Source organism: Hemitrygon akajei, chromosome 6 (genome assembly GCF_048418815.1).
Source record: "Hemitrygon akajei chromosome 6, sHemAka1.3, whole genome shotgun sequence".
In the NCBI taxonomy this organism is placed as follows: domain Eukaryota; kingdom Metazoa; phylum Chordata; class Chondrichthyes; order Myliobatiformes; family Dasyatidae; genus Hemitrygon; species Hemitrygon akajei.
This window is the reverse complement of record NC_133129.1, coordinates 173,466,391-173,538,479: the sequence shown is the minus strand read 5'-3', so window position 1 is coordinate 173,538,479 and position 72,089 is coordinate 173,466,391. Positions and strand designations below refer to the sequence as shown.

Sequence of the window (72,089 nt, the reverse complement as noted above, 5' to 3'; positions counted from 1 at the left end):
TAGGTTATTCCAGGCATCTTGGAGAACTTGTCACTGTTCTTCTGCAGACTTTGGCTGTCTCGCTTGCTTCTGTCTCTGCAAGTAATCCCAGGCAACCTCGATGATGTTGACATCCGGGCTCTGTGCAGGCCAAACCATCTGTTGCTGAACTCCTTGTTCTTCTTTTCACTCAAGATAGTTCTTTATGACCTTGGCCATGTGTGGGGTCATTGACCTGCTGCAGGATGAAGCTGGTGGAAGAGAATCAGCTTGTACTTCTCAGCATCGAAGATTCCATTAATTCTGATCAAATCACCAACTCCATTTGCAGAAGTGCAGCCCCAACCTTGCAGGGAACTTCCGCTGTGCTTCACTGTTGGCTGCAGACACTCATCCATGTTGTGCTTTCCAGCTCTTCTACAGGCAAACTGCCTCCTGTTTGAGCCAAAAAGTTCAAATTTTGACTCATCAGTCCAGAGCACCTGCTGCCATTGTTCATTAACCCAGTCCTTGTGTTTTTGTGCATAGGTGATTTCCTAGGCTTTGTTTCCAGTTCAGAGGAACTGTTTTTCTATGAAGACCACTTCTGACAAAACTTCTCTGAACCACTGAGGGGTGTACTTTGGTTTCAATGATTTCTGTGAGTTCAGAGCTGATAAACAGTGCTGGACTTCTGATTTAGAAGGGACATCAATTTTATGCATAGTATATCTTACCTGTAGCACTCTGTTTCCATAGCCAACCACAGTGATTCTTATCCCCAATCTTACCCATTGCTTTGTGTTTCTTCAGAAGAGCTTTGACAGTGCATCTCAAAACTCCTGTCTGCCATGAAATTTCTGCTTGGGAGAGACCTTGCTGATGCAGGATGACCGCTTTGTGCCTTATTGATATGCTCACTTTTTGCCATGGTGTAAGAATGATGATCTGAAGTTTAAGCTGTAACATCTGCCATAACCTGGCCTGTTCGTTATCTTTCTTTAATCATGCACTGGGTTACACACCTACAAAGTAATCAAGTTTGTATTTGAAAAGTAGTCTATCGCCTCCTCCCTCACTACCATTCAGAGTCATAAACAGTCCTTCCAGGTGAGGTGACACTTCACCTATGAGTCTGTTGGGGTATATAGTGTGTTCAGTGCTCCCGGTGTGGCCTCCTGTATGTCAGTGAGATCCAACACAGGTTGGGAGACCGCTTCACCGAACACCTACACTCCGTCCGCCAGAAAAAGTGAGATCTCCCAGCAGCCACCTATTTTAATTCTACTTTCCATTCTGATTCCAATATGTCCACCCACGGCCTCCTCCACCATCGTGACAAGGCCACACTTAGGTTGGAGGAACAACACCTTATATTCCATTTGGGTAACCTCCAACCTGATGGCATAAACATCGATTTCTCAAACTTCTGGAAAGATCCCCGCCATTCACCATTTCCCATCCCCTTTTCCCTCTCTCTCCTTATCTCCTTGCCTGCCCATCACCTCCCCTTGGTGCTCCTCCCCCTTTTCTTCCTTCCATGGCCTTCTGTCTCTTTCACCAAACAATTCCCAGCTCTTTACTTCATCCCTCCCCCTCCAGGCTTCACCTATTACCTGGTGGTTTTCCCTCCCCTTCCCCCACCTTTTAAATCTACTCCCTGGCTTTTTTCTCCAGTCCTACCGAAGGGTCGACTGTTTACTCTTTCCCATAGATACTGCCTGCCCTGCTGAGTTTCTCCAGCGTTTTGTGTGTGTTGCTCAGATTTCTAGCATCTACAGATTTTCTCTTGTTTGTGTTTGCGTTATTTAATGTGTTACTTTCTTCAACAAAATACAAAAAAATTCTGTTATCACATGTAATTTATTGGAAAACGAGAGTATTGAAATCCAAAATTTGCTCTTTTCTTCTGAAACACTAATGCAGAAGACAAAAATTAAACATCTAAAACAAAATTTATATTAGAAAATCAAGGGTGCCTAAGACTTTTGCACAGTACTCATAGGGGTTAGGGATGAAAGGTGAAATATTTGAGGGGAATCTGAGGGGGGAGTTTCTTCACTCAGGGGGTGGAACAAGCTGTCAATGGAAGTGTTTGAGGTGGGTTTGATTGCAACATTGAAGAGAATTTTGGACAGGAATTGTTTTCTATGGGTTTGATTGCAATATTTAGGAGAAGTTTGGATAGATACATGGATAAGCGGGTTTTGAGAGCTATGTCCAGCTGTGGATTAACACAACTAGGCAGGCTAACAGTTCAGTTGGTCTAGAAGGGCCAGAGAGCCTGTTTCTGTGCTATAGAGCTCCATGATCTATGCCCATGTGATTTTATAGGTCACCTCTTTGTCTCCTACATTCCAGTGAATAAAGACCTAGCCTGCCCAACTTCTTCCTACAACTCAGATCCTTCAGCCCTGGCAACATTCTCATAACTCTTCTTTGCACTCTTTCCAGCTTAATGATTTCTTTCCAGTAGCAAGATAACTTGTAGTTCTTTGAGAAAATGTATTTTATACAAATACCGATTGACAGACAACGCAATAGCCACTGCTCTACGTACTGTCTTAACACATCTGGAGACGAAGGATGCTTACGTGAGAATTCAGCATTCAACACTATAATTCCATCCAGGCTTGACAGGAAGCTCAGAGACCTCGGCCGTGTTCCTGCCTTGTGCAGCTGGATCCTGGACTTCCTGTCAGATAGCCCGCAGATTGTAACAGTGGGCTCCCTCACCTCCACCCCTCTAACTCTCAACACAGGAGCCCGTTACGGCTGTGTACTAGGCCCCTCCTATACTCTCTTTTTACCTGTGTGTCACCACCCACAGCTCTAATCTGCTAATTAAATTTGCCAACAACACTACATTAATTGGCCTAATCTCAAACAATAACGAGGCAGCCTACAGGGAAGAAGTCATCTCTCTGACACAGTGGTGTGAATAAAACAGCCTCTCCCTCAATGTTGCAAAAACAAAGGAGCTGGTTGTGGACTACAGGAGGAATGGAGACAGGCTAACCCCTATTGACATCAATGCATCTGGGGTTGAGAGGGCGAATGGCTACAAATTCCTTGGCATCCACATCACCGAGGACCTCATGTGGTCTGTACACACCAGCTGTGTGGTGAAAAAGGCACAACAGCACTTCTTTCACCTCGGACGGTTGAGGAAGTTTGGTATGGGCCCCCAAGTCCTAAGAACTTTCTATAGGAGCACAATTGAGAGCATCCTGACTGGCTACATCACTGCCTGGTATTAGAACTGTGCCTCACAGGATTCTTCAGAGAGAGGTGCGGACAGTCCAGCGCATCTGTAGTTGTGAGCTTCCTGTGATTCAGGACATTTACAATGACAGTGTGAAAAAGGGCCTGAAGGATCACTGGGGACCCGAGTTACCCGGACCCCAATCTAATCCAGCTGCTACCATCCGGGAAATGGTACCACAGCATAAAAGCCAGGACCAAGTCTCTGGGACAGCTTCTGCCACCAGACCAGCAGACTGATTAACTCACACTGATTTTAGTGTATTTCTATGTTACATCGACTGTTCTATTTATTATAAATTACTATGATTGCACATGGTACATGTAGACAGAGACATTACGTAAAGATTTTTACTCCTCATATGTGTGAAGGATGTAAGAAATAAAGTCAATTGAATACAATACACAAAGGGAGCCATCTGGATGAATTGCAGGCATTAATTCTCCTTGGGTGGTTTGTTACAGTTAGTGACAAATGCCTGTAATGTAGCAAGATCAGGAACAATATACCTAGTTATGACGTTTATAGGAAAAATAGGGGAAGATGCAGCTGGGAAAATTAGTTTTGGTGAATAATGGTGAAGTCATATGAATAGTGGGAAAGGATACAACAAGAAGCAAGGAGGCAGTGAAAACTTTATGGAAGAATTGAAAAGCATTTAAGACTCCTATGGGAATTGTTCACAGGTCCCCTGCTAACAGTTGTGAAGAGGAAGACTGGTAAAAATATATATAGAAATTAAACTTGTACTAGATAATAATTTTTAATGATAGGTTTAATTTTCATATGGGTTGGGATAAGCTGATAAACTCACATGAGTTGTCATAAATTTTTCTTCAGGAAGGTTTTCTCCAAGAGTAAGCTCCAGAACCAACAAGAGAACGGCCAAAGAATATACTAACAGAGTGACTGGGTGAAATGGTGAAACAAATTCCATTGTTGATAAATTGGACGAGAAAAAGGGTAGAATATATGATTTGTTTTAACTGGGAAAAGCTATATGCTCAGCGGGTCTAAGAAAAAGTGCCATCGCATAAAGGTCAAAGAAATGTAATAGCTATGTGCAAAAAGTAATCGGAAAGCCATGTTTATCTAGAGATCTGGAATACAAGAGCATGATTATACAACAGCTATATAAGGTCCTGGTTAGACTACTCAGAAAGTACAGTGAGCAGTTCTGGGCACCACACTTCAGGAAGAACAAAATGGTCTTGGAGTGGGTGTGAGTTGGGTTAACCTAATATCCAAGGAAAAAATTGTGAGGATTACAGAATCTAGGACATATTCCATGCAACTTTAAAAGTTACTGGAAGATTTGATTGGCATTTTTAAGATCTTTAGAACCATTAGAGTAATTGGAAAGAAACTATGTTCACATGGATGCCAATCCCATTTATAAGCCAAACCTGGCAAGATTCCTGACCTCAGTGCAGTAAGTTTGCCACGTAGCCAATCAGCAACGAGATTTACTCCCCACATCACAATTCAGTTTCCGAAATGACGACCAATCAGCTGATTGAGAAGTATATAAAAGCGAAGCATTCGGAGCATGCACCACAATTAACAGCTCACTAACGATGTCTCCTCGCAAGGTGATGAAACGTTTGCAAGTAAATTGCCAAGATCAGAGAACAACTCAACCCAACTATGTTCATTCATTGTTTAAGAAGTTTAGGACAAGAAGGTACAGCCTAAAAGACAGAACAGGATCTTTTAGGAATGGAGTTCAGAGACAATATTCACACAAAGTAATTTTGTGTGACAGAGGAAACATATAACACGAACCAGTGGGCAACTTATTTTCAGTCTGAGGGTGGTTCATATATGGAATGAACTGCTAGTGGAAGTTTTTGAGGCAGGTAGACTAACAACATTTAAAAGGCACTCTGATAGGCAGATGGATAGGAAAGATTTTGTAGATCAAGTGCAGTAAATAGGACTAGATTAGCTGGGAAACTTAGTCTACATGGACCAGTTGGGTGAAGAGCTTGCTTCCATATTGTACGGCTCCAACTGCAGACAGGTCAATTGTTAACTTTTAAAACTGAAATTGATGGACTTTTGATCAAAGAATTTAAAAGATATGGAGCAAATGATTACAGATCTGCCACAATTTCATTAATTATTAGAACAGGGTTAAAGTTTATTAAGCAGCCCATTCTTCTTCCTGTGATTCTGATAATGACCTGTTTCTGTGCTGTGGACTTCGTGAAACATAATTCTAATCCTGGTGACTAGTTAAGAGTCAGAGATTAACAGAAAACAAAATATTATTGCTTTTATTCATCAATACTTAGTAGAAAATAATTTCTTCTAAATAAATGCTGCCTCTAAAAATCAGAAGGATTTTTACATCACATCCACAGTGATGAAATGCTTTGAGAGGTTGGTTATGACTAGACTGAACTCCTGCCTCAGCAAGGACCTGGACCCACTGCAATTTGCCTATCACCGCCATAGGTCAATGGCAGATGCAATCTCAGTGGCTCTCCACGTGGCTTTAGACCACCTAGACAGCACAAATACCTACGTTGGGATGCTGTTCATCGACTATAGCTCAGCATTTAATACGATAATTCCCACAATCCTGATTGAGAAGCTGCAGAACCTGGGCCTCTGTACCTCCCCCTACAATTGGATCCTCGACTTCCTAACCAGAAGACCACAGTTTGTGCGGATTGATGATAACATATCCTCCTCGCTGACGATCAACACTGGCACACCTCAGGGGTGTGTGCTTAGCTCTACTCTCTATATACACATGACTGTGTGGTTAGGTATAGCTCAAATACCATCTACAAATTTGCTGACAATATAACCATTGTTGGTAGAATCTCAGGTGGTGTCGAGAGGGTGTACAGGAGTGAGATATGCCAACTAGTGGAATGGTATTGCAGCAACAACCTGGCAATCAATGTCAGTAAGACGAAAGAGTTGATTGTGGACTTCAGGAAGAGTATGACAAAGGAACACATACCAATCCTCATAGAACATGGGTGTCAAACTCATTTTAGGTCACGGGCCGGATTGAGCAAAATGCAGCTTCATGCGGGCCGGATCAGTCGGACGCGTGCGAACGCAGCTTTCGTTGCCTCCGTTTTTTCAGCCTGCTCTCATGTGTCTCAGTCTGTGCTATAACTACAAAGTGTTTCACTTTACAAATTCCGTTTCTTATGAAGAAGACTGCCGAATAAACACTAAAAACCCTGAAAACCTGGTACCTGAATAAACTCAGCATTAGCCATATCATACGCCATAGGCGCTTCGATTACTGGGGCCAGCTTTAATAGTAATTAGATATTATCTCGCGGGCCAAAGATAATTCCACCGCGGGCCTTGAGTTTGACATATATGTCATAGAAGGATCAGAAGTGGAGAGAGTGAACAGCTTTAAGTTCCTGGGCATCTAGATCTCTGAGGATCTAATCTGGTCCCAACATATCAATGTAGTCATAAAGAAGGCAAGACAGCGACTATACTTTATTAGAAGTTTGAGGAGATTTGTCATGTCAACAAATACACTCAAAAACTTCTATAGTTGTACCGTGGAGAGCATTCTGACAGGCTGCATCACTGTCTGGTATGGAGGGGCTACTACACAGGACCGAAAGAAGCTGCAGAAGGTTGTAAATCTAGTCAGCTCCATCTTGGGCACTAGCCTACAAAGTACCCAGGACATCTTTAGGGAGTGATGTCTCAGAAAGGCAGCATCCGTTATTAAGGACCTCCAACATCCAGGGCATGCCCTGTTCTCACTGTTACCATCAGGTAGGAGGTACAGAAGCTTGAAGGCACACACTCAGCGATTCAGGAACAGCTTCTTCCCCTCTGCCATTCAATTCCTAAATGGACGTTGAAGCTTTGGACACCAACTCACTTTTTTAATATACGCCTATTTCTGTTTTTGTACATTTTTTAAAAATCTATTTCATATTTGTAATTGATTACTTGTTTATCTATTATGTTTTATTTTACTTATTATTTTCTCTCTCTCGCTCTCTGCTAGATTATGTATTGCATTGAACTGCTGCTGCTAAGTTAACAAATTTCACGTCACACGCCGGTGATAATAAACCTGATTCTGATTCTGAAATATACTGTAAGCTATGACTCTAAACACCAACAGCAATAGAAATTGAGAACTCTCTTCCTCAACTGATAAAGGTCAATTATTAAATTTTCAGACTGATAGATTATTAATCAATAAGTATTGATGGATGTGGAAAAGAAATCACGGTTCAGCTGTAGCCTTACCGGGGAGAAGACTGCTGAATGGGGTTGAGAGGGATAATAAACCAGCCAATATGGAGGGGTAGAGCACACTTCATCGGCTGAATGGCCTAATTCTGTTCCTGTGACTTATGTTTTATGGTTTACTGAATGTCCGAGTAGATTTGAAGTGCTAAATGATGTTTTTCAATGTTTTCTTGGTAAGTGCGGATTTAATTGCAATACAAACCATTCAGGAAAAGGAAATATGGTCTACATTCTACTCTTATATTCCTTAAACCAAGTCTCGTCACACTTCAGTGATGTCAGAGTGAAAGTGGAAGGCACACATACATCACAGAAGATGGGACACTTCAATACCATTTGATGCCGCTTCCACTTGCTCATTGTTGGAAAGATGCACTGTATTTGGAGATCTGCCTTCATTCACTACTGCGACAACTGTTTTCTTGAACCAGGGCCAAATCATAAATGCCTTTAACCGATATAGAAAGAATGAAGAAGTTGAGGACACATATCCAAAGTATTAACATGCTGAATCAACTTGAATGACAGCCGCCAGCCGACAGCCGCCTGGCTCTAGTATAAGTCGGCCAATTTGTAACCCATGCAATGTGACTGAGAGCTAATTCAACAAACCTCAGAGTGAAAGGTCCATTGAAAGTGTGACCTATTGACCTTTAGGCAAAAGCTAATGTCAGTAAATCATGAAGACTCTTAATGACTTCGAAGAACTTCTCAGTTGTGCATTGAAGATGATCCTGAAAAATAAATACAAAAAAATAATTTTCTCTCTTCCTGTATTTAGGGTTATTAATAACCACTCGGATCAAACAGAGGGAATTTCAGGGCAGCTTTTAAAAACATGCACTCAGTTCTCTTTTAGTATTTCCTAAATGACTTCATTCCCATTCTCAACCACCCCTACCCGCTTCCCCCCTCATAAAAAGTTGACAAAACTGAAAATAAAATCAAACCTTCCAGTACACTTTCTGTTTTGAAAAGAGAGTAACAAGAGAAAGCAATAGGAAAAATCTATAAATCTCAAATAAATTGCCGCAGATTTCCTGCAAGTAGTGTTCCTTCATCAGCACTGAATGTGTGGGTTCCTTGTTTACATGCATATGACCATAAAACCATAAGACTTAGGAGCAAAATTAGGTTATTCAGCCAACAGGTCTGCTCCACCATTTAATCATGTTGATTTTTTTATACTCTTAATCCCTTTCTCCTGCCTCCTCCCCAGCCTTTGACATCCTTTCTGATCAAGAATCTATCAACCTCCACTTTAAATATACTCAATAGCTTGGCCTCCACAGCCGCCTATGGCAATGAATTCCACAGATTCACCACTCTCTGGCTAAAGAAATTCCTTCTCATCTCTGTTCTAAATGGACATCCTTGTACCCTGAGGTTGTGCCCATTGGTCCAAGATTCCCCGACTATTAGAAACATCCTCCCAATGTCCACTTTATGTAGGCCTTCAAAAATTTGAAATTTTCCCTCATAAAATATGTTTATGCGTGCTTACGTAGTTTGTGTTGACTTTTGTAGGAAGACTTTTTGTAACCACTTGCATCAAAGTGTAAGACTGACACATCACTCTTGTTGCCCAATCCATCAGAAATCACCACCTCTTCACAGACTATTTGTTACTCACCTATTTTTGTTTAAGCCAGCATCTGTGAAAGATTATGGCTGCTTTACTTACTTGCTGCCTGGTATGCCACCAGTGCAAAGGCCAGCAATGAAGGTCCTCCATCTATGTCTGTGCTTGGCCATCTTCTCTATTGTGCTCCAGGTATGGTAGAGGGTCATCATCTCTACTTCTATGATACGCACCTGGTTGACTTTGGTCTCCTGTGATCCTTCTGCTCTTCAAGAGTCCAATGAAATACTGATTGGTGATGGAGTTTGCCTCTCTTCTCATCATGTCCATTTCCGATGCTTTTAATCTTCTGAAAAAGCTTTGATTTTCATAGTTGTATTTATTGTGATATATCCGTTCTTCATGCTTGCTCTGCTTTTTCTCTGATGCACTGGATCCAGAGTTACAATCACTTTATTCTTCATTGCACTTGTGTGCTGTAGTATGTCAATAAACAATCTTGAATCTTGATTACACTGTTAGCAAAATAGCACAAAATCAGAAAAAAATGTTTAGTGCCATGAAATAAAAAGCTACAGTACTGTGCAAAAGTCTTAGGCTGGTCCATATAGCTAGGGTGCCTAAGAATTCTGCAGAGTACTGTCATAATTGTATGTATTGCTCTGTACTGCTGCCATAAAGAAAACAATTTTATGACTTATGTGAGTGATGATAAACCTGATTCTGATATGGATCTCTATTGTGGACTGAGGGAGGGAAAGGGACAGGGAGAGGGGAATCATGGTTGGGTAAAGGGGAAGAGGGAGTGGAAAGCACAAGTGACGTTCTGCAGTGATCAATAAATCAACTGTTCGGAATCAAATGAACTTTCCTGCTGTTGCAGGGATGGGTTTGCCTGCACCCGTGCCACCCCCCACCCACCCCACCCCTGACACTCCTTCTCTACCACCTGTCCCACACACCTCCCATGGCGATCCACCCTCGCCATTGCCAAAATCCTTTGCTCCCGCCAGATTTACAAACTCACTCTCTGCTCCACGTTGACAAATACAGGACTGCGCAAAAGTCTTAGGCACCCTAGCTATATATATTGTGGCGCTCCAGTGGGGGGTGTGGTCGACATATTGCCCCAGCATTTCTAATGATGAGAACTATTTATTGTTCTTGTGTTAAAATGCTTTTGTGGGGTTACGGTGGGTTGATCCAGTTCATTTATTGTTTCATTTTAGCTTGGGTTGTATAGTTATTTACTTGTGTGTTTGTGAGTCACTCTGACTGTAACCAGGGTTTGTGATAATCACCTCTGCCATCAGTATGTGACTGAGTGGGTTCTCTCCCTGGTTCATAGCACTCAATCTGTTTTAGTCCTCGTCACAATAAACACGGTTGAGTTAAACGAGCTTTCTCATCTGTTATCATGGACCAAATGCAAGCTACATTGGTGTCAGGAGTGGGCTGAGAAATTGACAGCGAGATTACAGAGCTACAGCGTTGGACAGAGTATCTTCAGACCCTGGGAATAAGTCAAGGGGTCGAGCAGTAGGCCTCCCCCACACCCTGGGCTGGGCTCCTGAAGATGGGACCCGGAGGGAGGACCTGGGAACCAAGCATCGTGCCTTCCTAGGGAACCCCGATGGGGCGAGCAAACACGGGGGACATGGCGGATCACATCACCTGCCTCCCTCATGGCCCACATCGGGGAACACAAGATGGCGCATTCATGGGAGGACGGGCAACATGGCAGGCACCACCAGTGCTGCTGGAGCAAAAGGAAGATCTACAGGCCTCTGCAATTAACACTATAAAGTCCACTTCGAAGCTCCCCATATACAACGGTACCAGCCACTTGGAGCCTTACCTGGCACAAGTCAAACTTGCCACATGGTACAACGGGCGGAGCCCCACCAAGACAGCGGTGCACCTTGCCCTGGCGCTGCAGGGGATGCCCTGCAGGCCCTCCTTGACCTTACGCTGACAGAGTAGCATGGCTACAGGGCCTTCATAACAGTGCTGGAGTGGCATTCGAGCAGAGGCCATTGGAGGAAGCAATGAAGATAGAACCGGGCAGCAGACAGCACCATATACTTTGCAGCAGATCGCCACCACTTCGTTTGACATGTCTACCCCCCCCCCCCCCACCCCCAGTTCCCTCCCACAGCCCAGGAAGATCTTACCCTCCACATCGTTGTAAAGGTGTTCATGCCTGTATGCCTTTGGCAGCATGTTTACCTGACACACCGTCATCGCTGGACGAAGCACTGGCAGAGGCAAAGAGGCAGAAACAGTTTTAGCCTCCCTAGGCATTCCAGTGTCACCCGCACGCCATGAGCCTTGGCTTGTGTGAACGAGGCAGAAGAAGAAGCTGACAAGGAGGAGCCTGTGAGACAGTTCCGACCAGTGCTGTGCTAGCCGCACCGTGCGCCACGGAGCAATCTCTGCCACCAGTGTGGTGAGGTAGGCCATGTGGGTTGGGACTGCTCCGCACCTGCACCCCGCCACGGTACAGTGCAGCCACTGGGAAACGCCAAGTGGGCAGCGCCACCTGAGACCTCCCCTCCTCTGTCACCTCTCTGGGGGGCCGTTTGGACAAAGGACAAGGCTTATATATGGTCTGCATGGTGGAGGGCATTGGTGGATGCAGAGTCAACCATCACTATCATGCGTCCCGGAGTCCTCCCAACACAGACCAGCCATACCCACCTGGGTGGACAATGGCAGAGGTCCAGCTGGCAACAGTCACCAGTGACTGTGAAGCGATGAGCGGGAAGAGCTGACTGCACATCACAGTGGGGAAAAGCAGCTGGTGCTTAGGGCAGCAATGAAGGTCCTAAATCTCTGCATGTCAAAGCCAATTTTGGTCTTGGTCTTGGTCTTGGTGGGGTTCAGGGCTTCCTTCACTGTGCCAGTAGTTTCCTCTCGGTTTTCACAACCGTGAGTCATGCAAATCCCGGGTGGAGACCCAGGAATATCGTCACACACAGATATAAAAGGAATCTTCATTTCCATAACAATTTTATTTTATTAGTCAGGGTTGTCCTGTCCTTGGATGGCCCTAAAATTTCTATAGAGTGCTTGTGATGTGACCCACACTCAACATTTTATACACAGCTTCTTCCTCTTTGCCATCAGCTTTTGAACAGTTTATAAAACCAAGAACATGACCTTACTTTTCCAGTTCATGCTATTTATTAATTTTACCTCTCATTGTAACTTACTGTAATTTGTTCTTGTCATGTGTAAGACAAGTTGGGTTGTTGGGACTGTTTTCCATCCTGTGTTGCTCTATATTGGGTGGTGGGGTGGAGATATATCTCTACCAAAGGAAGTGTAAGGCCTTCCTTCCCTCTGCTAGCCTGCAGGTTAGGGCACGGTGTAGCACCTGCTAAACCCCCCTGATAGGGTGTCACATGAAGCGGCGGGAGCAGGTGGTAGATGGTCATATGAGCAGCTGGTACAGATCACAAATCCTGGTTATGTGATCACTGACATTAGGCAGACAATCTCTGAAAAGCAGTGATAATGGCTGGGGTCACTCGCCTGCCTTTATTTATTTATTTATTGATTGATTGAGATACAGCACGGAATAGGCCCTTCTGCCCCTTCGAAACCTGCCACCCACAATCCCCCAATTTAATCTTAGACTAAACATGGGACAATATACAATGATAAATTAGCCTACCAACCGGTACATCTTTGAACTGTTGGAGGAAAGCAGAACATCCAGAGGAAACCCACGTGGTCACGGGGAGAACATACAAACTCCTTACAGGCAGCAGTGGGATTGAACCCTGGTCTCCTGTGCTGTAAAACGTTGTGCTATCCACTACGCTACTGTGCCAACACTACCCAGAAGAAGGCAATGGCAAACAACTTCTGGAGAAAAATTTGCCAAGAACAATCATGGTCATGGATAGACCATGACCACCCACGCCACACAGCATGGCACATCATGATGGTGATGATTGCTCTCTGATAACGCGGGTGAAATGGTTTCCTCTTGTGCGAGAATGTGGAGCTGGGCTTTGCTGCTTTATAATTAGGCATTGTCCAATTAACGCGGGGAGGTGTCACATTATTTTCTCTCATAGGACTGTGAGTGTTTGGAATTCTTTTCCTTAAAGGGCAATGGAAGAAGGGTATTTGAATATTTTTATGGCAGATGTAGATACTTGAAATGTTCTGGGTGTAGGAGGGAATGAAAAGTGGAGACCAGCTGTGATCTTATTAAATAGTAGAGCAGGCTTGAGAGACTGAGTGGCCTATTCATGCTCCATATTTGTATGTGTATAAGTTCGGCCATTTCGACTATGTCTATAAATGGAATGAGGACTGGACAGAAAACACTGTCCAAAATAAGGAACCCACTCAGGACCTGGTGGAAAGTCTCCCTGGATCTAACCAGCTTTGAATGACATGGGCAATCCTAAAGCATAGCTGAACAAGACATGGGCAACATGACACTTGATATCGATGCAGTGAATTAATGCTTCCTCTGCCTATTCGTGCTGTAAATGTATCAGTTTGTATCGGTCCATCACCTCCTGCATTGATACAAATCCGATAGAGATGCTTTTAAGATAAACTCACTTCCTCCAATTGAATTTATAAAGTTACACCCTTCCCATGAGCACATGGGTTTCATCCGTATGCTCGTTTCCTTCCGCAGTCCAAAGAAAGACTGGTTAATAGGTTCATAAACAGAAGAAAGTCTGTAGATGTTGGAGACCCAAAGCAACACACACAAAATACTGGAGGAACTCATCAAGTCAGGCAGCATCTATGAAAATAAGTAGATAGTTGACATTTCTGGCCAAGGTGCTTCTTCAGGTCTGAGAATGAAGGGGAAATATGTCAGAATAAAAATGTGGGGAGAAGGGAAAGAGGCTAGCTGGAAGGTGATAGGTGAAGCCAAGTGGGTGGGAAATGTCAAGGGCTGGAGAAGAAGGAATCTGATAAGGAGAGTTGAATGGACCAAGGAAGAAAGGGAAGGAGGAGGGGACCCAGTGGGAAGTAATAAGCAGATGAGAAGAAATAATACATTAAAGTGGGGAATAAAAGTTAGTTGGTTAATTGGACATTGTATTTAAGTTTGCTGATGATACCACTGTTGTAGTCCGAATCAAGGGTGGTGACAAATAGGCATACAGGAGGGAGATTGAAAATCTGGATGAATGGTGCCACAAAAACAATATGTCACTCAGTCAGCAAGGCTAAGGAGCTGGTTATTAGCTTCAGGAGAAGGAAACCAGAGGTCAATGGCCCAGTACTCATCAGGGGATCAGAGCTGGAGACAGCCAACAAATTTAATGTCCTTAGGATTATCACTTCAGAGGACCTGTCCTGGGCCCAGCATGTAAGGAAACACGGCAGTGCCTCTACTTCCTTAGAATTTTGCAAAGTTTCAGCATGACATCTAAAATTTGACAAACTTCTATAGATGTGTGGTGAAGAGTATATTGACTGCTGGTATCACAGCCTGGTATGGAAATACCAATGCCCTTAAACAGAAAATCCTACAAAAAGTAGTGGATGTGGGCCAGTCTATCAAGGGTAAAGCCTTCCCACGATTGAGCACAGAGAATTGTTGTTGCAGCAAAGCAGCATCCATCATCAGGGATCCACACCACCCAGGTCATGCTCTCCTCTCCCTGATGCCATTAGGAAGAACGTACAGGAGCCCCAGAACTCATACTACCACATCCATGACCAGCTATTACCCCTCAATCAACACACACAAAATGCTGGAGGAACTCAGCAGGCCAGACAGCTTCTGTGGAAAAGAGTAAACAGTTGATATTTCAGGCCAAGACCCTTCATCAGGACTTGAGAATAAAAGATGAGAAGGTAGAATTAGAAGATGGGGGGTGGGGGGAGAAATGCAAGGCGATAGGTGAAACAGGGAGGGGGAGGGGGGAGGTAGAGAGCTGGGAAGTTGATTGGTGAAAGAGATACAGGGCTGGAGAAAGGGGAATCAGATAGGAGAGGACAGAAGGAAGTAAGAAAAGTGGGAGGAGCACCAGAGGGAGGTGATGGGCAGGTAAGGAGATAAGGTGAGACAGGGAAAGGGGAATGGGGAATGATGGAGGGGTGGGGTGGCATTGCCAGAAGTTTGAGAAATCAATACTCATGCATCAGGTTGGAGGCTACCCAGATGCAATACTGTATAAGGTGTTGTTCCTCCAGTCTGAGTGTGGCCTCATCGCAACAGTAGAGCAGACCTTGGACTGACATGTTGGAGTGGGAATGGGAAGTGGAATTAAAATGGGTGGCCATTGGGAGATTCCATTTTCTCTGGTGGATGGAGCGTAGGAGTTCAGCGAAGTGGTCTCCCAATCTCTGTCAGGTCTCACTGATAGACAGGAAGCCACACTGGGAGCACCGGATACAGTATTTGACCCCAACAGACTCACAGATGAAGTGTTGCCTCAGCTGGACGGACTGTTTGAGACCCTGAATGGTAGTGAGGGAGGAGGTGTAGGGACAGGTGGAGCACTTGTTCCGCTTGCAAGGTTAAGTGTCAGAAGGGAGATCAGTGGGGAGGGACAAATGGACAAGGGAGTCATGTATAGAACGATCCTTGCAGAAAGCTGAAAGTGGGCAGGTGGGGAGGGAAAGATGTGCTTGGTGCTGGGTGGGGTGGTGGGAGGATGGGTGAGGACAGAGGAGAGTGAAATGGAAGAGATGTGGTTGGTGGAGGAAGGGAAAACCCTTTCTTTGAAGAAAGCGGACACCTTCTTCATTCTTGAATGAATAGCCTCATCCTGAGAGCAGATGCGGTGGAGACAGAGGAAATGAGAGAAGGGGGGTGGCATTTTTACAAGTAACAGGGTGGGAAGATGTATAGCCTAGGTAGCTGTGAGAGTTAGTGGGTTTATAATAGATAAACTGTAGATAAACAGTCGATAAGCTGGCTCCAGAGATAGAGACAGAGAGATCAAGAAAGGGGAGGGAGGTGTTGGAAATGGACCAGGTAAATCTGAGGGCAGGGTGGAAGTTAAAGGCAAAGTTGATGAAGTCAATGAGCTCTGCGTGGTTGCAAGAAGCAGCACCAATGCAGTCGTTGATGTAGCATAGGAGAAGTTGGGGACTGACACCACTGTAGGCTTGGAACTGATATCAGTAAATAGGCTGTCTCCAGACACATCAGTATATAAGCTGTCGCCACCCTTGCAGAAATGCCCCCCCCCCCACCATTCCCCATTCTCTTTTCCCTCTCTCGCCTTATCTTCTTACCTACCCATCATCTCCCTCTGGTGCTCCTGACCCTTTCTTTCTTTCATGGCCTTCTGTCCTCTCCTATCAAATTCCCCCTTCTCCAGCCCTGTACCTCCTTCATCAATCAAATTCCCAGCTTCTCCCTTTCCAGTTTCACCTATCACCTTGTGTTTCTTCCTCCCCTCTCTCCACCTTCTAATGATATGGTGGGGATATCCAGAACTAGAGGGCACAGCCTCAAAATTGAGGGGTGACCTTTTAGAATACAGTTAAGGAGGAATTTTATTAGCCAGAGAGTAATGAATCTGTGGAATGCTCTGCCACAGACCACGGTGGAGGCCAAATCCGTGGGCATATTTAAGGCGGAAGCTGATAGTTTCCTGATTGGTTAGGGCATCAAAGGATATGGCAAGAAGGCAGGTGTATGAGGCTGAGTAGGATCCGGGATCAGCCATAATGTAATGGCGGAGCAGACTCTATGGGCTGAATGGCCTAATTCTGCTCCTATGTTTATGGTCTAACTCTGACTCCTCACCTTTTGTCCTTCAGTCCTGATGAAGGGTCTCAACCTGAACCACTGACTGTACTCTTTTCTATAGATGCTGCCTGGCCTGCTGAGTTCCTCCAGCATTTTGGTTGTGTTGCTCAGATTTCCAGTGTCTGCAGAATTTTTCTTGTTTGTGATTACCTCTCAACCATCAGGCTCTTGAGTCAGAGGAAAATATTTCACTTATCTTCACTTGCCCCATTCACTGAACTGTTTCCACAACCTACAGACTCACATTCAAGGGCTCTTCATCCGATGCTCCTTATTTATTTATTTATTTATCTATCTGTCTATTTATTTATTTATTTATTTATTTATTTTTACTTTTTTTCTCAGTTCGAACTGGTAAAACCCGAGATACAGGCAGAGCCAAGCACACTCATTTGTCAATTGCTAGGAACTTTCAGATTATTCTAGTGATGTTCAGTATTGTGGCTTTCTGAATATTTACATAAATATTGCTGTGTCAGTCTAATTGTTTAAAACTATTGTATAGTGACGTCGGGATGATATCAATTGTGGATATTACTACTTGGACAATGTATTTCCTGTTCATATTCCATAGTCTTTCAGTTTCCTCTTTTAATTCTGCATAATTATGGTGCTTTTCACTCATTGATTTTCATGTTATGCATGCTTGAAATGGTTATATCTGTTAAGTAAGTTGTTCCTGCTTGTTTATCCATATTAATATATCCAGATGATTATTATGGATTGTCCTATCTGAAATAACGGATTTGTCATAATATAATTTGTTGGACTCTGACTCTAAAACTGGATCAGGCTTGTATTTATAGTAACGTAAGTTTTCTTTTATGAGCTTGTATTTTAAAGCAAGCTTTTGACGAATGATGTTTGCTACTTGATTGTGCCAGTGTAAGTAATCAGATTGAGTTAAACTGCTACAGGATCGTGTAATGTGATCGACTGTTGCTGGTTTCTCTTGGCATTTTCTGCACTTATCGTCTTGAATTTGTTGGTCTCTTATTATGTAATTCAATAATAATAATAATTGTTAATATTATTATTACTTTTCTTCTTTCTTTTTGTATTTGCACAGTTTGTTGCCTTTGCACATTGGTTCTCCACCCCGTTGGTGGTGTCTTTCATTGATTCCATTATCGTTATTGCCTTTATTGAGATTGCCCATAAGAAACTGAATCTCAGGGTTGTATATGGTGACATATATAGTCTGTACTTTGATAATATATTTACTTTGAACTTTGTAAATTGTCCTGTGATTAGGCTAGGGTTAAATAGGTTGGATTTCTGGGGGATGCAGCTCATTAGGATGGAGGGGCCTGTTCTGCACTGTATTGCTAAATAAATAAATAGAATCACATTGTAACAAAACATATTGATGATGGTAAAGCAGTAGATGTAGTGTATATGAATTTCAGTAAGGCATTTGATAAGGTTCCCCATGCAAGGCTCATTCAGAAAGTAAGGAGACATGGAATCCAAGGCGTCTTTGCTTTGTGGATCCAAAATTGGCTTGCCCACAGAAGGCAAAGTGTGGTTGTAGCTGATTCGTCTTCTACATGGAGGTTGGTGATCAGTGGCATTCTGGGACCCCTCCTCTTTGTGATTTTTATAAATGTCCTGAATGAAGAAGTAGAAAGGTGGGTTAGTAAATTTGCTGCTGACATAACGATTGGGGGTGTTTTGGATAGTCTGGAGGTTTGAAAAAGGCTACAGCGGGACATCGATAGGATCCAGAACTGGGCTGAGAAGTGGCAGATGGAGTTCAACCCAGTGGTTCATTTTGGTAGGTCAAATTTGAAGACAGAATATAATATTAATGATAAGATCCTAGTTTTTTTTTCTAACATTTTTGGTATTACCTGTGGGGAAGGGACATATAAGCTATCACTATATGCTGATGATTTGTTACTATGTATCTCTGATCCAGAAAGATCCATTCCTGTTATTTTATCTTTGCTTGCTCAGTTTAGCAGTTTTTCTGGCTATAAACTGAATTTCAATAAGAGTGAATTATTCCCATTAAATACGAAGTTCCAATCTATAAACATCTACCATTTAAAGTAGTTACAGATAACTTCACTTATTTGGGTATTAAAATTACCAAGAAACATAAGGATTTATTTAAAGTTAACTTTTTACCTTTAATTGACCAAATTAAGCAACTTGTTACTAGATGGTCCCCTTTGTCTTTGTCATTGGTTGGTCGAATCAATGCTATTAAGATGATAGTTTTACCTAAATTTTTATATTTATTTCAAGCACTACCAATTTTTATTCCTAAATCTTTTTTTTGATATTATTGATTCCAAAATATCCTCATATGTATGGCTGAATAAAACTCCTAGATTAAGTAAAAAATACTTACAGAAGCCTAAGAAGGAAGGAGGGTTGGCTTTACCGAACCTAAAATTTTACTACTGGGCTGTTAACATCTGATATTTAATATTTTGGACACAGGAATTGGTGGCATTACAAAGCCCACAATGGGTAAATTTGGAGTGCAAATCTGTACATGGCTTTTCATTGTTCTCTATCTTATGATCTTCGTTTCCCTTTGTCCTATCTAAACTGAATAAACAAATAACTAACCCTATAGTTAAATATACGTTACGAATATGTTTCAATTTCGTAAATTTTTTGGTTTGAATAAGTTCATCTTATCAAGCCCTATTATATCTAACTTTCTTTTTCAGCCCTCTCTTATGGACCAAGCCTTTGTGCTATGGAAAACGAGAGGTATAACATGTTTTCGTGATTTATTTTCAGATAATTGTTTTATGTCCTTTGAACAGCTGTCCAATAAATATAATTTGTCTGGAGCCCATTTTTTTTAGATATTTACAAATTAGAAATTTTTTGAATAATAGGCTACAGTCCTTTCCGAATTCATGCCCAATTGATATTACGGAAAAAATTCTAGGTTTAAATCCCTATCAGAAGGGTTTAGTAGCCATCATTTATAATATGATCATGAAAATACAACCAGGGATGACAGATAAAATTACGAATGAATGGGAAAAAGAACTTTAATTTCCTTTACCTACAGAGCAATGGGAGAAAATCTTACAGTTAGTTAACTCCTCTTCTATTTGTGCCAAACATGCCTTAATACAATTCAAGGTGGTACATAGGGCTCATATGTCCAAGGACAAACTTGCTCGATTTTATTCTCATGTTAATCCAATCTGTGACAGATGTCACTCTGAAGTAGCTCATTGACTCACATGTTTTGGTCTTGCCCTTGCTTGCAAAAATACCGGAAAGATATTTTTGGTATTATTTCAACGGTTTTGAATATTAACTTGCAACTTCATCCTATTACTGCAATTTTTGGCTTACCAATGGGGGATAACAGTTGTTTATCCCCTTCAGCCTGGCGGATGATTGCATTTGCCACACCAATGGCTAGAAGATCTATTCTACTGAACTGGAAAGAAATTAATCCTCCAACTACATTTCAATGGTTTTCCCAAACTATTTCTTGTTTGAGTTTAGAAAAAATTAGAAGTGTCATTTTTGACCCTTCGGTCAAATTTGAAGAAACCTGGAGACCTTTTATTCAACATTTTCATATGAGTTAAACTGACTTTTCCCAAACCTTTTTCTTATCATCTTAATTATTTGGATAGTGGTGCGGAGTTATTGACACTACTGTGTATATTTTATATGATACAATAGCCCATGTTGGTTAGGTTAGTTTTTTGGGGTTTTTTTTTCAATTTTTCCATTTTTTTAACACGCTGTGAGTTTGGGAGGTTATTATATTTGGGTTATTAACTGTTTATATTTGTATTTAGCCTTATTAATTAGGTACTCTCAAGCTCTCTGTATGTGATGTTTCTCTTCTTATGTTTGTTTGAAAACTAATAAAAAGATTTTAAAAAGAAAAAAAAAGATTCTCATTTTTCACACAGATTGTGGTGGGTGTGTGGAATGTACTGCCAGTAGCGGTGGTAGAAGTGGATACAATAAGGTCTTTTAAGAGCCCCTTAGATAGGTACATGGAGCTTAGAAAAATAGAGGGCTATGTGCTAGGAAAATTCTACAGTTTCTAGAACAGTTTACATGGTCGGCACAACATTGTGGGCCGAACGGCCTGTAATGTGCTGTAGATTTCTATGCTCTAAAATAAAATTTGCACAGTCTTATGCAAGAGGGATGAAGATAGAAATCCATTCAATATTCAAAGAAAAATACAGCTCTTTATTTTAACATGCATTCTAACCAACGACAATCAAGGGAAAGATGTTTCAAAAGGATTCCTTGCTGTTCTACGCAGCCTTGTGATTGATAATAAACTTCTCGTGCATACATTGCCTTAGGTGCAGGAACTTGAGGATCTGTCCTAATCTCTCTCTTTTCTTTCTGAACGGTTAACAAAAGGCCCATAGTATTTGTATACATGTGCTGCCTTTCATGGACAGCTCATGACAGAAAGGCACATAATACATTATTGCTTGCCTGAAGTAATGGCTTTCAAAATTCACTTTCCTGTTTCTTTCAAGGTCTTTTGATGAATATGAAAGCAAAGAGAGGTTGTCAGACTCCACACATATGTTCTTTGACTGTGGTTAGAATGCAGTTTGGGGAATTCAACAACCCACATGCTCTCAGACTGCTTGATTACATATGAAAACAAGTTGTACAAGAAAAAAAGCATGTGTTTAATGTTTCAGCTTCTGGACTGAGCCTTCGAAGAATCATCTTTAGTGGAAGTGTTAACTGACAAATCAGGGGAACAACTTTACAATGTATTTTGTGGAACCCATTCGTTTTACTGATTACATACAGCACTGTGACCTCCACCTTCTTAACCCACAACGATGAGATGGCTCACAGAGAGGAGGTGGAAGTGCTTGAGGCCTGGTGCCAGTCAAATAACCTCTTTCTCAATGTCATCAAGTCAAAGGAGATGGTTATCAGCTTCATTCTCTATTACACTTGTGTACTGGAAATTACATTAAATAATCTTGAATCCTTGAATCCTCTTCCCTTCGACCTTCCTTTAGCAGCTGCAACTTCATTACCCTAAACTCCTTGATCTATAATCTCCTCACTAAATCCCTCTGCCACTCACCAAGCTTCATGCCTTCCCTCCTATATATGGTCTGATTTGGTTGGTTATATTTTTCTGTTTGATGTTGGAATATTGTTGCTATGAGTACTGATACAATCAAAGGCTTTTGCTTGTGGGCCATCCAGACATATATAAGTGCAATTCAAGTCCAAATTTAATTGTCCTTCAACCATACACATTTATACAGCTAAATGAAACATTATTCCTCCAAGGCTAAGGTGCAAACACAGTACATACAGTCACACAGAGCTTGTATAGCTCAATAGCACAAGGAGTCACAAGGGACATGTCCTTGATTGGCATGGCCAGAAGATTGATGACGCGTGGATGTTGACCTGGAGCCATGTTTCTGCAGAAACAAGCATGCAGCAAGGTACTTAAAAGAAATCTTCTTCACTCAGGGAGTGGTGAGAGTGTGGAATGAGCTGTCAGTGCAAGTTATGCACACGAGCTTGATTTCAACTTTTAAGAGAAGTTGGGATAGGTACGTGGATGGGAGGGGAATGGAGGGCTATGGTTCGAATTTAGGTCAATGGGACCAGGTAGTTTAAATGGTTTGCCATGGACTAGATAGGCTGAAGGGTTCATTTCTGAGCTGTACTTTTTAATGACGCTATGGTTCTAAGGCATAATATATAATATAGTGTTGCAGTTGTAGAGAAAGTGTTGCCAGTAGGCTGTTCCACGTGTTTTGTTCTTGATGACACATTATGAAAGAAAATTAAAACTATGAATACTGGGGATTTTCATACAATTCTGAAAAAAAAAACAATTTTTGCTGTAGCTCAACACAGCAAAAAACATCCCAACCAAAGTAAAGCACACACAGTGCTGACGGAACCCGACAGGTCAGGCAGCATCTGTGGAAAAGAATAAACAGAAGACACTCTGGGCTTCATTCCCCTTCCTTTCCAGTCCTGATGAAGGCCCGAAATCTCATGCTGCTCAAGATTTCCAGCAGAATCTCTTGCGCTTATAAAGAAAAATCCCAAAGCCACGAGCAGCACGTGTTCCCAGGCATTAAAAAAAATGCTGAGCTCTACAGAGGGTAAGTGCCCACTTTTCCGTCAAATATGCTGGTATTGAGAAAGGAGGAAAGGGAGATAGTGACGCATAGATATCTGGGGAAGGTATTCCAGAGCTGTGGGCCTTGGCAGCTGACATTGGAAGTGTGGTTGAATCAGACCCATGCAAAAGGCTAGAATTGGAAAAATGCAGATACCTCAATGGGATGCAGAGGAAATGTTGACAACCTTCGGGCAGGACCAAGAATAAGTAAGTTTTAAGAGGCTGGGGTTGGAGAGAGCAGAGGAGGGAAAAAAGGGAGGTGCTACGACATGTGGAGGGAAGGAAGGATGCAATAAATAACATGGTTGTACAAGGTGAGGAAGGTAGAAATAGGCAACTTGAGGGCAGCCTGCAGGAAATGCATATGCAAAATAATTCTCCAAATTTCCAGAGGGATGTCAAGTGAATACTAGGAAATCCTGATTATTTCTTGTTGTTGACTTGCTATCATCAAGGAAGAAGTGCAGGAACCTCAAGACACACACTCAATGTTTTAGGATCAGCTTCTTTCCCTCTTCCATCATGCTATTTACTCTTTCTTGCTATTCCTCCTTTGTGCTATTTATTTTCTCTGCTACTTCAAAACAACAAAGACTGCTCTACTCTCTCTACACCCATGACTGTGTGGCTGGGCACAGCTCAAGCAGCATCTATAAATTTGCTGATGATACAACCATTGTTAACAGGATCTCAGATGGTGTCAAGAGAGACATACCAGTTAGTTGAGTGGTGTCGCAACAACAACCTTACATTAGCAAGACCAAAGAGCTGATTGTGTACTTCATGAAGGGTAAGAAGAGGGAACACAAACCACTCCTCATAGAGGGGTCAGAGGTAGAGAGAGTGAGCAATTTCAAGTTCCTGGGTGGGTGTCAATATCTCAATTTCTCTAACCTGGACACAACATATTGATGCATTTATAGAGAAGGCAAGACTGCGGCTATATTTCATCCAAAGTTTGAGGAGATTTGGTTTGTCAACTAAGACACTCGAAAACTTCTACAAATGTGCTATAGAGAGCATTCTGACTGGCTGCATCACCGTCTGGTATGGGGGGCAGGGGAGAAGGGCTACTGCACAAGATCAAAATACGTTGCAGAAATTTGTAAAATTAGCCAGCTCTATCATGGGTACCAGCCTTCGCAGTATCCAAGACATCTCCAAGGAGCGGTGCCTTAAGAAAGCAGCATCCATCATTAAGGATCCCCACCACCCAGACACGAGCTCTTCATTCTGTTGCCATCAGAAAGGAGATACAGAAGCCTGAAGGCAAACACTGAGCGATTCAGGAACGGTTTCTTCCCCTCTGCCATCCAGTTCCTAAATGGATATTGAACCCATAAACACTGCCTCACTACTTTTTTATTTCTGTAATGTTAACGTAACTACTTACTAGATAATATATATACTTAATGTTACTCAGTTTTTTACTCTATATTATTTATCATGTATTTCATTGTACTGCTGCCATAAAGCTAACAAATTTCACGACATATGACAGTGATAATAAACCTGATGCTGATTATTATAATTTGTAGTATTTTCCATGTATTGCACTGTACTGCTGCCACAGAACAGCAAATTTCATGGCATATGTCAGTGATACTGATTCTGAAGGGGCTGCATTTAATCTGGTTGGAAGATGAGGTGCTGTTCCTAGGGTTCAAACAATATGGGAGACCAAGGCGAGGAAGATTAGAATGGGAGTGGGACAGGGAATTAAAGCGACAGACAACTAGAAGCTGAGGTGACCCTTGTGGAGTGAACAATGGTGCTCTACAAGTTGTCAGCCAACTTCCATTTGGTTCCCAATGTAGATTAAATATCATGAGCTAAATTTAAAGAAGTGAAATAGTGCTTCACCTGACGTGGTAGCGTATTGATTTGCACAACACTTAACAGTACAGGTGACCTGGGTTCAATTCCCACCGCTGCCTGTAAGGACATTATCCTTGGTTTCCTCCCATAATCCTAAAAATGTACTGGCTGGTAGGCTAATTGGTCTTTGTAAATTGTCCCATGATTAGGTTAGGAGTAAATTGGAGATGGCTGGGTGGTGTGACTTGAAGGGTCTATTTCATGATGTAGCTCAATAACAAAAAAAGTCAATAACAAAAACTTATCAATAACCAAAAAAAAAGTCTTGTCCTCTATATAGTAGGAAGAATGAAGCTAAAAGGGCAGATAGTTAATCTCAGAGCACCTGCAAGGAAAGTTTTCATGAGAAAGGAAATGGGTACTGGTGGATATGGATGAGGAAAGAAGAGATCCTTTTCAGATGGGTGAGGGTAAGAGGCATTGGTGGTATTGGCAACATGAATGTGGGTAGGATGTCAAAGGACACAAATAACCTTATCCTGTTCATAAAACATTCTGCAGATGCTGGAAATCCAGAAAAACACATGCACGCTGTTGTGCAGAGGGACTTGGGAGTGCTTGTTCAGGAATCGCAAAAGTTTGGCTTGAAGGTACAACAAGTTATTAAGAAGGCAAACAGAATGTTGGCCTTCATTGCTAGAGGGATTGAATTCAAGAGCAGGGAGGTCATGCTGCAACTATACAAGGTACTGGTAAGGCCGCACCTGGAGTACTGTGTGCAGTTCTGGTCTCCATACTTGAGGAAGGATATACTGGCTTTGGAGGCAGTGCAGAGGAGGTTCACCAGGTTGATTCCAGGGATAAAGGGGTTAACCTATGAGGAGAGATTGAGTCGCTTAGGACTGTACTCTCTAGAGTTCAGAAGAATGAAAGGGGATCTTACAGAAACATACAAAATTTTAAAAGGGATAGATAAGATAGAAATAGGAAAGTTGTTTCCATTGGTAGGTGGGACTAGAACTAGGGGACATTGCCTCAAGATTCAGGGAAGAAGATTAAGGATGGAGATGAGGAGAAACTGTTTATCCCAGAGAGTGGTGAATATGTGGAATTCTCTGCCCAGGGAAGCAGTTGAGGCTTCCTCACTAAATATATTTAAGAAACAGTTAGATAGATTTTTACACAGTAGGGGAATTAAGGGTTATGGGGAAAAGGCAGGTAGGTGGAGCTGAGTTTATGGATAGATCAGCCATGATCTTATTGAATGGCGGGGCAGGCCTGATGGGCCGGATGGCCTACTCCTGCTCCTATTTCTTATGTTCTTATGTAAAATGTGGGAGGAACTTGGCAGATCAGGCAGCATCAATGGAAAGGAATTAACAGTCACCATTTTGGGCCGAGACTTGTCAATTGTTTATTCATTTCCATAGATGCTGCCCAACCTGCTGAGTTCCACCAGCAGCTTGCATCTGTAATCCTATCCTTATGCTGAGAATGGGCATCTAGTTGAGAGTGAAAAATGGGAGAAATAGACTGGACATAATTAAGGGCTCTAAAAACAATTCTGGCTATGAAAGAACTTGCAGGACTGCAGGGAAGTAGAACAAGTCTGGGTGGATCTGGCATAGTTTTCTACAGCCTCAGTGGGTTAAATAGCCACCACCTCTGCAATAAGTGTTCTGTGAACACTCAAGAATCTTCAGTTAATAAAGAACAATGTAACCCACGTCACTGGATTCACCAGTGCACCATCAACAACAGAAACAATCTGCAGTATTTCATTGAGGCTTTGAAAGCAACTTCCCAACAAACCCTCCTGGAGGCAGAGGGAAAGCTCTCCATAGCACAGCCATTCATGGAAAAACATTATTCCTAATTTATCATTTGGTTTGAAACCCTGACATACCCAATTTAAAGAGGACTGTAAATACCTTCAGCACCCAGATTACAGTTGATTAAACAGGTAGCTGATCACCTAAATGTACACATATACTCATGGATACTTTATTATGTACACCTGCTTGTTTATGCAAATATCTAATCAGCAAATGATGTGCCAGCAACTCAGTACATAAAAGCATGCAGACATGGTCAAGAGGTTCGATTGTTATTCAGACCAACTGAAAGGGAAGAAATGTGATCTAAGTGACTTTGACCGTGGAATGATCGTTGGTGCCAGATGGAATGGTTTGAGTATGTCAGAAACTGCTGATCTCCTGGAATTTTCACACACAATAGTATCTAGAGTTGGCAGCGAATGGTGCAAAAGACAAAACGAAAAGAAAACATGCGGTTAGCAAAAACAGCTTGATAATGGGAAAGGTCAGAAGAGAATGGCCAGAGAATGGCAAGTTGACAGGCAGGCAACAATAACTCAAATAAACATGCGTTACAACAGTGGAGTGCAGAGAAGTATCCTTGAATGCACAAAATGTCAAAGTTCGAAGTGGATGGACTACAGCAGCTGAAAACCATGACCACACACTCAGTGGCCACTTCACTTGGTGCAGGAGATATGGAATAAAGGGATCACTGAGTGTAACTTTGCCATTAACACCTACAAACCCCATTTCCAGAAAAGCTGGGATATTTTCCAAATTGCAATAAAAACAAAAATCTGTGATATGTTAATTCACGTGAACCTTTATTTAACTGACAAAAGCACAAAGAAAAGATTTTCAATAGTTTTACTGACCAACTTAATTGTATTTTGTAAATATACACAAATTTAGAATTTGATGGCTGCAACACACTCAACAAAAGTTGGGACAGAGGCATGTTTACCATTGTGTTACATCACCTTTCCTTTTAATAACACTTTTTAATCATTTTGGAACTGAGGATACGAATTGTAGTAGATTTGCAATTGGAAATTTTGTCCATTCTTGCTTGATATAAGACTTCAGCTGCTCAACAGTCCGTGGTCTCCGTTGTCTGATTCTCCTCTTCATGATGCGCCATACATTTTCAATAGGAGATAGATCTGGACTGGCAGCAGGCCAGTCAAGCACACACACTCTGTGTCTACAAAGCCACACTGTTGTAGCCCGTGCAGAATGTGGTCTGGCATTGTCCTGCTGAAATAAGCATGGACATCCCGGGAAGAGACGTCGCCTTGATGGCAACATATGTCTCTCTAAAATCTTAATATACACCTCAGAGTCAATGGTACCTTCACATACATGCAACTCACCCATGCTGTGGGCACTGATGCACCCCCATACCATCACAGATGCTGGCTTTTGCACCTTTTGCTGATAACAATCAGGATTGTCGTTTTCATCTTTGGCATGGAGAACTCGACGCCCGTTTTTTCCAAAAACTAGCTGAAATGTGGACTCATCTGACCACAGCACATGGTTCCAGTCTTTCGGTCCATCTGAGATAAGCTTGGGCCTAGAGAACTTGCCAGCGTTTCTGCATAGAGCTGATGTATGGCTTCCTCCTTGTGTAATAGTTTCAAGTTGCATTTCTGGATGCAGCGACGGATTGTGTTAAGTGACAATGGTTTTCTGAAGTACTCCCGAGCCCAGGTGGCTATAATTGTCACAGTAGCATGACGGTTTCTTAGGCAGTGCAGCCTGAGGGCTCGAAGATCACATTCATTCAACAGTGGTTTCCAACCTTGCCCTTTACGCACTGAGATGTCTCTGAATTCTCTGAATTTTTTCACAATATTATGTACTGTAGATGTTGAAAGACCTAAATTCTCTGCAATCTTGTGTTGGGAAATGTTCCTTTTGAACTGATTAACAATTCTCTCATGAATTTTAGCACAAAAGGGTGAGCCACGACCCATCCTTGCTTCCAGAGACTGAGCCTTTGATGGACGCTACTTTTATACCCAGTCATGATACCTCATCTGCTACCAATTAGCCTGCTTAATGTGGAGTCTTCCAAACCGGTGTTACTTGAATATTCTGTGCACTTTTCAATCTTGTTTTAACTCTGTCCCAACTTTTGTTGAGTGTGTTGCAGCCATCAAATTCTAAATTTGTGTATATTTACAAAATACAATTAAGTTGGTCTGTAAAACTATTGAAAATCTTTTCTTTGTACTTTTGTCAGTTAAATAAAGGTTCACGTAAATTAACATATCACAGATTTTTGTTTTTATTGCATTTTGGAAAATATCCCAACTTTTCTGGAAATGGGGTTTGTACATCCTGAATTATGAATGAAGAGATTCTTTACAGCTGGTGATAAAGACTTAATTGCAAACTTTGTGAATCTGAATTTCTGGCCGACAAAAGGTGGGTGACGTCTTGGAACTGATTTATTAGAGTGTATTCTGGAGTTACAAAGTATAGCAAAATATTAACTTCAACAAACAATCTTCAGACCTGAATATGGATTGTAGATTAAATTTAAAATGCAGCCCTGGACAAAAGATTCCTCAAACTGTGGATGCCAATTAATTGAAAATCAGGCAACATTCATTTTGGGTGTCTGGAAGTGTGGGTGCGAAGGTGTGACAATCACATGTAATTCAATGGAAACATTGTAGATATGTTGTAAATATAGACTTTCCCTTTCAGCTTTAGCATATAAAATGTCATATAATATTGGGTTGAACAGGCCTCTTCCTCCAGAGAGTGTCTCATTTGTTCAATAAAATACTACTCTATATCTACCAGCTGTGTCTGTCCTATGAGTTAGTTCACATTACAACATTGATGTGGTCGTCCAGAACCAGACTCAGGAATAATTACAGACTATATCTACTATACATACAATATTTGCATTCTATATACCATGCCACTCTGGTTCTTGCATGCCACACTCCAACCAACCAAAATAAAAATGAAAAACAAAAGCACAAAGAATTTTTCAAAACATTTTTTTTATTTCTATTCTGTTGGAAACTTGTCTAGTACAGGTCTGTTTGTGAAAATGTGCATTTCAGACCATGAACAGTGACATTTTGTAAAATATAAAAGTACAAATTTGTAATTGAATGCTTTATATAGATTGTGACCATCTGAAAATATGTGAAACATTGTTTTTTAAAAACAGACATAATTGTCGGTACGTGAAACCCCTATTCAGCCTTTGGCCTTTCAGTACAGATTATCTTCTTTAATATAAAAATACAGTACACTGCCTTTTCGGTACACAACCTTGTAGAACCAACATCCGTTGTCTGTGCAGCATTATGGTTATAAACTGGAAGGTTCAGAACAGAGATGCCAAATACAGAAATGATTTGAGGTAAGCAAATGTTCCTGATATTCAGACATCATACATCAGAACTATCTTGGATCCCGAATGCATTTTTTTTTCAGTCAGAACCCTTTCAGATAAATGTACAACGTATTTCAGTTTTCAGTAAAACAGGACTATGAGGCAAAATGTGAAACAAAAACCCCGGTGTATAAAGGTCTGGTTAACTGTAGTTTGAGGTAATGTGAACAGGAACCTTTCTTTTTGGAATAGAGCAGTAATCACATTAAGTAGAACTGATCACATTAACAAAAAAAATCTACAAAAACTGATGTTAATAACATAATTTTCTATGTGAAAATTAAAACCTATAACATGGCAGTATATGGCATTAATAAAAACTGATCCAAAAATAGCAGCAAAACACAATGACAAAAAGGATTTTTTAATTTTTTAAAAGAGGAAAAAGCAAAAAAAAATGTTAATTTCAAACCAAGCTGGGAACTTTTCTGTAGCAGCTCAAAAGGAGTGTCCACTCCATTGCTTACAATCAACACCATAAATGGCAGTATCACACAAACATATCTCCATCACATACTCCTCACACCGCATCATCAAACTGAGTTTAGTTTCTCCTCCTCCCCTCTACTACTTTCTAGCATCAGTACATACCAAGATGTGCAAATTTTCTATCAATATCTAGAAGCTGGGGTGCAAGACACTGGAACAACAATATTTCTTTCTTCTGCAAGACCGATTCTACAAAAAACAAAAACTACGGTGTTTCTCGTTTGCGGTCGCAACGGGAAAAGTTCAATGCTTAAATGGGGCCTGAAGATTTAAACAAAAAGAACATATGACAATGAATCCAATCCACCAGCACTCTTAACATGGGGCTTATAATAGCAGCAGCTTTATCCAGGTTTCCTGCCTCTTCACACTTGTCTGGGCCCTAGCCCTCTAGAAGCACCAATATTGCCTCATGCATCCATCAGGACACTGAACTGAACAAGAGAGAATAGAGAACCTGGCCTTGAGAGACTGTGGCTTGCATCTCCAGAAAGGGCAGCTCAAAGTTTCCTTCCCAGCCGGTTTCAAATTGAGGAACTATCAAGAGCATCGGGTGCAGCACAGAAGAATAAGCCAAAACTTGCTTTGGAAAATTAGTCCCGTTAAGTGAAAATGCCAATGATCTGGCCAAGCTGTAGCTTCTGAACAACTGACAATTTCACTTTGGCTGAAAAAAAAACACCACCAAGCTATTGTCAACGGTGGTGGAGAGGGTGATGGGGTCAGAGCAGTCATCACTACCTACATAATCTTCAAATCTCAAAAAACACTTGCAATGCCATTTAAAATAAAAACAGGTTAAATTTTCCCCCAACTTGCCGGTTAACCATTGCTCATTTTGCGAGTTCACGCTCAAGTCTGCCCCCTCACCCTCCTTTTGCGAGGTTGTGTATCTGGCGAGGAACAGAGTTTTCCATTGCATACAGGTGCAGAAACCTCAATCTGCATGGGGGGGTGGGGGTCAGTCACAATGATAAATGCTCCTCAACCACTTAGAAATCCCTGTTCTGAGAATCTTCGTTTTTTTTTAAAAAGAAAAGCAGAATGCCTTGTGGCACTTGAATTTCTTTGTTGAAAACTTAATTCATTGTGTGGATGAAGTCACTTTTGCTTAAGGACTAAGATCCTACAACTGCGCCACAAGCCTTAAACTTTGATGTCTCTCCACTGGAAGCTTCCTCTACTTCAGTCTTACAATAAATAGATCTATGTTACCTTATAAATAAATTACATGAAGTTCCTTTCATTGTGGATAATTAAGTAAAATAGCTTCCAGAACAATTATGGTTACATTCTATGCGTGCTGATAAACCCTGAAGTACTCATCTACACAGCCCCCATTTCTAAATTAGTTGGCACATGAAAGATTTCTAAACACTGTTCTTTCTATTATTTTTAACATTAAAGGTCAGCGATGCCAGCAGTTTTTGGAATGTAATCATCGTTCATTGGAATGTCACAATCCAAGTTTAATTTCCCTCTCAAACACCATAGTCAACTTAACTTGCTTTGCAAAAACACAAGCATTTAATATTTCTAAACCATTCCATTTTTTTTATTTTTAAATTTCCACACAAAAAAAGGACTTTAAAAAAAAAATCTACCGACTGAAAGTGCTTTGAAATGGAATGGTTTGAGAAAGAAAGACCATGGATTAAACCTGTCGTTAGTTGGCCAGAAAGGGCCGACTCCAGCTAGCACTCTATTTACATACGTTTCTTCTGTCAAAAAAAAATAAAATTAAAAGACAAAGACTTTTAAAAGGTATTATAGCATTAGTAAGTGTGTGTATAATTAGGTACTTAGCCACGGGTAGTAAAATGGACCTGTATGAATAATAATAATAAGCTGGTCTCCTGCAAGCCACGTGTACAGGCAATCCACAGACTCCAATTACATATAATAATGCTGATAACTAAAATACACTAATGGATTACATCAACCATTTATAAGGTGAAGAGGATAAGCACAAAGAAATCAAATTAACATTGGGACAAACTGATTATAAAGTGACTAGACACATATGCAAGCAGGTATAGAAAAGCCTAGACTGCTGTAAAAGCTATACATCGTTTCCTGACACTTTATTTTTCTTTTTTAAAAAAAGAAAAAGAATGATTAAATTGTTACTACCTAAAACCCTCTTCTACATTAAAAATGGTTCATTCACACTCAAAAAAAATCAATTCTAATAGCTCCCCTAATGACATTTCCTATTACCTATTATTATAAAATGCAAAAGCATAAACACTTGATTTTATTTTTTTTTGTATATAAAAAACACTATTTCATTAATGTCTTATATAATCTGCATGTGTTTTGTGGCATATCACGTGTTCAGCATCGCAAATGCCTTCTTTGCCTTTTATCAGTTTCAGACTATGTCATACATAAATGCATGGTGAAGGGACATGAGCACTGAAAGCAAAAAAAGGAAGCAGTTCCCTTCTTTTTACAATGTGCTGGAGGTTTTGGAGGGGAGGTCATGATGTTTTTTTATATAATATATATAGCGAGCATTTCCTTGCAAGTTGCATGTGATCCGGTGTCAATCATCATAGGTTCACATCCCGCACATCGGTCGGTGTGCAGGAGAGGTCCAGTTCATCCTCAAGAGTTTTTGTTTCCGGGGATATGCTGGTGTTCTGTACCTGGCGCAGGCTCGACTCCAGAAGAGACTCTATCTGTTCCTGACAGGCCCGTAAACAATCCTGTGTAAAGGCAACCAAAAGGGAAAGAAAGGCAACTGTTAAAATTCAAAATAGTGGCCCAAGGGTCAGAAAATGCAGCTTGTGATTTTTCTTTTCTCATGTTAACTTCAAGGACGTGGATATCACTGGCTGTAAGACCATAAGATATAGAAATAGAATTAAGCCATTTGACCCATCGAGTCTGCTCCACCATTTCATCATGGCTGACCCATTTACTCTCTCAGCCCCAACCTCTCCTACCTTCTTCCCTTCATGTCTTGCCCAATCAAGAATCTATCAACCTCTGCCTTCAATATACCCAATGACTTGGCCTGCACAGCCAGCTGTGGCAATGAATTTCACTGATTCACCACTCTCTGGCTAAAGAAATTCCTCCTCATCTCTTCTAAAAGGACACCGCTCTATCCTGAGGCTGTGTCCTCTGGTCTTAGACTCGCCCCGCAGAGGAAACATCCTCTCCATATCCACTCTATTGACGCCTTTCAAAAGTTGATAGGTTTCAATGAGGACACTCCCTTGTTCATCTGAATCCCAATGAATACGGCCCAATGTCAGCACATCCTGTGACAGCAGTTAGGACAATCATTACTAAGTCCTCCCCAAGATGAGATAGTTGAGAGACAATCACATTGAAGGCTTGGCTGAGGAGTTCACACACACACAGGTCAAGCCAGACAAAAGGCAGTCACTTTTATTCCCTGAAGGATATCAGTTAACACACAAAAATTACTGAAGAAACTCAACAGGTCAGGCAGCATCTATGGAGCGGAATGAATAGCTATCATCTCAGACCACGACCCTTATTTGGGATTGTCCATTTCTTTCCACGGATGCTGCCTGACCTGCTGAGTTCCCCCAGCGTTTTGTGTGTGTTACTCTGGATTTCCAGCATCTGCAGAACCTCTTGTGTTTAGGATTTCAGTTAACTGGGAGATTTTTGTAAAAAAATTAAAGATGAAAGATCAGCTTTATCACATGTATATCAAAAGATAGTGAAATGCGCCATTTGCGTCAACGACAAACACAATCCGAGGATAAGCTGGGGGCAGCCAGCAGGTGTTGCCTTTCTTCGGGCACCAACACAGCATGTCGATGGCTTACTAACCCTCATCCATGCTTCTTTGAAATGTGGGAAGAAAGCGGAGCCCCCAGAGGAAACTCACATGATCACAGGAGAACACACAAACTCCTTACAGACAGTGATGGTATGGAACCCGGGTAACCTGCGCTGTAATACTGTTACACTAACCCCGATGCTACCATGCCATTCACATTTAAAATTTTATTTCACTGTGCTACAATTTAAAAAATTCAATCCAAGATTTTAGTTCCTCAGATTTAAATTCCCTAGTTCCCATGGCAAAAATCAAACTCCGTACATCTTAATCCAGGTCTCTGGCTGATAGTCAAGAAACTACTATTGTTGTCATAGCCATAGTGGGTGTGGTTTAGGGAAAATGAGCTTTAGTGTGTTGTCACCACAATGATGGAAGTGCAAGGAGGCAGGATAGGAGAAAGCCAGGAGATCTCAGTTGTAGGTCTGGAGTCAAGATTACAAATACTGATTTCAATTATCATCTGTGGTTCTGGTATATTGAACACCAGAGAGGTTTGCGATAAAGAGCTCAAGTAATTTTCCTCTAGTTGTCAGTGCTAAGTAAACCTGTGCAAGTTATAACAGCCGAGAACATGCAGAGGCAAGTACAATAAGGGCTAGTGGGGAGCAGGATATTCACAACGTGAGACCCAGCATAGCCAAGATTAATCCCATTCGAAACAACTGTTCACTTCAACAAATTACTCGCCAACAATCAGGAGTCACACTGAAAGCCTACTTGAGCTCTCTACAGATCACATTGGTCAACCGCCTAGCAGTTAAAAAGCGGCCACACTTATAAAAGACAAAGAAGTCTGGTTACGTGTGCAAAGTTTCAGAAGCAATTATCACTGAGGAGCTCAATTCTAAGTTTCTATTGACCAGGAAAACCAATTTTCTAACTGAGGGGTCCAGGCCCGAAACGTCGACTGTTTATTCCTCTCAATAGTTGCTGAATTCTTCCATCATTACGACTGTGTTAAACTATTTTCCACCTGCTACATGGTGGAATTTGACAAAATCCTTTCAGCCCTCCAAATGCTGGAGGCACTGTCACGTCCTTAAAGTCAAATGAAGCATTAACAGGAATTGGTAACCCTCCAGCAGTGAAACAAACAGGATAGGTCCAACATCCACGACAGGAAGCCTCCAGATACTCCCCTCCCACCCACTCTACTGGAAGCTGAATAATCATTATATTGTCCTGTGGTATGCAACATTCCAGGACTGTGCCTGGTATGCAGCTGGTGCCAACAAACATCACTTTGAGAAGTGACGACTAGATTCAACAAAAAAATTCTGCAACTGGAGGCATGGAGCACAACAGCAGAGAAACAGGATCTTTAGCCAAATAATTATGCGGCCTACCCCCACTGACCTGCACCTAGACCATAGACCTCCTTACCCCTCCCATCCCTGCACCTATCCAAATTTCTCTGAAATGTTCAAATGGAACCTGCATCCATCACTTCTGCTGGAAGCTTTTGCCACTCTTACTGTGGCTGACTGAAGAAGTTTCTTCTCATGTTCCTGCTGTGTATTTCAGTAATCTTGTGACTATATTGTTTAATTAAGCATTTTTGTTGTTTATATAGCTCATTATGATTATAAAAATATGTGAATTGCACACATCATGATATGTCCACGCCTCACTTAAATTAAAACACAAAGTTACTCACATTTCAGACTCCCATGTCTCCCTTTGAATTAGCTTAATGTTTTGAAATTATAAAACATAACTGTTTACCTTAAACATTTCATCTTTCACCCTTAACCTATGACCTCTAGTTCTAATCTCACCCAACCTCAGTGGAAAAAGCCTGCTTGTGTTTACCCTATCTATACCCTGCATAATTTTGTACACCTCTATCAAATTTTTCATCATTCTCCTACACTCCAGGAAATAAAGCTTTCGGAACTCTAATTTTAGGAACTCAGATCAATCTATTTTATGTTTATTTTTTTTTATTTTAAAAGGCACATGTGGCCTTTCCCTCTGCTCCCCCCGGCCCAGGGAACATCAATCCTTGCAGTTAGGATCAAATACTGAATTTGCCCCTTCTGTTATCATCTAAGTGACTGGGAACAAATGATACCTTTTAGGAAGAAAGTATTATTCTGCCCCCTCAGTATCGTTCTCAGTTTACTCTACAACTAGTCACAACAATTGTCTCCTTATTTTATGCAGTGCTGCGGTTAATTCTGGGAACAGGAAATGGCCAACTTTGGAACTGTGACATCAAATGCCAACTCAGGTACACAGTAAACAAAGTCAATGACTTATCCTAACACATTTACTAATAATTCAGTGGAGAACGTTGGAACTTGCTGAATCAAGTCTGGTATGAGGGAGGATGGCACGGCACAGGATTGGAAAAAGCTGCAGACAGTTGCAAACTCAAGCCAGTTCCATCATGGGCACTAGCTTCCCCAAGCATGGGGAGCATCTTCAAAAGGCAATATCCATCACTGAGGATCCCCATTACCCTGGACATGCCCTCTTCATACTGCTACGATCAGAGAGGAGGAACACGAGCCTGAAGACACACACTCAACATTTTAGCACCAGCTTCTTCCCTTGCACTATTGGATTTCTGAATGGGCAACAAACCAACTCATGAACAATACCTCACAGTTTTAGGCTTGCGTTTTGCATGACTTATTTAAATATATTTGTATTTTTTATTGTAATTTAGGTTTTTTTGTGTGTGTTACACTGTACTGCTGCTGCAAAACAACAAATTTCACGACATATGTCAGTGAAATTAAACCTGATTCAGATTCCAGGCCTAAAGCTTCCTTTAGATAAAGACACTCCCTAACAACTTTGGGCTATGCAGCAATATTAATCTGATCCATTTTCAGTGAAGTTCTGACTTTGGAGAGTCAGTGTAGAACCAGAATCACGGCCATCAATCACAATTTGTCAAGGTCTACAGGACTGCAAAAGGACAGAGGTCACCTCACAGTTATTCCTCTAAACCTTTCCCAGGGCTTAGTTAGTCAGAGTGACAAAAGAATGCCTGTCAATTACCTTCCTCACCATTTCCCCAAACATCATTGATGATATCACTTAACGATTTACACACAAAGTGACCTTGTGTCCTACACCAAACAGCAGCAAAGCAGAAGGTAATCCACCTAGTATCTATGAGATTTGCAACAAATTCACTCTAAGCAACTTCCAATTCTATTTAAACAATAATGCATGATTGGGAAAGAATAATGGCAATTAAAAACAACAGCTACTTACAGAAAAATAGTATTTACTGCAAAGGACAAGCAAAAGCCAGAAAAAGGAAAATGTTAACCTTGGCCATTTAATTGTTTTTCCATTCACATTTCTCAGTGAACTGCTTCTGAAACATTTGGAACTACAACAGCCAGCCTAATCCTACAAAATGGAGAGGTTGCAAAGTATTTCTCCTAACACTGGTTAAGGGTAGAACATTGTCATCTTAAAACTGACCCAAAAGGAGAGCTAATCTGCCCCCAAAGCTGCTGGCCAACCTTTATCGATGTGTGACAGAGAGCATATTGACATACAGAATGACAGTGTGGTACTCTAGCTCAACAAGACAGATCTCATAGCACTCCAGTGGATGGCTAGATGGCTCAGCACATCAACTACTAGACCTGGAGACGATCTACAACTCTACAACGTGCTCGTGACATCATTAGAGACCCATCCCATCCCGGACACCGTTCAATCTCCTGCTATCTGGTAGCAGATACAGAAATATCTTAGCCAAGATAGTAAGACTGAAAACCAGCTTCTTCCCAAGGGCTGTTTTGCAGCTACACCAGGCTCGCCAATGGCCTTTGAATGTCACAGACCAGCAAAGTTACTTTTTGCATACAAATATGGGAATTTAAAAAAAATTAAGCCATACGGCATGTATTGTAAATATGTTTTGCACAGACTGGGGTAGCACCACAATCTTGTTGTCTTAAGCAATGACAATAAAGATCTATTCTATTCTAATATCAATTGGAATTGAAAGATTGGACCTAGATTTCATGGAAAGAAATTTTGCAAATATCAGTACGTGGTCAAATCACATCAGATTGTCAGGCCACTGGATCCCTCTCCAAAAACAAATATGCATCATTAAACAAGGAATCTTTGGCATTTTTTCTATTTATTCTTGATCCTTCCTCAATGGTCAAATTAATTTAATTAGGTCTCAGCCTGAAGACGCAGCTCTTTACTTTTCTCTTTAGATGCTGCCTGACTTGCTGAGTTCCTCCAGCACTTTCTGTATGTTACAACAAATTAAACTTGTTTTCTTGCATGGGGAGTGTTGGGTGTGTGGGGTGCACTGCCAGGGATGGGACTCTTAGATAGAAGTATAGATGAAAGAATAATGGATTATGTGGGAAGGAAAGGTTAAACTGATCTTGGAATAGGTTAAAAGTTTCACACATGTTGGGCCGAAGGACCCGTACTGTGCTATACAGTTCTATCACACCACAGAATAACTCAAAGTGTGTGGGGGGGGGGGGCACAAGAACAGGGCCTGGTGAAAGAGGAATGCCTGGTCTCAAGCTTCACTGTCATTGCAGAGTCCTGGTCTGGCCTGCAACACTAGAGGATCGCCAGAGAACCAGAACTTGCTGCCATTCCTGGATCTCGGACTTCTAGCTCCTTCTTGGGATATTTTATTTTATTTGTAGGCCCCCTTAAAACTTAACTTTCTCCCCAAATCCAACAGGCAGCATGGACTAGATAGGCCAAAGGGCCTGTTACTGTGCTGGAGTGCTCCATGTCTCCATTCAAGGGTTCCCAACCTTTTTTACATTATGGATCAATACCATTAAGCAAGGGGTCTGTGGATCCCGGGTTGGGAACCCCCTGGTCTATATGAATTGAGGAGCATCTCCAATGACAGGAAGGTTCGGTGTTCATAGAGATTAATCTCAAGTAATCTTAACTTAAAATTTTGCCTGGAAGATTTTCAAATAATCTTTCAAGTTTCTCAAGAAGCTTTTAAGTAATCTTTTACTTAAAAGCCATTAAAAGACTTAGCAGGCCACAGGCAGAATCTCCAATGCTGTAACACTGCACTGTTCGAGGATGTACTTTGTCCAGATGAGATTTTAAACTGGAGCCCACAGCCCTCTCTCACTTCATGAAGAGCAGGGGTGTTGTCACCAGTATCCTAGGGAAGATTTCTCTCCTATCTCAATATTCCAACATTAGTTATCTCATCATTAAAGACCCTCACCACCCAGGACAAGTTCTCTTCTCTTCACAATACTACCATCAGGAAGGAGGTACAGGAGCCTGAAGACCCACACTCAATGTCTTAAGAACAGCCTTTTCCCCTTGCCAATAGATTTCTAAACAGTTCATGAACACAACCTTATTATTTGGCTTTTGCACTATTTAATTTTGTAGGTTATAGTAATTTCTGTAGCTTTATCTCTTACACTGTACTGCTGCTGGAAAACCGCAGATCTCATGGCATACATCAGGTAATAAATCCGATTCTGATTTGAGAGGGTTTGCTGCCATAATTCCTACAGATGGCCAAGCTCCAGAAGAACCTCAGCCAGCTCCATCACGGGCACTAGCCTCCCCAGCATCAAGGACACCTTCAAAAAGCAATGGCTCAAAATGGCAGCATCTGTCATTAAGGACCCTCACCAGCCAGGACATGTCCTCTACTCATTGCTACTATCAACTGAATGGACAATGAATTCATGAACACTACCTCACTATTTCAGTTCTCTTTATGTATTTATAATTAAATATAGCTATATATAGTTATTATTATTTTAACATATATAATTATTATTTTAACTTATAGGATTCTTTGCTTTTATTATGTATTGCAATTTACTGCTGCTACAAAATAAATGTCACGACGTATACCACTGATGATAAACCCGATTCTGATACCTCTGTGGTTGCAAATTTATTTATGGGGAAAAAAAGATGTAAAAGGGCCTATAAAAGTACCAATCTTTCTAATCAATCCAACTCTCTTCCCCTCAACTCTCTTCACACAACAGCACAAGAGTTTTGCGGTGTGGTGTGAGGCGGTCATCATCAGAAGGGTCACGTTTGCTCTTCAGTGTGCTCACATCTGCAGTCCCCCTGAGAGAAACTGACACCCAACGTAAGGTGTGTGGGCAGGCAAAAGATTAAGCTAAAGACAATTAGAAACATGATCACACCTAACAAATTCACACAATGAGAGGGGAGCTTTTGAAAAGCAGGAGGCTTCCCAAGGGTCTCAATTATGCTTAATTTGAGTTCTAATTACCAGTGATCAAAGTGAAAACAGGAAGTTAAACTCAATGCCAGAACTGACTGATCTGGAACTAAAGGTTCCATACACACTCGAGACTTAAAAATTTCAATGAAAGTGGGCAAACAAAAATCTTTGTATAATCAGGAGGTTTATTTCACCTTTGTTAAGTTGCCTGAATTCAATCTGTAGTTCAGGATTTTGAGAACAGAGTATTAATGTGGAGACCAAATTGTTTCTTCTCACTCCCCCCCCCCCCCCCACCCCACCGCCTTGAAGTATCAATTTCCTTTAAATCTTTTACTAGTCGCAATTTAAGATCTTTTGCATCTTTATTCCCCGCCTCCGGCTCTTCTCACACACCCCCACAAAGTGCAGAGGAGGGCAAGGGCGGAGGCAAATTTCAGCTTTACCACTTTGGTAAGGAAATGAGATTGGCCCATAGGTACCTGGCATCCATTAACACAAGAACAGTTACTTTCCCCCATGTAGTAAGGCTGGTCAAGACCCACTAATCCACCCCACCGCCACTATTTTATCATTTCCTGGCAGTCACACCTGTGCTCAGTGCCACTTTATGGACTTAAAATCAATGCATATGAGCTATTTTATGTACTTATATTTTTTTTATTATTGGGTTCTTTATCTTATGTGTATTTATTTTGAGCTGCATCGGACCTGAGGTAAAAACTGTTGTCTCCTTTACACTTGCGTACTGGAAATGACATTAAATAATCTTGAATCTCGTGTTAACTTCCAGCCATTATAACAGCAAATCGGATGCACCCAAGACTCACACCACCAGGTTCAGGAACAACCATCAGGGTCCCATCTTCATTTCACTTGCCCTGTCACTGAGATGTTCCCACAACCTACGGACTCACTTTCAGCGATTGTTCATCTCATGCTCTCGATATTTATTGCTTATCCGTTTACTTTTATAATTTCCTTCTTTTTATACTTGCACAGTTTGTGGTGTACTGCACACCGGCTGAGCCCCCGAGTTGGTGCAGTCTTTCAGAGATTCCATTGTGGTTGTTTACTGTTATGGATTTATTAAATAAGCCCACGAGAAAACAAATCTACACGGTTTTTTTTTACGTTCTTTGGTAACAAATTTAACTTGTGCTTTGGATGACTGGAAGGGCAAACAAAGGTTTGTGAATCTGCTGCTCCAGCACGTGAACACATCCACGAGAGGGGAAACAAAAATTCAACGTCTCTCTGGACTACTGTCACTCTTCCAATCCCACATTCTACAAGAACCAGGACTGACGAAAGTGGTACTCTTAACTCACGAAAAATGAATGACAGCGACCAAGCTATCTCATCTACCAAGCGCCAAGTGGCATTGCATCTCCAGCTAATGCCATCAGAAAACAAACACAAGAATCAATAGTTATAAATATCATTCTTTGCTGCTTTGGATCAAGTAGGGCTAAATCACAGAAAGGGAAGCAGGAAAATTCAGCTCTGAGTAAATCTTAAAATCAGTCTTAATTATCACCTCATCTGTAAACTTGAAACAATGACATCTTTGTTTACAGTTCTCCATTTACACTAGAAAGGCAATCTTTGCTCTTCCTTCTGTACTGGTGGTCTTTCAAGTGGTGCTGAAGTTAATTTGGGCGTAGAACTCTTGACCTAACACAATGTTTGTCCCACCATTGTGGCAGAAACAAAAGCCCATCTCTGCATCAGAGATCATGTATAGCTTTGCTGCGCATTTACATTTAGCTTCCACTTGTTAAAGGAAGCCTCCTCCCCCTCTTTCATCCTCCAATTGATCCCTGACTACTTTATTGCTCCGTTCCTACTGAGGCACATCTTCTGCCATCCAGCGAGGCTGAAGAACGAAGTGGCGTAATTCAGGCAAAACCTCTGCTTTAACAATGAGATAATGCTGCTCAGCCAACGACATTCACAGCACAGTTGCAAGGTGCAATAAAAATTGGGCTGAGATCATTGGGAGGCCTTGAATAAAAGACAGTGGCACCACTTGACATTAAGAGGCCTTGGGTTACAGGCCGAATATAAAGGTCACAGACACCATGAGGTCCATTTATCACATTTCTTATGAGCTATTTCCTCCTCTCCTTTTAAGCTAAACCCTCTGCTCGTCTCTACTGATACACTATTAATTGCTGGACAGCCAGCCACTAAAGGATCAGACATCTATTGTTCCATTGAATGTTGAAGTACATAACATGGCTCTTATTACTGAATTACTGAAATCCCTTTCATTTTGGGCCTCTCCACCACAGCATTTCATAACGAATCCTAATTTTTGATGCAAGTCTTGAAGCAGTGACACTGCCACTGCAGTATATATAAAAGTAGTTTATTATTTTGTAGTATTTAACTGGAGCTGTGACCAAACACAATTTGTACATCAAACCTGTTGTTTTATCAGACCCATGTCCTTCGTGCTAGGAAGAGACTGATGGATAAGAGGGTGAGCCCTCCCAAGCAGGTCACAAAAGAAAAAGATTAGCTTTACTGGTCCATAAGACCATATGACATAGGAGCGGAATCAGGCCATTGGGCCCATTGAGTTTGCTCTGCCATTTTCTTCATGGCTGATTCATTTTCCCTCTCAGCCCCAATCTCCTGTCTTCTCGTATCCCTTCATGCCCTGACTAATCAAGAGTCTACCAACCTCTGCCTTAAATATACCCGATGACTTGGCCTCCACAGCCACCCGTGGCAACGAATTCCACAGATTCACCACTCTCTTGCTAAAGAAATTCCTCCTCATCTCCATTCTAAAAAGACACAACCCTCTATTCTGAGTCTGTGTCCTCTGTTCTTAGACTTTCGCACCTTTATAAACATGGACGTAATTTGTCACAGGTACATCCAAGCACGCAGTGAAATGTTCTGGCTGTGTCAACGACCAGCACCATCTGAGATTGCTGGGGCCAGCCCGTAAGTGACACCGTGCCTGCAGCACCAACCTAGCATCTGCACAAGTTACAAACCTTTGGAGTGTGGGAGGAAACCGGCGCACCTGGAGCAAACCCACGCCAGGGAGAGCGTGCAAACTCCTTACAAACAGCAGCAGAAACTAAACCCTGATCTGTAAAATTTTTACACCAACTGCTAAGCTACAGTGCCACGGGAAGGAGCAGCAAATCACCTCAGCTGATTTCTTAAAGAGGTAGAAGACAATATTCTTCCCCTGGTTCCCAAACACCTGAACCTTCACCAGAATCAGACTTGGATCACTGACTTGGATGTGTAATTTGTTGGTTTGCAGCAGTGTAGCTGTGACAGACAGGAAGTACACCCCTCCTGTGAGAACTGCACCCCCTGACACAGTTGAACACCAGCATCCTGTTGGGCTCTCCTGCTTTCAGATGCTGGCTGTGAGCTGCTCCAAGTTCCTGGGTGTCAACATCTCAAAGGATCGGTCCAGGGTCCGACAATGTTGATGCAGCCACGAAGAAGGCACTCCAATGCTATACTTCATTAGGAGTTTCAGGAGCTTTGTAAGGACGTCTGCAAGTTTCTCCAGCTGTACCGTGGAGAGCATTCTGAATGGCTGCATCACTGCCCGGTACGGAGCCCCTGCAACGGGCAAGATGGCAAGAGGCTGCAGAGGTCCATAGACTCCATTGTGGGCACAGCCCTCCCCATCATCCTCATGAGGCATGCATCCTCTTCTTACTGCCATCAGACAGGAGGTACAGGGAAGACCCACACTCAACCCTGCCATCGGCTTTCTGAACGGCCCATGAACATTACCTCGCCATACGTAAATTAAGTATATTTATTTTATTTGTAACTTAGAGTAATTTTGGTCTTGCTTCGCAACGCTACCACAAAGCAACAAATTTCCCGACATGTCAGAGATAAGGAACCTGATTCTGATTCTAAACAATAGTTACGGGATATCAGGAGGGAAACAAATCTTTCAAAGCTACATCGGACACCATCGCTACAGTTCCATTTTACCCCAACCAATCAGAACAATCAAACAACGAACAATGGCCTCGTGGGACCATAAAGTACTTGGCTGATAATTCCAAACAACAGCATTAACATGCATAAGACGATAAGGGGAGTAGACAGAGTGGGCAGCGAGTGACTTATTCCCAGGACAATGGCTAATATAATGTATCGTTTTAAGGTGATTGGAGGAAAGGATCAGAGGTAGTACTTTCTTTACACGCAGAGTGATAAGTGTGTGGAACGCACCATCAGGAGTGGTAGTAGAGACAGATACATTAGAGATTATTTAAGAGTCTCTTGGATGGGCATATGGATGAGAGAAAAGTAGATAGAGATCTATGTTGGAGGGAAGGGTTAGATTGATCTGGAGTAGGTTATAAGTTTTGGTGCAACATCGTGGGCCAAAGGCCCTGTACTGTGTGGTATTGCTCTATGTTCTAGTGTGCCGTGAATTAATTAAACAACCCATCAGAATTCCAGAAAACCACCAAAATGACATGTAGCAGCAACACAGGTGGTGTGGGATGTGGGAGAAGGCATGGCGAGGGGAAACAGAACCAGCGGAATTTACCAAGGATGACACAAACTCTCAGCGCTACGCAGCAAGGGAGGTGGACATTCTGCCTATCGCCCCTGTGCTAGCTCTTTTAGTGAGCTCCCAAAGTAGTATAAAAGAAGCCCAGGACGCACTCCCCCCCCCACCCCCCGTGCAAAAGTTCATCTGTTTTTCAAGCTCGCTTTCACTTCTAAAATAAATAAATTGATTCCCATTTTGGTGGAAGCGTAGAGAGGCACTTACCGGGTCACACTTGATGATCTGTGATAGGCATTCTGTGAGGGACTGGTAGGAAAGGAAGCTGTTGCTATTCCCCAGGTGGAGGCCGTGAACCGCAGCGGCCACACTCCCGGCCGCTATCATGGAGGGCGGGTTCGAGATAAACTTGACGTCTGCAGACAGAGAAAGCGTCGAGGGTTTTTTTTCCAGTGAGCAATGGACAAGAGCAACAGAGTGTAACAACCACACCTTACCGTCCTCCCTCCCCACCCCCCCAACGTCGCAGTATCCAGACACCAGCAGGGAGAGCTCTCAAATGAGGGAGGCCAGCGCTCTGCTCAACTAAATGAGGCCTCATGACAAACTGCACCCCCTGCAGGCCTCCAACCCCCCCACCCCCCGCCACATCCAGTCGCAGTGTCCGAACGCCAGAGGGCAGAGGCTTCAAGAGACTAAGGTCGCACTGTCTGGACAGCAGCCCTCTACCCAAGAGAGGGCAATCTCCTGACAGGCAAACGACACCACTGCTGTAGGTCTGGGCTCGAGACCACTCCCTCCATCTCCCCTGTGGGCCTCATGGCTGCAGTAAAAAGAAAGGCCAGTGATATCATGAAGGGTCCCACCCACCCTGCTTTGTCCCACTCCCATCAGGGAAGAGGCTACGTAGCAACCATGCCCAGACCACCAGACTCAAAAACTTTTACTGATCAACACCTCCACCCATTAACACACCCCCACCACCACTACATGCAGATCACCTAGCATCACTCTGTGCACACACAATCAGTCCATCTATATAACAGTTACTTGTACATTGTGTTCTGTAGGATTGCTTTTATATTTGGTGTGATTTTCACTGTTCTTTTACTGAACTTTTAGTTTTTTTTAATGCTCACATCGGATCCGGATTAACAATCATTTTGTTCTCCTTTCCACTCATATCCTGAACAATCTCTGCAGTGAGCAGGGGAAGGCAGGCGGTGGGGGGGTGGGGGGTGGGGTGATTGTTGGTGGGCCTGCAGAGCGAGGCGGGTGAGCCTTGGCAGTACGTCCCCTTGGCCAACAACACTGGTGCCGGAACTGTACCACGGAAACTTAAAAAGACACATTTCCCTGTCCACTTCTGAGCTTGCGGGTGTTCCACGCATGCAGCATGGTTCTGCCCTTTTGTGTCGCAAACAAGGAATTATTTGTACAGGAGGTCACTGGTTTCAGCATTTTAACGAGGAGCGATAGGAGGGATGGGGGGGGTGGGTTGCCTTCGTCCTATAACTGGGTGTCCCAGAGTGAAGAATACAGCATTGCTGACAACCCGGTGTTGCCCTGTGACGTGTACAGTTTCACACAGCAGGGGCTAGTGCATCTGACGTGCTGACAAGAAAGGGAAAGCTTTCTGGGAGGGAGAGGGGTGGACAGAAAACGTTGGTGTGGGGAACGCCGCCCACCCCTCCTCCTTCCCCACTACTTAATTCAATCGAGTGTCGCTCCTCACCTATCCTGATACTCCATGCTCCAAGACTACAGGAATAAGCCCTGCCACCCCAGGATGGAATCTTCCCTGAACACTTCAGGGTTTAGGGGGTGGATTTAATCTAGCACTGTAAGTCACTCTTTCCTGCAGAAAAGGAACTAAATCGTGCAGGTACGACAGGCCTCGACAAGCTGTATTCTTGAAACGACACAGAACTGATTTCAAGTTTGCATCATTAATAAGTCAAAAATTTTCTAACTATATAATTATTAGAGATAATTCACTATAAGCCTGCATTGGCCTGATTACAGATTTTTCCTGTTATCCCAAACACCATTCTATCTTCTGGTAAATGGAAGATTTCTTTTAAGAACCCCTCAGTGAGCTGTCCATGCCAGGAGCTATTCATAGCTGGCAATTATGTGCTAACTTCAAACAACGCTAATAAGGATTTTTTGCTCTACCACAGTACAAAAGATCTTTAGCAAAATCCAGCCCTATTAAGTAGACAATTCGGAGGTTGCATAAAAGGATTTCTGCTTAACATCACCTTGAATGTAATCCCTTCCATTAAAAGTCTTTTAAATCATCCATCCTCCCCCCCAACACCACACACCCATCATCTCCTTCCCCCCCCCCCCCCCCCCCAACCCACCCTGCTTCACACTTCTCCTTGAATCTTTTGTAAAGGGTAATTACTTCAATGCTGTATTTATGCATTCTGTCCAGGGCTGGGAAGCAAAATGTTGTGTTTCAGGAATTAGCCTCGCCTATTCTTTCCCTACCCACCCCCCACACAAAAACGTAACGGGAGCCATTGATCAAGACACTGGAATGTCAGCAATCCCCAACCTTTGATCTGTCCTGTTCCGTCTGGCACTGGGAGTGCTAGCACAGCAAAACAGGGTTCAAGCAAGTAAAACAACAGGGCACAGTCGCATTAGCACACACAAAATGCTGGAGCAACTCAGCAGGTCAGGTAGCATCTATGGAAATGAATGCGCAGTCGACATTTCGGGACGAGGCAGCAGCAGAGCTATTACAGTGGCAGACCCCCAGCCGCTGCCTGTACACTTCCTTTCTGTGACGAGAGGTGTGCCACAGGGATCGGTGCTGGGTCCGTCGTCGTTTGTCAACTTTCTGAACGATCGGGATGGCAATGCGGTTGACTGGATCAGCAAGTTTGAGGACGACACCAAAACTGGAGGTGTAGTGGACAGCGAGGATGACTATCATGGCTGGCAGGTGGGATTAGGACCAACTGGAAAAACGGCAGATGGAATTTAACACAGAGGTGTTTTACTTTGGAAGGACAAACTAGAGCAGGACTTGCTCTGTGAGTGGTAGGGTACTGCGGAGTGGGTTGTAAAGAAATCTTTTGACATACTTGCCTTCATAGATCAAAGTATTAAATATAGGAGTGTAGATGTTATGCTGAAGTTTTGTAAGACGTTGGTGAAGCCTAACTTGGGAGTAATTTGTACAGTTCTTGTCACCTACCTACAGAAAAGATATAAATAAAATTGAAAGAGCACAGAGACAATTTATAAGCATGTTTCTGGGACATGAGGACCTGAGCTTATAGGGAAAGTTTGAATAAGGTTAATTTTCCACTGAGGATGGGTGAGACTAGAATTAGAGGTCATGGGTTAAGGGTGAAAGGTGAAATGTTTAAGGGAACCATGACTGGGAAACTTCTTTACTCAGAGGGTGGCAAGAGTGTGGAATGAGCTGCCAGCTGAAGGAGGGATTGCCTTCAATACTTAGATGTTTGGATAGGTACGTGGGTGGGAGGGTTATGGAGGGCTATGGTCCAGGTGTAGGTCAATAGAATGAGGCACAATAACAGATCAGCATGCACCAGATGGGCCAAAAGGGCTGCTGTAGTGTTCTTTGACTCTATAATCTTTGCATTCTGTAGCTCCTGGGTATGATTCCTAAACTGCGACTCGTCCTCTGACACACTAGTCTGCACAAGCACACAGGCAAATGAAATCCAGGTTTGAAAAGATGCAAAGAGCCTCAACTTAACACGCAGTGAGTAACACTCGAGTTATTTTTATTACAGCTTCAGGGACATTGCTACACAGTGATGCACTAACCCAAAGGAAATGCTTTCCCCTCAATTATATAAAAAGGCAGCAGCTCCGCACAGCCAACTTCAACAGGCTGAAAGTACTTGCAGTCATACAAAATGCTGGAAGAATTTAGCAGGCACGGATGAAAGGTCTCGGCCTGAAACATCGACTGCTGATTCCTCCCCGTAGAAGTTGTCTGGTTGTCTGATCTGCTGACTTCCGCCAGCATTTTGTGTGTTACTTCAGATTTCCAGCATCTGCAGAACCTCTTGCGCACACGGTCAGAACATGCTTTTAATATCCCACTATCTGGACTGTGTTTTGCCTGCATCGTTCCCCGGTCAACCCCTCAACCCAACAGTCTGCCAAGGCGAAGACATGGTACGTACCCAGGTTGCAGCCACTGTGCCAGTAGAACATAGAGGACTATGCCAAAGGTTGTGGCAGAGATGAGCCAACATGCAAAGTGCCAACTGATCACCCCATCCCCGGTTTTGATGCCTCTCTCTCTGATAGCACATGGGTTGCACTCCCCAAGAGTGCTTCCCTTGGGATTGAGTGTGGTAAGGCGGGGCTAGGGAGCAGAACTTCTGAAAGGCACGCACAGGCCAAGATTTAAAAACTTTCTGCCGGGTACCAGCCTTCATTTACACAAAGACTCCTCTAGGGGGCGAGCTTCGCCAGCACAAGGCAAGCTTTACCTGTGGTGTGGGCCTCTGTGGAAAGACCAGCTGAAATCCCAGCAAAGCAGATTTACCGGGACGCCAGCTGGACTTACAAAGCACGTCGAGCGAGCTGGGGCTTTTTGCCTTCGGAGTGAAGGAGGAAGAGAGGCCCTTTGACAGAGGTATACAAGAGACACAGACAGAGTGGACAGCAAGTGCCTTTTCCCAGGGCGGAAATGACTAATACAATACACGAGGGCATAATTTCAAGGTAAACACAGGGAAAGTCTGCCGGTGCTGGAAATCCAAAGCAACACACACAAAATGCTGGGGGAACTCAACAGGTCAGGTAGCATCTGTGGAAATGAATGCAGGTACGACATTATGGGCTGAGACCTTTCTTCAGGACTGCAAAGGGAGAGCGAAGAGGTGGGGTGGGGGGGGGAAGGGGAAGGAGGATAGCTGGAAGGCGATAGGCGAAACCAGCTGGGTAGGAGAGAGAAAGGGCTGAAGAGGAAGGGTTCTGATAAGAAAACGGGAAGGAGGAGGGGATCCGGGGGGAATGATAGGCTGGTGAAGACAGGGAAGAGGCCACAGTGGGGAATAGAAGAAGAGAGGAGGGGCAGGGGAGTTTTAAGGTGATTAGGTGGGGTGTCAGAGTGGAGCGTGCTGCCAAGGGTGCTCATAGCAGATACATGAGGGACAGTCAGAGGCTCTAGATACACAGAAGGATGAAGGAAAAATGGAGGGTTATGTGGGCCAGAAGCATTAGATTGATCTTGGAGTAGGTTAAAACGTCGACACAACATTGTGGGCCGAAGGGCGTGGACTACGCTATGCTCTATGTTCCGCCTGCTGCTCCCTCAGAACCCCTGGGTTTACCTCACTTTCCTCTCAGCGAGGTTCAGAATTCAATCCCAGCAAGGCATGGTGAGCGTTACAGTTATTGTTACCAAAAAATACCCCTCTTAAACCTTGCCTAAAGATCCTCTCCAGCACGTCCCAAATGTGGACGCCTCAATGGAACCAGCATCTTGTAAATGAGTTGCCCCCCCCACCCCCCAGTGCCATGCGGCCCACAATACTGTGCTGACTCATTATTGGTGCATCTGGGACCCTGCAAACCAGTCTGAAGAGATATTGACAAGATTGTGCCATACGGAGCCCGCCTTATTCAAGACACTGGCTGTATACTGAATTACAGTATACAAGAGGACCACAACCATGTCGTGGTTTGGAGGCTTGCGTGCCTCAGAGACCCAGAGAGCTACGTTGGCTGGAGTCAGGGCTTTATGCTCTGGCTCTTGGTAGGGTCACCTACGCCAAGCAGGTCAAAGGGCAGAGGCCGGACTAAGAATGGTCCACCGGTCCTCCAGGTTCAGGGTTTCAGCTCTGGGATAACAACCCTGACTGATAAGTTTGTCATGGAAACAGCAATTAAGAATCCTTCACCATCTGAGTGTGACGGTATTCCTGGATCTCCACTCGGGACTTGCATGACTAACGGCAGTAAAATCCAAAAGGAAGCTACTGATATGACGGAGGAAGCCCTGAATACCACCAGAGATGGAGGACCTTCATTTAATCCCAAACACCAGTGGCGTAGCGGGCAGTTAGTACACAACACTGGGGCTCGCTTTGCAGAGAGAAGTGGGATGGAGTGCAGATACAGTTCTACTCTGTATTTCAAATGACTTCAGGCCAAATATTGTGAATTGACAATGTATATCTAGATCAGAAAAACAGCAGGAATTAGGTGGGAGGGGGACACACTTCACTTATCGTTGGTACCACATTTCACTAAGATGAGTTTCCACAAAGGAGTGTGCAGGAGCGAAACCTTGGGCAGGATTTGAATGGTATTTTTGGTAACAATCACTCGAATACTGCCGTGCCTTGCCCAAGTTTGAAGACTAGCAAAGATTAGAACGGAAGGAATGTGAGGACCATCAGCCTTAAACTTGAGCAGCAGAGCGGACCACAGAGACCGTGTGGTCTCTCGAGCATTTGCGTTCCTCAAAACCAACTCTGACCTGCTGAGGACAGGTGCCACTCGTCACGTCATGATCCCTGCTACGTTTCACACCAAAGTTGATGGCGCGGGGTATGCAGACCTTGCAGCTACTCAAAGGAAGTCTACAGTCACTGGGGAAATTGGAACCTAGCTGTTCAGAGTGTTGCTATCATTAACAGTTCCTGTCACCATCGCTGGCAAAGACAGATGTCTTCAAAGAGCACAAGGCAGACTTGACCAGAATCTTCTCAAAACCAAAGGATAAGAGCTATCAAATTTCATCTGTTTGTCAGCTATATACACAATAACCTGCAGGAATGAGGCACTGAAACAGTAACCCATTAAGCTACATTCAACGGGCTGCCAATTCCTTTACAATCCACCGTTTTGGCTACAAGTTAATGCATTGTATTTGCTGTGCACAGTGTAATCCATTTAATCAGTAATGGGGATCTCAATGCTTCATTCCTGTTAGTTCCCACAGATCCACTCAGTGGCCACTTTATTAGGTACACCTGGTCGTCAATGCAACTATCTAATCAGCCAATCGTGTGGCAGCAACTCAATGCATTAAAGCATGCAAACGTGGTCATGGGATTCAATTCAGACCAGACATCAGAACGGTGAAGAAATGTGTTCTAAGTGACTTTGACCGTGGAATGATTGCTGGTACCAGACGGGGTGGCTTGAGTCTCTCAGAATCTGCTGACCCCCCGGGATTTTCACACACATCCGTCTCTAGAGCTTACCGAGAATGGTGCAAAAAACACAAAGGAAGTCCAGTGAGCAGCAGTTCGGCCATAAGACCCATAAGAGCAGAACCAGGCTGTTTGGCCCATCGAGTCTGCCCCGCCAGCCAATCATGGCTGACCCTTTTCCCCTTCCTCAGCCCCACTCCCCGGCCCTCTCTCGTTCTGCGGATGAAAATGCCTTGTTAATGACAGAGGCCAGACTGGGCCAAGCTGACAGGACGGTGATGGTAATTCACATAACCGTGCAATACAACAGTGGTGTGCAGAAGAGCATCTCTGAATGCACCCACATCAGACCTCGGGGTGGATGGGCTACCACAGCAGAAGACCTCGCCGGGTACCTAATAAAGTGGCTACAGAGTGGTAGTTTAAATTTTGCACTTAGTTTTAAATATTAACACAATAGCAACGCTGTAGCTGGAGCTAGACCAAATGAACGTGTGGCATCCAGTTAGGAGGCATATTATCCAGGCGTCAAGCCCACAGCACCACCCCTCCGTCCCCGTCTCGCAAGCCGAGGCGCCGTACCTGTAGCGCATAGAGCCACAAACGTCTGGGCGTGTTTGCGGATGATCTGTTTGTTGTCCTTGGGGATGTGGAGCTTGTTGAGGAAGTGATCAATAAAGTCGTGAGGAGTCACAGAGGCTAGATCCCACTTCAGTTTGTTGAGGACAAGCAGCTCCATTTGCTGAAACAGAACACACAAATACATTGCAGCTCTGTGAAACCCTGGTTAGCTCACGCTTGGAGTACTGTGTTCAGTTCACTACGGGAAGAATGTGGAAACTTTGGAGAGAGTGCAGAGGAGATTTACTAGGAGGCTGCCTGGATTAGAGAGCATGTCTTATGAAGATTGAGTGAGCTAGGTCTTTTCTTTGAAGGAGAGGTGACTTGATGGAGGTGTACAAGACAATAAGAGACGTAGATAGAGTAGGGCAGAAATGTTAACACAATGTTAATTTTAGCTGATTGGAGGAAAGTATGGGGGGAGTATCTTTCTACACAGGGAGTGATGGTTGCATGGAATGTGGCAGAAGTAGATACATCAGGGTCATTAAGAGAATTTCGATAGGCGCTGGGGTGATATAAAATGGAGGGCCATGTAGGAGGGAAGGGTTAGATTGATCTTCGAGTAGATTATAAGGTTGGCACAATGTTACTGTGCTGTCGTGTTCTGTGTTATTTGTGTATGGCAGACTGTGTGAAGTCCAATAATGTAGATGATAAATCATCGTTCACACAGACGATCAAAGTTTGCAAACTGTGACAACTTGAATGGTGGTGATTAGTTAATCGCACTGTCTATCAAAACTGAAGCCCATTTCTCTCTGTGACCAGGATTACAAGCAGCACCTTACTGTCCTCTGGTCAATGCATTCTTTATGGAAAAACTGCCCCTCTCACTGGGAGACATTACCGCCGTTTCTATCATTAGCTTCATTTCCTCTGCTCTTTAAATAAATATTTTCTTTTTTCTCTCTCTCTTGAGTAAATGGCATTTGTTCGCTCTACAATTTTGCAATGAGCCTTGGACACAGAACCAACTCCATCCCTAAATCATTAGCTGACATGGGGCTGTCAACAGAAATTTGACTGAAAGAAGTTGTGCTGGTTTTTTTTGGAAGATGAATTTTAATTCCTAGCAATAAATCTTGCACAAAATTTTTTTAAATCCCTGCATTGTAATTAAGATACAAGTTATTTTATTGTAGTTTTTTGAATCGGGAGACTTGCAGAATACAGTTCTTTGCAGAAATTATGCCCATTATTGATCATGCAAAATGACAGGCACCGCGCAGTATAGATTGGTTGAGAGGAAATCGCAACCTGGCGCACCAACAGAGGGCGCCAAATACCCACATATGGAAGAGTCCCTTGAAAACGTTAACAAGGCATTGGGGGAAAATGTCAAATATTGAGAAAGGTACATTTGCAGCCTTAAAGTTTACAAATTTTTCGTTTCCAATACAAAGCCCCAGAACTATTCAGTGTCCACTTTGAACAAATATTATACAGAGGCTATTAAAACATAAAGTTCACCTTTCTAAAAATTATTGAATATGTTAAATATTCAGGATATTTTTAAATCAGCACTTTTTTGAGGGGGGGGGAGTCTGGAGGATATTTGTGCTTGCATGTTGGAGTGTCAGGTCAAACGCAAAGGTGAATAAAACAGTAGACCTCAAACTAAAAACACCCTGACGGGTTTGCGGGTGGGAATCGGATCTAGATATGGCACTTAGCATATTCCCACAATAATAACAGCGGAAAAAAACGCTGATTAGGCAATATTAGATGAAGCTGTATGGGCTTGCAGAGTGGATAACACGATCTTCAAGGAGGCGGTGGCCGCAGAAATGACCTAAAATTTTCCAAAAATGTGTACATATCGGGTCTCCGCCGCGGGAGTTGGTGACAGGAGCTAAGGCTGAGAAGGGGGGAAAATTCGGCAACGACCGATTGCGCAGATCAGGGGAGCGAAGAGTAGCCAGTCTGTCGGACAATGTGAAGTAAAGTGGGGAGAGGGCAGCGATAACCTGATTGACGGGGGTGGGGTGGGGGGGAATGAAAAATTTGCCATTTACCAGTAATTCCACGGGTCGGATGGAGTTATCGGTATAAATGCAGAGTTTTTCCGCTGTTAATGGAATGGTCTCTTTCATTTTCGATGCCAGAAACATGCAGGTCGCTCCCAGCAATTGCAAGTGGGTCTTTTTCGTTAGTTCAATCGACAAATATCGGTCCAAATAGTTCATGGCGATTGGGAAAACCTCCTCTTCGCATTTCTGCTCCTCGCATACCTGGTAAAAGAAGGTTAGGTGGGAGGATGTACGAGGTTATACCGCTAACAAGACTCCCTTAACACAATCTATTACAGATAAATATTTTGGAGCGTTGGTGTTAGTTTATTAATTTTAAACCATTTCCAAAGCAACGAATTCTAAATGAGCGAGTGTCACACTCCGAAGATATTCCCCCTCTCTCTCTCCTCACTCGCGCTCCCCAGCCGAGTTGCACTTCAATTTTCACGTCGTCATATTTTCAAAAAATATTTAAAAATATTTAAAAATTAGCCCGGGCGATCGAAATAATTCGAAAACCCTCCCCGTGCGATTCTTTTTCGATTGCAATCTGTCGCGAGGCGTTTCAAACCAAGGAACCCCCTCAAAAGAACTCAATTTCGGTGCCTGGGGTGTCAGGGGTTGCTTTAGATCCTGGCGATTCTACACTGCGGGTTTGCACCGACATCAGACCAAGGCTGGTCTATGCGCAACTTCAAAAAATGATTAAAAATAGAAACCCGCTGCAAAGCTGGGTGAAAAGGGCACGAAAATATGCCAAAATCTCTGAGGCTTGCGCCCCGTCCTATTTGCAAGCAACTGGCCCCGCGGTTTTCCCCCCAGCTTTATTTTTCCCCCAGACCATCGTTCCTGGTAAGTTCTGCTGAAACGAGAACGTGGGTGCTCCCGTCAGTTTCAACAAAGATTTATATCAATTTCTGCCAGTTCCAATGAAAAATGCCTTGAAATTGATCAACCGTCCCCCCTATAATCTGGCGTTGCCAAGTCTATCAGAGAGGTTATAGTCCCTAGGATTTCAATGACTTTGTTTTAACTTAAAAGTTAGTGAAGCAATACGGAACAAAGATGGCGTATAATACTGGCACACATCGAACTGCATACGTGTACAAGGTTATTTAAGGTTTTAAAATTAATTTCTCAGCCCCAGAAACTGCGGGAGACTTTAGCAATAACAAAAAAAGGTAGGGGGAATTCAGCGTCCGCATTCCCTCAACCCTCCGAACCCCGGCCTTCCAAGATGCAACACCACCTTCTGTCTCAGCAAGATAAAGAAGGGTATTTGCAAGAGTTGCACGCTCGGGGCATTAGCGGAAGTGTCGGGCAAGAATTTCACATTGAAGCGGGGGGAAAAATTCAACAGAAATGGATAAAGATGAGCGAAACCGGGGGAGGGGGGGAACGAGCAAGGGGGAAGTGTGACATTCCCTCCCCCGCCCCCCGTTTGCTGTCAGACTGCACAGTGTCTGCCCAAATCTGGCAAAAATGATTAAAGCCCCCTTGATAGATGTAAACTCCGCCAAAGTGCAAAATGTATATATGTACACAATATATATATATATATATATAGATTATTAATATAATTCTCTACACAAACCTCCAGCATCCAAGTCGCAACAATCTTTCTCATAGAAGGCACAATTTCTTTTTGGACGCATTTGAAGTAGCTAACAGAGGGAAGAGAGCTTTCTTCGCTTTTAAGTATATTATGCAGGACGCGATCATTGATTAAGTTGGGATCCTTATACGCTCTTCTGATGGTGTCTTCTTCACAGCATAATAGCTGATATTCCATTGCTATGGATTTCTTTTTCTCTCTCCCTCGTTCTCTTTCCCACTCTCTCTTTCTCTCTCTCTCTCTCTCTCTCTCTCTCTCCTTATTGCATTGACTAAAACGGAGGATGCTACTGCCTCTGGAGGCTATAGTTCAGGGGAAGAAAAAAATTAACTATACCGTGCCCACCAGTGACGCAATACCTCTTCGTTGTTGTTATGCAGAGCAGCTGGACTGAGAGATCAAAGGAGAAACGGGGGAGGCCAGTACAGGGGCAGAGTCTATAAACCAGCCCCAATTGCATGGAAAGAGGCAGGCTTTATCGATGTAAATGCGACTATATTGATCGCGGAGACGCAAGAAAAGTTTATGCCGGTAGCTTTCTTCAGTACTTGAACCAATAATATAGGGACTACGAAATGACTTTTTAAAATTTTATGTTTAAAAAGTGAACTGATTATTCCATTTTACAAAAGGGCCCTTATTCTAATACAGTGGGAACTTGTAGTCAGTTGTCAATCAACAGTGCGTTGATTGACAGCTCAGTAATCACTCAGTGCAAGAAAGTGGAAGCTTTGAGGTGCAACGGGAACAAAGTTAATTTAATCCACATACTGTATATATAAAACCTGTGGTTCTCTGCTTACCGCCTACTCCCCAACACACACACACACACACATTTATAAACTTAAAATTATTTTCCGCCATAGGGTTAAAAAACTCTTTACTGCAGATTGCAATTTTCACGCGAATCGAAACGATCCACGCAGTGAAATTATATTCGTGTTTGCTTTTGCTTTAGTTCCCCGTTTGCAGCCGCTTCTCACAAGAGGTCATCTCAGTTTATCCGAGGCTTCCTGAAACATTTTAGCCCGCCTGTGGTACAAATCCATATATAAAACTAAGACGTTAAGTGGAAAGTTTCGCTCTCTCCCTCCCTCTCTCTCTCTCTCACTCTCTCTCACTCGTGGGGAGGGGAAGGGGCAGGAAAGAAAGTTAAATTGGCAAAATTTCCTCGATCTGCAGAGGAACTCCTTATGCCGGTAGAAATAAGAGGCTAAGGTATTAGCATAACCAATGACGGGAAAGATTGTTACTAGGCAGATCAGGGAGCCCTCACTATGGATTCTCATCGATCACTCAGGCATCTAAAATCATCCCTTTTGTTCTTTGGAATGTGAAAGCACTTTAATGCTTTTATTTTGAGGGGCGAGCAATCGGAAAGAGGGATCACCTTTTTTTGTCTCCTTATAGAAGCACCGTTTTTTTATTATAGCGACGCTAAGCCTGGGACTTATTTATAAACCGGTTTGCTTTTGTAAGTGATTGCACTTTCACAAAATGAAAAAAAATAAGGCAGGGTTCTTACTTTTGACTGTGTGTCTGCTCCCGTTATATGTTATTTTGCAAAGAAGATATTTTGCCCCCCCCCCATTTGCTCCTTGGGTCTGAAGTAATTTTTTCCCCCCTTCTCTGTGAATCTTGTCGCATGATCATTAATGTGAGCCGGAAAATTCCTCAAATTCCAGACTGCGCCGCCCACATTAACGAGTCCACATGGTCCGCTTGCATCTAATTACCGTAATACAGCTAAGCTATTGTTGCTTAAGAAACCTGCCTCTTGCCAAGCCACCCAGATCATCTGTCAAAACGGATGTGAGGAAGAATCTATGTATTTCACTTAACACGCACACAAACGAAGCCAGTGCATTCGGATTCCGACAGCCAGCATTCTGCTTTGACCCCAGCATTCCTTTGTATGTGAATAATTATTAGCAAACGTTTCAAATTAAATAAACCGATTATTCGGACTTTTGGACGGAACTTTGGCGTATTTATGGACACAAAGTCGATTAGGAGGCGGAATGGGAGGGAGTCAGTGAATTTCACTGGGGTTCAGCCCCCTCCTCCTGGGGTCTGATGCAGATATTCCCGCGAGAGAGAGAGAAAAAATTGGAAAACAGCTTTAAGTTTCCTTTTACAGCCGCGATGTTGTGAATTACACCCGGCTATTCTTTAGTGCAGCGGGCTGGGCGATTAAACAAGTAACTAACTGGGATGGCTTAGTTATTGCAGATTTATTCAGTTTTGTTTACATCTGAGCAGCAGTTCAGTTTAGGATTCAACGCTTTTTTTTTTGGTTTGGTGACCCAACTAATACAGGAAATAAATGAATCCCCAAAAAAAAATGAATCGCCATTATAAACATCGAAATTAGAAAATGTTGGCGCGCGAGCACTTGAAACGCATCTCCAATTCTGCAAGATTCTGCTTGCAATTAACCGATTGTATTGTTTTAATTACTTTTTTTCTAATGCATTATCTGCCTTTGTGCTTGAACGTGGAGAAGACTGCATGGGCAGTAAGATTCTTTTCTCTCTCGGGGACAGGCGGGGTACAACGTATAATACGGTAAACTGGCAGCGGGCAGAGGAGGGTCTTGGCCGGATACTCGGGATAATACGGTACTGGGTGGGTTTGACGGACAGGTAGGCAGAAACCGCTCCAGGTGAATGGAAAATAACTGAAGCGGCTCCAGGAGTCATTTGGAGACGTTTATTGGAAGATGAAAGATTCATTTGGATATTTAGGCTCAGGAATCTAACCAACAAATTCAAGATAGCAAATATTACTGGAATAAAGCATACTTTGATCTGCTGCGTCCTTTCCGATTGCTGGAACAGTCCTTTCTTTTTTTTATCAGCTACTTCAATAGAAATTATAGATTTTTGTAAAAAAAAAAGATTTATGATAATAAGTCGAATAATTAATTTAAGTCCGATATAGAGATCAACTTGAAAGTATACAACTGTTAATTCAATTGCAATTTAAGGACTTCTCTTACATTTCTAGCAGCAGTCATTTATCCTGTCAAGTCAATACTCGTCCACTGGGCAACCTCATCAGTCACATTCCTAACCTTTTTCCTTGTAACCTGTTCTATCTCACATTCCCATCACTCCTAATCATCCCATTCCCACTTGGTATAGTAACCAATTAACCCAACAAATACAAATAACCTGGTTTGATGCAAACGACACACTGCACTGCAAGTGATTCTCTTCAATTAGTCCTGACGAAGGGTCTTGGCCCAAAATGTCGACAGTGCTTCTCCTTATAGATGCTGCCTGGCCTGCTGTGTTCCACCAGCGTTTTGTGTGTGTTGTTTGAATTTCCAGCATCTGCAGATTTCCTCGTGTTTGCAGTTTAAACTTTCTTCACGTTTTCAAGTGGACAACCAGTTTCCCACTATCCCGCATTTCGATATAAGCGTACACATTTTTACACAGCATAGATTGACGGCAGTGATTGTAAGGGGCTGTATGACCCAGCTTGGTTGCTGTTCTTCAGTTCTTCCAGTGATCTGGCATCTGCAATATTAATCATGAAGGGCCAATTACTCTTGCGTTCCGTTGTCCCTTCCTGACCAGACAGAAATATTTAATAAAAGAGGTGTGGGGAGTGCTGCAAACATATTGACTCTCCCCACCTCCCACACCACTTCCCTATTATGTACTTAATATTTCACCACTGTCTTATTTCACACTTTAGAGGAGTCAGAGAGTTTTAACTGCATGCACTAATTTTAAAATATTTTAAAAACACTATGAACAAATCATACCCTAACACCACTTCACTGGCTGGGGAATGAATCATATTATGATCAAAGTTTAAAATAGATTTATTATCAAAGTTTGCATATATCACCATTTACGACTCTGAGATTCATTTTCTTGCAGGCATTCACAGTAGAACAAAGATGTACAAGAGAATCAATGAAAAATGACACGCAAAGGGTGTCCACATAACTTCTCTCATCCCCCCCCCCCCAATATTAAATTGTTGTCTTTTGGTCCTTGAACTATCTGCTATTAGGAACAGTGTTCCTGTATTTACCCTATCTAAAGCAACAGTAATCTTGTACACATCTGTCAACCTTCTCTCGAAGCCCAGAATACAGTTCTATAGAGAGGTGAACACTGGATTCCCATTTCTTTTTGTCTGAAGCAAGGCTTTCTTATTTACTTCTAACAGAAACCGTCCCTAATTTAAAGCCATGTTTTATTCTGGATTTTTCAATCAAAGTTTTTGCAACTCTCTTTTAATCTATTTATCACCTTCACCGCTGTAACTAAGATTGGAAAGAAAGATGTTTTAGCTTTATTCGTCATATGTACATCGGAACACGCACTGCAATGCGTCACTTGCAAAAGCAAACAGCACAGTCCAAGGATACGTTGGGGGCAGCCTGCAAGAGTTGCATTGCTTCCAGAGTCTATATAGCATGCCTACAACTTACTCGCACTAACTCGTACGTTGTGGGAATGTGGGAGGAAATCAGAGCACCCGGATGAAACCCATGTGGTCACGGGGAGAACGTACAAATTCCTTACAGGAAATGAATCCTGGTCGTTGATCACTGGCGCTGTGATGTGTTAACATGCCTTACAGATCGCTGTATGGTCTATATTGGAAAGATTTTGCGAGTTCTACGGAAACAAAGATCAGTAACACCTTTCCTGGCCTCAGTTTGGCCAACGATGCATTTTGGAAATGTAGGCAGAGCAGTAGTGAGTTTGTGTAGAGAACCGTAAAAAAATTACAGTGTGATAACAAACAGATAATCTGCGGTTAATAATGCTGATTCAGGGACAATTTTGATCAGGATACTTGCGAATTCCCCTATCATTCTTCAAAATAGTGCTAATAAATCTGGAAGGCAAAGACATTCTGATGTTTTACCCTAAAGATAACCCCTCTAAACAGCGCAACACTTTAAAGTTTTATCTTCGACAATAACAATTTTCATTATATTGCATTCTTAATGTTGTAAAACCACCCAAGGTTTCACATCTTTATTATCACTACAGTTAACATTCCTGAGTTAACTGGTCACCTTGCTCTAAAACAGGGGATAAGTGAGGACAGGAAAGGTGTAATAGAAATGTATTTCTATTTTGTTTCCGTAGAATCCACAGAATCTCTCCTATACAGAAAATACAGCAGTCAATTAGAATCTAATTGACGTGGTTAAACTGATCAATGGATCCAGCAAAGTAGCAAATTTTTTTTTCTCTGATCTTCATCCAGAATTGTTCATTGAAAACCATAATGAGTCACAGTGAACAATTAAGAGGCTTCAATATGATCATGTTCTAGTAAAATTTTGTAGAACAAGTTTGCACCACAGTACTTTATTCACAAATAGGGTATATTGGAAAATAGCAACACACACAAAATGCTGGAGGACCTCACCCCCATGTCAAACAGTTCATCAGGAAGATGATTTCTCTTGTTTTTTTATATTGGAAAATGTCAGCACCATGTCTTTATGTGTCAGGTGTGGCTGCCTGGATAGACAGAGTAAAACTGCTGTCTGTACTCACTACCTGATTGGATTGTGATGAACTTTTGATCTTGATTGGACAATGAGGTACTTGCTGTCTGATTGGATGGTGATGGATCCTGCTGCTTGATTGGACAATGAGGTATTTGCTACTTGATTGGATCGTGATGAACCTTACTGTCTGATTGGACAATGAGATACTTACTACTTGATTGGATGTGTCGATTCAATACGATCATAGCTGAACTGCTCAGCGTAGTTAATTTCCTTCTCCTTTCTGGTCTCTTGATGCAGCCACAACAAGGGCTCAGTGGGGAAGGCCCACAGTATAGAGTTCTTTCACTATGGGAGAAGAAGGGGCTGGGTGAGAAAGCTCAATTGATATAGTGGTATACCACCCCAAGGGGACCATAAAAGATTTGTTATCCCTTGGTGGTACAGTGTAAGCCAGAGATCAAAATCTCAGAATAAGAGATTGCCTGCAGTGGTGGGGAGCTATGAATCTTTGTGGTTTCGCACCCCTGAGATCTACAATGCTGAGCTAACTACTGAGGCTGTAGTAGATGCATTTTGGGATCAGGCAAAAATGTGTTGAGCTGAAAGGTTGGATTATTTGAGATCTTATTAAATGGGAGAGCAAGTACCTGGGAATGCAGCCTCCTGCATCCAAACCTTATGTTCTTCTGTCAGGGTCTGGTTGTCAATGGGCCAAGAACTCGCTGTGATTCAGCAGCTTCCGAATGGAATAATGTAGAGCTTGGTTCAGTTGGTAGCTCTCTTTGCTCCATATGAACTATGAGCTCTAAATAATGAGTTTTACCCAGAAATACCCACCAGCTTACTGTTATACTGGTAAGCTTCACTCTTGCAGCTGAGACCCAGGCAATCCAGTGAATGAAATGAAATTTGTAGACCACATGGACAACTTAAGAAAATGCAAGCTGTTGTCCGCTTTCTGAAAAGCATTCTTCTCTCCGCTCATTGAAGAGAAGAGCACAAGAAATGAGTCAAGTCAAGTTTATAGTCAGTTAACTACATACATGTATACCACCAAACGAGACAACATTTCTTCGAACCGGGGTGTAAAGCACAGTGGTACACATAACACACAGATAACTTAGGAAAATAAGAATTAAATCTTCAAGCGAGTTACACATAGATAAACGAAGTAAAGAGCATAAATTAGGTATTACAGAGTACGATACACATTATATTTGTGGAAGGGTTTCTAGCATTGAGGGTCTTGTTAGTTGGAGGCATCACCAGTCTGCGTACTCAGAGGCTTTCAGTGGAGGAAATCAGAAAAAAAGTGTCCCAAGAAGTTGACAATATATTCTCTTCCATGGATGCTGCCTGACCTGCTGAATTCCTCCATCATTTTGTGTATGGGTTGCTTTGAGCATTTTTGGTTCAGGTGAGATTATTGACGTGGAGCTGATTATAAAATGCTATGTTAGCTAACAGCATTGGAAATTTTTAAATAGTGTAATTCTTTTATTTCCCAAAATTTTACTTTTTTCTTAATTCATACAGAAACTACAAATGCCCCAGATATCTTTATCTCTAGTTGCTGTACCAAAAATTCAACATATTTGCTTGCAGTGCATCAGCAAAAGATGTGTTTACTCCTGAGCAATGAATTGTTGAGCTGCTCTTGCACAGGGCTCAGTCTCTTGGTGTCCATGGGTGGCAGAACCCAAGGCTGTGGTCCTTCCCCACTAAGCCACTTCAGTGGTTGCAATGAACTTCAGCTTGCCCCTCAGGAAGTGCTTCTACTAGTGTCAGTCAGTGGCATTCGTTCATGGACATCTCCTTGCATTGGAAGACCAGCAGGTTTTGTCTTTCACTGAGTTGATGCTTTCCCAGAAATGTCCCTGGCTCTACGTATGCCTGGGAACAACCAGTCGAGCACAGAATTCTGTGTTCAGGCCAAACCTTGACAAGGATCATTGCATCGCATTCTAGATAGTGTACGTTTGTACAAACAGGTGTGGTAGGTATATGGAACTTGGCACAGGTCAGAACATGAAGAGACAAGGTTTGGATCACTTAACAAAGACTTAGCAAAATGTCAAATGCATCTACCCATATGACGGATACCAAAGTTGAAAAAACTGCGGATCTTGATATACTAGTTCAAAATTCTAAGTACATTTATGTTGAAAGTACTGTAAGTATATGTCACCATATGTTACCTTAAAATTCATTTTCTTGCAGGTATTCACAGTAAAACAAAGAATTACAGTATAATCAATTAAAAAAACTACAAAGCCTGACAAGCAAACAATATGCAAAAGAAGACAAACTGTGCAAATATAAAATACATAAGTAAATAGATAATACTGAGAACATTAGCAAAGTCCTTGAAAATTAATCCATAGGTTGCGGAGCCAGAGCTGAGGTGAATGCTTGTTTAGGGGCCTGATGATTGAGGGGGATTTACCCTTTCCTGAATACAGTGGTGTGGGACCCGATGGTAGCACTAAGAAGAGAACATGGCCTGGATGGTGGGGGTCCTTGATGATGGATGCTGCTTTATTGTGGCTCAGTGGAGGGGAGCACAAATCAATATCTCTTTCTTCATAAGTGTCTCCAAAGCCAAGCCTATCTCATGTGACCTTAAGTAATTCTTACCTTGCACTTTATTTCATTCATTCCTCCTGCTGCTCATTCAGATTTAACTTGATAGTGACTTTGGTATTATGTTGAACCAGTGCGGCGGGGTTGGGGGGACGGGGGGGGCGGGGGGGGGTAGCACGGACTTGTACTTTATATTCCCTGTCTTCCTTATCTTACCATTATCTTCCTTTCCTCGCCTTGCACCCTCCAATACTGAAGTTGTAAAACCATAGTTTTATTATTGGAGAACTCAAGCACTCAGTCTATCAAACTTCACACTTTGCAGTCTGTCCAGAACTCCATCACCTAGGTACTGTCTCCCACCATCTCCACCTTTCCCCTCCATGGCCATCAGACTCTAAAGAAAATGTTGAGATGACTTAACTCGAATACTCCGGGTAATATTTGTTTGCCAAGCTTATGAGCTTCCAAAAATTAAAGATTAATCTCGACAACATTCCTGCAAACAACCCAAGAGGAAAATTATGGCACTAGTTTGTAAAATGTGATTTATTTTTCTTTTCTTTGAAGACCTTTATCGATTATTTATAAGGATTTTCAATAGGCATTTCATAAAGAATTACAAACTAGGTATTAGCAATATTGTAGCCTGTGGGTGAAGGGGCTGGGTTTGTGTGAACATAATTGGGTAAGGGACAAGGTCTGTGTGAACATAAAGAGAATACAGTGGAGAGTTTTCATGCAAATTGGAAATGTTCAGTGGTGTCCCCTAGGGGTCGATATTGAAGCCGCTGCAATTCTTGAAGTTTGGCATAGATCCAGACTGGAATATATCAGCATCATTTCAAAGTTTAAAGAAAATACGAATTGCAGAAATGCAGAAAAAGGTAGGCAGAGGGGTAGGAGTACAAGTTGGAAGGAAATAGATAACCTATACTCACTTATCATCTGTCAGCTTGTGCTCCTCCTCCTCCCCCTACTGTTTTTATTCTGACTACTGCCCCCTTCTCGTCCAGTCCTGAATAAGGGTCATTGCCAGAAACATCGGCTGTTCATTTCCTTCCATAGATGCTGCCTGACTTGCTGAGATCCTCCGGGGTGCGTGTGTGTTGTTCAAGATTTCTAACATCTGCAGAATCACTTGTGTCTCTGCTTCACTGTTAATCCAGGATCATCATTTAGAGTGGATGATCCTTCATATGGGTTGAAATTTAAGTGTGGCAACACAGCCTTGGGCACCTGAGGAAAAGCCTGTTTGAAGATAGAGGAGGGAAACGAAAGAGCTGATTATCGACCACAGCAGGAAGGAGCTAGAGGTCCACAAGCCAGTCCTCATTAGGGGATCAGAGATGAAAATCAGTGGCTTTGAATTCCTTGGCGTTGTCACATCAGGGGATCTGTCCTGGGACTGTGATGCACCATCAATAACTCTCGGAGACGTGAGGCGAGATATAGGCTTTTATTGGCTGGAAGAAAGAACAAGCAGCAAGTGACCACCACACAACATCCTGGAGACTGAGGCCGGGGCTGTGCCTCCAATCGCCTTTATACCGGGGTCTGTGGGAGGAGCCACGGTCTGTGGGAGGAGCCACAGGAGCAGTCAGCGGGGGGGGGGGGGGGGGTTACGTGTCCAAACAGGTATATGTAGTTCACCACAGACTGGTACATAATTGTCACCGTAACAGCACCTCTACTTTTGTTAGAAGTCTGCATAGATTCAGCAAGTTACCAAAATCATTGACAAACTTCTATATAGGTACAATGAAGACTATCTTTGCATTCTGGCCCGATATAGAGACACCAATAACCAGGCTACAGACTGTGGTAGACACAGCCCAGTCCATCACAGGGAAAGTTCTCCTCACAGTTGAATACATTTACATGGAGTATAGCATCCATGAAAAAAAAGAAAGTAGCATCAATCATCAAAGAGACCCTCCATCAGGGGCTCACAGACTGCTCGGTTAATGGTAAGGATTCATGACATAAAAAAGGTTGGGAACCCCTATCTACCATCTAGGCTAAACCCTCTTCTCACGACTATCATCAGGCAGGAGGAACAGGAGCCTTAGGCCTTACACCATAGGTTAAAGAACAAGTATTACCCTGCAACCAGCAGGCTCCTGAACCAATGTGGATAACTTCAATTACCTCTACCCTGAACTATTCCATGACTCTTTAAAATTAATGATCTTAGTATTAATTTTTATTTGCACAATTTATCATCTTTTTGAATTTTTTAGTCTTTGTTTATGTATAGTTTTTTTATTCATAAATTCTATTGTACTTTTTTCTTCTCTAATTGCCTGCAAGAAAATAAATTTCAAGGTAGTGTCTGGTTATATATACTTAGTTTGATAATAAATTTACTTTGAACTTCGAAATCTGAAGATCGAGACTCAACAAGGTCGTCTACAGGACAGCAGTGATCCTTGATCTCCTCAGTGTTTCTGAGGCATAGATTACCTAGAGTAGACACCTCAAAGCACTGGGGAGGTACCATCAAAGTCTCTCCAAATTCATTAATCACAGAGAGCTGCAATGTGGAAAGAGGCCATTCCGCCCATTGAGTTAGCACCAACCATCTACCACCCATTTCCACTAATCTTGCATCACTCCCAATTTTTACTCCTCCCCCCCACCCAATTCTCATCAACCTCTTGCAGATTTTCCCTTTCCTCATTGCTATGCACGAGTAGCAGTTTACTGCTGCCAATTAATCTCCCCACCTGCAAATCTTGGTGGTGTTGGACGGAAGCAGAACATCCAGGGAGGAAGTTCATGGGGTCACAGGGAGAACATTCAAACTCCACAGATAAGTCTGGAGGTCAGGATTGAACGTGGGTCTCTGAAGCTGGGAGACATAGACAATGTCAGAGGTAAGCAAAGCATCATCAGTTCCCCCTTCGGGCCAGAATCCCCAGAAATAAGGCCCTGGTTACATTCCATGAACTCTCATTTGTGCACCAAGAATTACGAATCAGGCACTCTGCTCCGAGCTGCGTCATGTGAAGAGAGTACTCGAAACATAGAGTCAAAGAACACTGTGGACCTTTGGCCTATCGAGTTTATATTGAACCTATATTCCCATCGACCTGCAGCTGGACCTCAGCCCTCCATACCCCCACTATCCATGTGCCTATCCAAACTTCTCTTAAACGTTGAAATTGAGCTCACATGCATCACTTGTGCTGGCAACTCATTTCACACTCTCACAAACTTCTGAGTGAAGAAATTTTCCCTCATGTTCATCTTAAATTTTTCACTTTTCTCTCTTAACCCATGACATCTGGTAATAGTTCCACCCAGCCTCAGTGGGAAAAGTCTGCTTGCGTTTTCTCTACTTATACCCCTCATAATTTTGTATACCTTCACCAAATCTCCTCTCAATCTTCTACATTCTAAGGAATAAATTCCTAATCTGTTCAATACTAATAACACAAGTTTTTCAATGTTATTTTCATCTTTCCTGTAGGTAGGTGACAAAAACTGCACACAATACTCCAAATTAGACCTCATCGATGTCTTATACAACTTCGACATAATGTTCCCACTGACTTGTGGAGATCGCTGTCTACCAGCTACCTAAAACAGACAAAAGAGCTTCCAGGATGATACTTGGAACCTTGAGTCTCTTTGTCAGGAGTGTGCAGAAACCCACCTCCCATATGATCTGCCCATGTAACTCCTTCCCACCTGTGGTGGAGTCCATCCTTTGGCTTCAGCACCCAACCCAGAAAGCTCATAGCTGGAGTGGGAAAAGTCATTACAGTTCCTAGGGATTGACTGAAATGAAGAATCCATTCAGAACATCCTTTTGGCTTGGGATGGTGTTAAATAATGAAGGGCAGTGTCATGGGACAGCTTTCTTGGCCCTGACACCAGGAGAACTTCCAAATGGACCTGGAAACCTATGTTACAGGGGTGTACAAAAATGACCACATTTATTGTCATAAGACATCACATCCCCACATATTCCCCTGATAGGAGTTTATAAGGTAGACAGCAAGCATCTTTCTCCCAGGGTTAAAATGTTTAATACCAGAGGGCATGTATATAGGGTGAAAAGGGAAGATTTCAAAAGAGAGGCATGTTCTTTATAAGTTGAATATTGGATGCAAGGAAAGAGTTGCCATGGGTGGTGGTGGGCGAAGACATGACAGGGTTATTTAAGAGACTCTTCGACTGGCACATGAATATTGCAAAGGAGGGATATGGACCATGTGGAGGCAGAAGGGATGAACTTATTTAGGTGTAACTAACCTATGTAGTTTGACATAACATTGTGGACCAAAGGGCCTGTTCCTGTGTTGTCCTCTTTGATGGTTTGCTTTGTCTCGGAGAGGAAGGAAAAATAAATAAAAAGATGAATGGGGTGTTATTTTATTTTTGATCTGATTTATTTCTGACAGAAATGAAAGTGAAGGCTCTCTTAACCAAGCCGACATTTCTCAAAATAAAATTTTGTTGACAATGAAGTTCGAAGAACAGTTCGGATAAATTTTGTAATTGCACAGGCTGGACCAAGTAGACTTGTTCTATTTATTTGCAAGTTATGGATACAGCTGGCAAGCTTCACATTCATGGGCTGTTGCTACTTGCCCTGATATGGTTGTGGCGTTGAGGCATCTTCTTGAACATTGTGCTGTGGTGAAGTAACCCTCACTGGGAACTCCTGTGCGTGGATCCAATGTTGATGATTAAATGGCTCCTTAAGATCACTATGTCATTCTTAGTGTCATTAAGCAACCACAGTGTATGCATTTTATGAAGGCAATCTAATTTTGAAAGCATTCCAAATGATTTGATAAACTGAAATGATACACAGAGCCTTGGACTCTGGGCAGATATGTTATAAAGTACATCGAAAAGAAATGCAATAAAGCTTCTCAGTACATTAGATTTAAAAAAATAACAACATTAGTTAGCTACAGATACATAAATTCCCCTTCATGTGATGAAGGCACCTGAAAGCAATCTCGTCCATTAAAATAAATCTGTGTCTTCAAGGTTCAAAGCAAATTTGTTATTGAAGCGTGTATTTGTCACCATATACTACCTTGACATGCATTTTCTTATAGGCATTTATAGGAAAATAAAGAAATATCATAGAATTTAAGAAAAACAATCTTATATGTAACAAAGATTGACAAACAACTAATATGTAAAAAAAGACAAATCGTGCAAATACTGTAAATAAATAGTACTCAGAATATGAGTTGCAGTGTCCTTGAAAGAGTGTCTATAGGTTGTGGAGGCAGTTCAGTGTTATTTCTTTCCTCTTGTATCATTCACTCCTGTTTGAATATACCTGCAAGCACTGAAGAACCTTAAATGTCAGTAAGACCGAGGAATTGATGGTGGAATTCAGGAAGGGGAAGTCAAGGGAACACACACCAGTCCTTATTGAGTGATCAGCAGTGGAAAGAGTGAGCAGTTTCAAATTCCAGGGTGTCAACATCTCTGAAGATATGCAATATGCACAACAGCAGCATATAGTTCACTTGGAGTTTGTCGAGGTTTAATACGTCATCAAAGACAGTCTTGAATTTCTACAGATGTACCATGGAGAGCATTCGAACTGGCTGCATCACTGCCTGGTACTTTAATTATTGATTGATTATATAGCGCAGAATAAGCCATTAAGCCGTACTACCCAGCAATCGCCGATTTAACCCTGTAACAAATTACTATGACCAATTAACTTACCAACCGGTAGGTGTTTGGACTGTGGAAAACAGAGCACCCTGAGGTAAACTCCTATCAGACAGTGGCAGGAATTGAACCCAGGTCTCCTGTACTGTAAGGCGTTGTGCTAACCACTGTGCTACCGTGCTGCATGAGCTCCTGCAACTCATGTCCTCAGCATTAGATATTAACATATTCTATTATTTGCCTAATTTGTCTTCTTTTGCACATTAGTTGTTTGTCAGTCTTTGTTACGTATCGTTTTTAAAAATAAATTCTATGGTATATCTTTATTTTCCTGTAAATGCATACGAGAAAATGAATCAGAAGGTAGTATACGGTGACATATACATACTTTAATAATACATTTGCTTTGAATTTTGAACTTTGAACAACTATAGACAGTTTATTTATTGAGGGGCCACTGCACAGAATCGGAAAAAGCTGCAAGAAGTTGTAAACTCAGCCAGCTCCATTATGGATACTAACCTCCCCAGCATCAAGGACATCTTCAAAACACGATGCCTCAGAAAGGTGGCCTCCATCATTAAGAACCCCCATCACTCAGGACATGACCTCTTCTCATTGCCAGTATCAAGGAGGACGTACAGGAGCCTGAGAACACACACTCAATGCTTTAGGAACAGCTTCTTCCTTTCTGCCACTGGATTTCTGAATGGACAATGAACACATGTACCTCACTATTTTTTGCCTCTTTTTACACTGATCATTTAATATATATTTCCTAATGTAACTTACAGTTTTTTTAATGTCTTGCACTGTACTGTTGCTGCCAAACAACAAGTTTCACAACATATGCCAGTGATATTAAATCTAATTCTGAAAATATATGTAAAATATATAAATAAGTACTGCAAAAAAAACAAAACAGCATCAGTGAGTTGGTGTTCGTGGGTTGGTTCATTGTCCGTTCAGAAATCTGATGGCAGAGGGGAAGAAGCTCTTCCTAAAAAGTTGAGTGTGTTCCCTCAGGCTCCTGTACCTCCTCCCTGATGATAGTAATGAGAAGAGGACATGTTCTTGGTGGCGGGGGTCTTTAATGATGGATGCCGCCTTCTTGAGGCATCATCTTTTGAAGATGCGCTTGATGTTGTAGAGGCTCGACATAAACAATCTACTATAATAGAATAAATAAATAGAATATTATTTATAAATAATATAAATAATAGAATAAATAAATAGTGCAAAAGATGAAAAATGAGGTAGTTCCATGCAGACCTATTAATGCTACAGCTGTCAAAATGGGTCAGGTTCTCCTACAGGGAGTGTTTCAGCACCCCAAGGATTTTCTACCGATTACTGGGAACAAGTCAAGTGTGTGATGGAATATACTCCACTCTGGATAAAAATAGCTCCAGCAACACTCAAGAGAGTTAACACCATACAGGTGAAAGAAGTCCACTTGTCTAGCATCTCTTCCACTAACCTAACTATTCAAGAGCTCCCACAGAACCCATCACCTCACCTTGCCAACCCATATACCCAGCCTCTTGCTCTTCGGTGTACCCTCTAGAGCTGCACTGTTGCTAATCTGTTAATCAGACAGCATCTCCCAAAACCATGCCCTAGATAGAGAAGGGGAGAAAACACAGGTTCAAAGTTGAAAGTATATTTAATTATCAAAGCAGTTGTATTTTATACAACCTTGAGATTTGTCTCTCTGCAGGCAACTGCAAAACAAACAAACCCAATAGAACCCATTAAAACAAAAGACCATCAAACACTCAATGTGCAGAGAGAAAATGCAAATCGTGCAAACAGTAAAAGTAAGCAAATAGCATTCAGAACTGAAGTTCCAAAGCCAATCACTGCAGCTGATTTA

The 72,089-nt window shown here is 42.4% G+C and overlaps 1 protein-coding gene across 1 annotated transcript; it reads right to left on the bottom strand.

Moving 5' to 3' along the window:
- Positions 1-29,598: 29,598 nt before the first annotated feature.
- ccnd1 (cyclin D1) lies at positions 29,599-56,780 on the bottom strand. Its single transcript, XM_073049782.1, has 5 exons — positions 56,455-56,780; positions 54,864-55,079; positions 52,807-52,966; positions 45,323-45,471; positions 29,599-33,216 (listed from the first exon to the last, which is right to left on the bottom strand). The coding sequence occupies exons 1-5, from the start codon at positions 56,650-56,652 to the stop codon at positions 33,061-33,063; spliced, it is 879 nt and encodes a 292-aa protein (XP_072905883.1). The 5' UTR covers positions 56,653-56,780; the 3' UTR covers positions 29,599-33,060.
- Positions 56,781-72,089: the final 15,309 nt, after the last annotated feature.

Coding starts and splice junctions, on each gene's coding strand:
- ccnd1 (XM_073049782.1), bottom strand. CDS start 56,652: ATGGAATATCAGCTATTATGCTGTGAAGAAGACACCATCAGAAGAGCG. Junction 55,080..56,454: donor TTGCGACTTGGATGCTGGAG/GTTTGTGTAGAG, acceptor TTCTTTTACCAG/GTATGCGAGGAGCAGAAATG. Junction 45,472..52,806: donor TGTGGCTCTATGCGCTACAG/GTACGGCGCCTC, acceptor CTCTGTCTGCAG/ACGTCAAGTTTATCTCGAAC.